We start from the raw sequence: 69,359 nt of genomic DNA, 5'->3' as shown, positions 1-69,359 counted from the left end.
ATTGAATTTTTAACCCCCAAGAGAATATTGGTTGGGAACGTAGATTTGGGATGTGCATCCATATGAAATAAATTGTGGAAACATGAAGAAATTACAAATATAAGAAAGTAGCACGGGACCGAATATTTGTTTAATCATCATTGAATTATCCTATGATGAAAATATGGACTTTAAGGGGTCTCCAACTTACAATTTAAATGGCAAATAAAATTAATTCCCATCTTATCATTCTGCCCTCAATTATGAGGTGGATAAAACTATTTTTACTTATTTAAATCACGCGAAATGCTATGACATGCTATATTGTTCTGCTATATTTTTGATTTGGCCTCTATTTGCCATCTTGGATTATAAGGGGTAGAAGAAAGTTTTCAATGTAGGTCGATGTTTCGGAGTAGTGCCCATATAAAGAAGGTACCTCCTAATTTAACCACATTTCAAAGAATTTGGCTATTAATGCGTATTAGGGGGGTGAAAATCTTACACTAAAATTTCAACATATCTACAAATTTTAGAATTTTTATCCATGTTATAATACCCTCACAAGTCCACCTTTTGGCGGACAAACAGACTGACATGGTTAGGGGGACTTATGAGGACTCTAATGCACAATCTAAGTTGCTAATGGCTTAAAAAAGTAATTAACTTTGGCTATTCTTAAATCATTCAGCCCTCAATTATGTAGTATACAAAATACAGCAAATTCCAAATTACTGCTCATTTGACTGGAAGATTTTGCTACGATTTTTACCATATTAAAAATTAATTTGATCCCTTATATGGCGATAAGATTGATATATACTTTTTAATAGATTTGTATAGCACATCCACACAGTTGAAATGGGTACAGGTATTTTAAAACACTGTAAATCGACCTGTACGTGAACACTTATATCAGTCATATCTGTGAATAAATTTGCTTGGGAATATATGCATAATAGACAAAAACTACGGGCCGGCAACGCGGACCGGGCCAGCTAGTATATATATATATAAAAGAAAGTTGTGTTAGTTACTACGCTTATAACTTAAGAACCGCTGGACTGATTTTAACGATTCAAACAAATTCGGAATTTTCTCCTCTCCGAAAAGGATAATATCCAAAAAAATCGCGTAAAAATGTGATATTTTAACATTTTCATTTTGACTTTTGAAATGTACAATAGTAATGTTTTATTTTGCATGATTTTTTTCCATTTTTACTTACTTTTTTCTAATGTACATTTGTAGTGTTTTTTATATATATATATTTTTTTTTTTTTTGAATTCAAATATTAATACCAATTTATTTAATTGACTTGATTTCTTGCGAAATGAAATTGATGGCGAGTTACATGGAAGCGTAGTACCGAATTATGTGGTGGCGAAACGGAATAGATGATGTCGAAATAATTTAATGGAATCGAATTTTAAAATAGAAGTACATTCTATTGACAAACTATATAAGGATCTTTAAACATTTGCTGTAAAAAAATCAGCGAACAAGTTGAAGATTTTTTCAATGTGTTATTCTTCTTTTGTCAATTTTTTTTTTCAATTTGTATTATCTAATTGAATTCATTAATTTTTTTGCGAACAAAATAAAGAATAATTTTTCACTATATACAAATTTTCACCAAAAAATGAAATAAGTAGGAAATACGATGTCAACTGACATCTACCTTTCAACTCCAGGGCCGACATCGTGGTTCAGCTGGAAGATGCGAACACATTTGAACAAACAAAAATTGCCGAAAAAGCCTAATGGGGATCATTTCAAAGCGTGGAACTACTTCTTTCCTGTCACAATAATCCGTCCAATGTACAATCAGAAAAATACCAAATATAAAGGGTGGAAAATAGTAGAGCGAATGGGACTTTTAGTAAGATAAAGATTTCTATCCTTCCAGAAATTCTTCCCAAACATTCAAGATAGGTCATGATATCGATCATAACTCACGGATAAGGGACAACCCGATTTCATATTTATATAACCATCGTATGATTTAAGCTATTTTTGGTGTCTTGGTCACTTTTTTAATATTTTAGCCATTATTTGGCGTTTTTGTTTCTAAGGAGGTAGAGAACCTCTTCGCATAAAGTTTGAAATTTTCAGAGTAGGGCCCATTTTGGTCTTGACCACATTCATTAATTGACTTGGCTAAAGGTTGTATTTATGCTACTCTGGGGTAGGGAACCATCATACAGATAATTGCCACATAGGAATTTATTTAAGTAAAGTCCCCACATTGGCGTATTCCCAAGTCCACTTTCACATCTAATTGGTGGTCAGAAAAAAAATGTTGTTTTATATTGAATTTGTAACCCCCAAGAGAATATTGGTTGGGCCACGTTTTGGTATAACCCTTATATAAATGTATCCCTGACCTGACAGCTGTGACCGTGGTCTTGGCCACGTTTTTCAACTGATTTGGCCATTATTTGCTGTATTTAGGCTACTTTGTGAGTAGAGAACCATCTTACAGAAAAATGTCAACATACGTAAATATTTTGGTACAGTCACCATATAGTCCCCAGGCCCGCCGATCTATAGTGATGTTTACCGATTGGCGGATAACAACGCGGGTATTGTTTAATCGTTATTGAATTTTACCATGAACAGGAACATAGACTTTTTGGGGACTCTAATGCGCAATTTGAGGTGCTATGGTAATGGGTGTAAAAGCGTAATTAACTTTGACTATTCAGAAATTATTTTGCCCTCCTTACATAGTTATTTATTTCTATTTAGTCTGGCTTTTTTCTAATGTACATTTGTAGTGTTTTTTATTTTTTATTTTTGAATTCGAATATTAAAACCAATTTATTTAATTGACTTGATTTCTTGAGAACTGAAATTGATGGCGGGTTACATGGAAGTGTAATACCGAATTATATGGTGGCGAAACGGAATAGATGATATCGAAATAATTTAACGCGGTCACACCAAAAGAAAGATAATTATTAATTAAAAGATAATTACTTTTTCAAATTCGCTAAAAAATCACGAAAAAGAGATCTCATTGCAAAAATTCTCAAATCGGGAAAAAATCGAAAAGATTTTCAGTGGAATCGAATTTTAAAATAATAGTAAGGGTCTTTAAACATTTGCTGTAATAAATCAGCGAACAAGTTGAAGATTTTTTCAATTTGCTATTCTTCTTTTGTCATTTTTTTTTAATTTGTATTTGCGAACACATTTAAACAACCAAAAATGACAGAAAAAGCCTAATGGAGCTCATTTCAAAGCGTGGACCTACTTCTTTCATGTGACAATAATCCGTCCAATGAGAGCTCAAAATGCAAAATTCTTTGGAAGTACAATCAGTAAAATACCAAATTTAAAGGGTGCAAAATAATAGAGCGAATGGGACTTTTAGTAAGAAAAGGATTTCTATCCTTCCAGGATACCTTAAATCACTTTTGCAGGTCATGATATCGATCATAACTCACGGATAAGGGTACAACCCGATTTTATATTTATATAACCATCATATGATTTAAGCTATTTTTGGGGTCTTGGCCACTTTTTTCATATTTTGACCCTTATTTGGCATCTTTGTCTCTAAGGGGTTAGGGAACCATCATACAGATAATTGCCACATAGGAATTTATTTAAGTAAAGTCCCCACATTGGAGTATCCCCAAGTCCACTTTCACATGTGTGGTCAGAAAAGAAAATTTTGTATTCTATTGAATTTGTAACTCTCAAGAGAATATTGGTTGGAAACGTAGATTTGGGAAATACATCTATATGATAATATGGTGGATAAAACTATTTTTACTCATTTAAATCACGCGGAATGTTTTTCAGTTTGACATGCCATGTTTTTCAGTTTAACATGTTCTGTTAAATTTTTGATTTGGTCTCTATTTGTCATATTGGATTATAAGGGCTAGAAGAATGTTTTCAGTTTGACATGTTCTGTTAAATTTTTGATTTGGTCTCTATTTGTCATATTGGATTATAAGGGCTAGAAGAATGTTTTCAATGTAGGTCGATGTCTCGGAGTAGTGCCCATGTAAAAGTATCTCCTGATTTTACCATATTTCAAAGGATTTGGCTAAAAATGTGTATTTGGGGTGTGAAAATCTTACACAAAATATGAACATATATACAAATTTTAGAATTTTTTCCGCCTTAAGTCCACTTTTTGGCGGACAAACAGACCGACATGGTTAGGTTAAGAACGCTAATGGACAATCTGAGGTGCTAATGGCTTAAAAAAGTAATTAACTTTGGCTATTCTTAATTCATTCAGCGCTCAATTATGAGGTGTACAAAATACAGCAAATTCCAAATTACTGCTCATTTCACTGGAAGATTTTGCTACGATTTTTACCATACTAAAAATTAATTTGATCCCTTACATGGGGATAAGATTGATATATACTTTTTATAGATTTGTATAGCACATCCACACCTTTGAAGCCCACGGCTTAAATATGGGTACAGGTATTTTAAAAGACTTTTAATCGACCAGTACGGGAACACTTATATCAGTCATATCTGTGAATAATTATGCTTTGACAAATATGCATAATAGACAAAAACTACGGGCCGGCAACGCGGACCGGGCCAGTTAGTATATATATACACCTAAGTATGTTTTTACACGGTAGATTGGCTCCAGAAGAAGCCGTGTAAAAAAAACCGTGTAAAAAAGACAATGATCTTATACAAAAATGGGTGATTTGTTCCTAATCTCTAAAACCTTAAAATTAGTGAAAAACAAGAAGTCTCATTTTTTTCTTTACCAAACACGTCTTATTGCATTAACAGTTCACAAAATATTAACAAGTTTCAATTGCTCTGACCAGTAAATTTTATTGTATGCACATAGTGCTATTCACATTTGCTTTGACCAGTAAAAATTGTTTGTACGCGCTAAAGGGGAATTCACTTAAATCTTTAAGCTAGTGTTCGCAAACTATCGATACTATCGATGGTTTCAGACTTTTTTCTTTCATAAATACTTTTTTGTGATATGAACATACTTCGCAAAAATTAAATTTGACAAAAAAAAAATTAAAGTACATAAAATTTCAAATCGTGCTAAATGGAATAAACTCGTGTAAATAAATTAAAAGTATTCAATTTTCAAACCGTTATAACTTAAGAACCGCTGAACTGATTTTAATGATTCATACAAATTCTTTTAAACTATGATGAAAAAATCGCGTAAAAATGTGATATACTTTTGAAATGTACAATAGTAATGTTTTATTTTGCATGATTTTTTTCCATTTTGACTTACTTTTTTCTAATGTACATTTGTAGTGTTTTTTATATATTATTTTTGAATTCGAATATTAATACCAATTTATTTAATTGACTTGATTTCTTGAGAACTTAAACGGGTTACATGGAAGTGTAGTACCGAATTATGTGGTGGCGAAACGGAGTAGATTATACCGAAATAATTTAATGCGGTCGCAACAAAGTTAAAAGATAAATACTTTTTCAAAATCGTTAAAAAAATCACAAAAAAAGAGATCTCATTGCAACAATTCTCAAAACGGGAAAATGTCGAAAAAAATTTCCAATGGAATTGAATTTTAAAATAAAAGTACATTCTATTGACAAACTTTGTAAGGATCTTTAAACAGTTGCTGTAAAAAATCAGCGAACAAGTTGAAGATTTTTTCAATTTATTATTCTTCTTTTGTCAATTTTTTTCAATTTGTAATATCATATTGAATTCAGTGGATTTTTTTTGAACAAAATAAAGAATAATTTTTCACTATATACAATTTTTCACCAAAAAATGAAATAAGTGCGAAATACGATGGTAACTGACATCAACCTTTCAACTCCAGGGCCTACATCGTGCTTCAGCTGGAAGATGCGTAGACATTTAAACAAACAAAAATGACGGAAAAAGACTAATGGGGCTTATTTCAAAGCGTGGGACTTTTAGTAAGAAAAAGATTTTTATCCTTCCAAAAATTCTTCCTGAACGTTTAAGATATCATAAGTCGCTTTTGCAGGTCATGATATCGATCATCGTATATAACCATCGTATGATTTAAGCTATTTTTAGGGTCTTCGCCACTTTCCTCTGTTTTTGGCATCTTTGTTTCTAAGGGGGTGGAGAACCTCTTCGCATAAAATTTTCGGAGTAAGGCCCATATTGGTTAATTGCCACATAGAAATTTATTTAAGTAAAGTCCCCACATTGGAGTGTCCCCAAGTCCACTTTCACATCTAATGTGTGGTCAAAAAAGAAAATTTTGTATTCTATTGAATTTTTAACCCCCAAGAGAATATTGGTTGGGAACGTAGATTTGGGATGTACATCTATATGAAATAAATTGTGAAAACATGAACAAATTACAAATGTAAGAAAGTAGCACGGGACCGAATATTTGTTGAATCGTCATTGAATTATACTATGATGAAAAATATGGACTTTATGTGGTCTCCAATTTACAATTTAAATGACAAATAAAATTAGTTCCCATATTACGGTAATGGGTGTAAAATAGTAATTATATTTGACTATTCTGAAATCAGTCTGACCTCAATTATGAGGTGGATAAAACTATTTTTACTTATTTAAATCACGTGATTTTTTTCAGTTTGACATGCTATGTTGTCTGGTATATTTTTGATTTGGCCTCTATTTGTCATCTTGGATTATAAGGGGTGAAGAAAGTTTTCAATGTAGGTCGATGTTTTGCATTTTACCATATTTCAAAGGATTTGGCTAAAAATGTGTATTTGGGGGGTGAAAATCTTACACAAAAATTTCAACATATCTACAAATTTTAGAATTTTCTCCATGTAATAGTACCGCCTCAAGTCCACCTTTTGGCGGACAAACAGACCGACAATGTTAGGGGGATTTATGAGGACTCTAATGCACAAACTGAGGTGCTAATGGGTTCAAAAAAGTAATTAGCTTTGGCTATTCTTACATCAATTAGCCCTCGATTATGAGGTGTACAAAGTACAGTAAATTCCTAATTACTGCTCATTTGACTAAAAATTAAAAATTAATCGAACAGTGCGTGAACACTTATAACATTCATATGCATAATAGACAAAAACTACGGGCCGGCAACGCGGACCGGGCCAGCTAGTATATATATATATATATATATATATATATATATATATATATATATATATATATATATATATATATATATATATATATATATATATATATATATATATATATATATATATATATATATATATACTAGCTGGCCCGGTCCGCGTTGCCGGCCCGTAGTTTTTGTCTATTATGCATATTTGTCAAAGCATAATTATTCACAGATATGACTGATATAAGTGTTCCCGTACTGGTCGATTAAAAGTCTTTTAAAATACCTGTACCCATATTTAAGCCGTGGGCTTCAACGGTGTGGATGTGCTATACAAATCTATTAAAAAGTATATATCAATCTTATCCCCATGTAAGGGATCAAATTAATTTTTAGTATGGTAAAAATCGTAGCAAAATCTTCCAGTGAAATGAGCAGTAATTTGGAATTTGCTGTATTTTGTACACCTCATAATTGAGCGCTGAATGGATTAAGAATAGCCAAAGTTAATTACTTTTTTAAGCCATTAGCACCTCAGATTGTCCATTAGCGTTCTTAACCTAACCATGTCGGTCTGTTTGTCCGCCAAAAAGTGGACTTAAGGCGGAAAAAATTCTAAAATTTGTATATATGTTCATATTTTGTGTAAGATTTTCACACCCAAAATACACATTTTTAGCCAAATCCTTTGAAATATGGTAAAATCAGGAGATACTTTTACATGGGCACTACTCCGAGACATCGACCTACATTGAAAACATTCTTCTAGCCCTTATAATCCAATATGACAAATAGAGACCAAATCAAAAATTTAACAGAACATGTTAAACTGAAAAACATGGCATGTCAAACTGAAAAACATTCCGCGTGATTTAAATGAGTAAAAATAGTTTTATCCACCATATTATCATATAGATGTATTTCCCAAATCTACGTTTCCAACCAATATTCTCTTGAGAGTTACAAATTCAATAGAATACAAAATTTTCTTTTCTGACCACACATGTGAAAGTGGACTTGGGGATACTCCAATGTGGGGACTTTACTTAAATAAATTCCTATGTGGCAATTATCTGTATGATGGTTCCCTAACCCCTTAGAGACAAAGATGCCAAATAAGGGTCAAAATATGAAAAAAGTGGCCAAGACCCCAAAAATAGCTTAAATCATATGATGGTTATATAAATATAAAATCGGGTTGTACCCTTATCCGTGAGTTATGATCGATATCATGACCTGCAAAAGTGATTTAAGGTATCCTGGAAGGATAGAAATCCTTTTCTTACTAAAAGTCCCATTCGCTCTATTATTTTGCACCCTTTAAATTTGGTATTTTACTGATTGTACTTCCAAAGAATTTTGCATTTTGAGCTCTCATTGGACGGATTATTGTCACATGAAAGAAGTAGGTCCACGCTTTGAAATGAGCTCCATTAGGCTTTTTCTGTCATTTTTGGTTGTTTAAATGTGTTCGCAAATACAAATTAAAAAAAAAATGACAAAAGAAGAATAGCAAATTGAAAAAATCTTCAACTTGTTCGCTGATTTATTACAGCAAATGTTTAAAGACCCTTACTATTATTTTAAAATTCGATTCCACTGAAAATCTTTTCGATTTTTTCCCGATTTGAGAATTTTTGCAATGAGATCTCTTTTTCGTGATTTTTTAGCGAATTTGAAAAAGTAATTATCTTTTAATTAATAATTATCTTTCTTTTTGTGTGACCGCGTTAAATTATTTCGATATCATCTATTCCGTTTCGCCACCATATAATTCGGTATTACACTTCCATGTAACCCGCCATCAATTTCAGTTCTCAAGAAATCAAGTCAATTAAATAAATTGGTTTTAATATTCGAATTCAAAAATAAAAAATAAAAAACACTACAAATGTACATTAGAAAAAAGCCAGACTAAATAGAAATAAATAACTATGTAAGGAGGGCAAAATAATTTCTGAATAGTCAAAGTTAATTACGCTTTTACACCCATTACCATAGCACCTCAAATTGCGCATTAGAGTCCCCAAAAAGTCTATGTTCCTGTTCATGGTAAAATTCAATAACGATTAAACAATACCCGCGTTGTTATCCGCCAATCGGTAAACATCACTATAGATCGGCGGGCCTGGGGACTATATGGTGACTGTACCAAAATATTTACGTATGTTGACATTTTTCTGTAAGATGGTTCTCTACTCACAAAGTAGCCTAAATACAGCAAATAATGGCCAAATCAGTTGAAAAACGTGGCCAAGACCACGGTCACAGCTGTCAGGTCAGGGATACATTTATATAAGGGTTATACCAAAACGTGGCCCAACCAATATTCTCTTGGGGGTTACAAATTCAATATAAAACAACATTTTTTTTCTGACCACCAATTAGATGTGAAAGTGGACTTGGGAATACGCCAATGTGGGGACTTTACTTAAATAAATTCCTATGTGGCAATTATCTGTATGATGGTTCCCTACCCCAGAGTAGCATAAATACAACCTTTAGCCAAGTCAATTAATGAATGTGGTCAAGACCAAAATGGGCCCTACTCTGAAAATTTCAAACTTTATGCGAAGAGGTTCTCTACCTCCTTAGAAACAAAAACGCCAAATAATGGCTAAAATATTAAAAAAGTGACCAAGACACCAAAAATAGCTTAAATCATACGATGGTTATATAAATATGAAATCGGGTTGTCCCTTATCCGTGAGTTATGATCGATATCATGACCTATCTTGAATGTTTGGGAAGAATTTCTGGAAGGATAGAAATCTTTATCTTACTAAAAGTCCCATTCGCTCTACTATTTTCCACCCTTTATATTTGGTATTTTTCTGATTGTACATTGGACGGATTATTGTGACAGGAAAGAAGTAGTTCCACGCTTTGAAATGATCCCCATTAGGCTTTTTCGGCAATTTTTGTTTGTTCAAATGTGTTCGCATCTTCCAGCTGAACCACGATGTCGGCCCTGGAGTTGAAAGGTAGATGTCAGTTGACATCGTATTTCCTACTTATTTCATTTTTTGGTGAAAATTTGTATATAGTGAAAAATTATTCTTTATTTTGTTCGCAAAAAAATTAATGAATTCAATTAGATAATACAAATTGAAAAAAAAAATTGACAAAAGAAGAATAACACATTGAAAAAATCTTCAACTTGTTCGCTGATTTTTTTACAGCAAATGTTTAAAGATCCTTATATAGTTTGTCAATAGAATGTACTTCTATTTTAAAATTCGATTCCATTAAATTATTTCGACATCATCTATTCCGTTTCGCCACCACATAATTCGGTACTACGCTTCCATGTAACTCGCCATCAATTTCATTTCGCAAGAAATCAAGTCAATTAAATAAATTGGTATTAATATTTGAATTCAAAAAAAAAAAAAATATATATATATAAAAAACACTACAAATGTACATTAGAAAAAAGTAAGTAAAAATGGAAAAAAATCATGCAAAATAAAACATTACTATTGTACATTTCAAAAGTCAAAATGAAAATGTTAAAATATCACATTTTTACGCGATTTTTTTGGATATTATCCTTTTCGGAGAGGAGAAAATTCCGAATTTGTTTGAATCGTTAAAATCAGTCCAGCGGTTCTTAAGTTATAAGCGTAGTAACTAACACAACTTTCTTTTATATATATATATATATATATATATATATATATATATATATATATATATATATATATATATATATATATATGTATATCTATATATATAAATGTAAGTTGTGTTAGTTACTACGCTTATAACTTAAGAACCGCTGGATTAATTTTAACGATTCACACAAATTCGGAGTTGTCTACTCTCCGAAAAGGATAATATCCAAAAAAATCGCGTAAAAATGTGATATATTAACATTTTCAGTTTGACTTTTCAAATGTACAATAGTAATGTTTTATTTTGCATGATTTTTTTCCATTTTGACTTACTTTTTTCTAATGTACATTTGTAGTGTTTTTTTATATTTTATTTTTGAATTCGAATATTTATACCAATTTATTTAATTGACTTGATTTCTTGAGAACTGAAATTGATGGCGGGTTACATGGAAGTGTAGTAGCGAATTATGTGGTGGCGAAACGGAATAGATGATATCGAAATAATTTAACGCGGTCACACCAAAGTTAAAAGATAATTACTTTTTCTAAATCGCTGAAAAATCATGAAAAAGAGATCTCATTGCAAAAATCAAAAAAACATTTTCAATGGAATCGAATTTTAAAGTAATAGTACATTCTATTGACAAACTTTGTAAGGAAGGATCTTAAAACATTTGCTGTAAAAAATCAGCGAAAAAGTTGAAGACTTTTTCAATTTGTTATTCTTTTTTTGTCAATTTTTTTTTTCAATTTGTATTATCATATTGAATTCAGTGGATTTTTTGTGAACAAAATAAAGAATAATTTTTCACTAAAAAAATTAAATAAGTGCGAAATAGGATGTTAACTGACATCTACCTTTCAACTCCAGGGCCTACATCGTGGGTTAGCTGAAAGATGCGAACACATTTAAACAAACAAAAATGACCGAAAAAGCTTAATGGGGCTCATTTCAAAGCGTGACAATGATCCGTCCAATGAGAGCTCAAAATGCAAAATTCTTTGGGAGAATAATAAGTAATATACCAATATTGAAATAAAAGGTGCAAAATAGTAGAGCGAATGGGACTTTTAGTAAGAAAAGGTTTTATATCCTTCCAGAAATTCTTCCCAAACATTCAAAATACCTAAAATCACTTTTGCAGGTCTTTATATCGATCATGACTCATGGATAAGGGAACAACCCGATTTCATATTTATATAACCATCTATGATTTAAGTTATTTTTGGGGTCTTGGCCGGCCACTTTTTTCATTTTTTTGGCCCTTATTTGACATTTTTGTTTCTAAGGGGGTAGATAACCTCTTCGCATAAAATTTGAAATTTTCAGAGTAGGTCCCATATTGGTATTGACCAAATTCATCAATTGATTTGGCTAAAACATTTTATTTATGCCACCCTGGTGTAGGGAACCATCATACAGATAATTGCCACATAGGAATTTATTTAAGTAAACTCCCCACATTGGAGTATCCCCAAGTCCACTTTCACATCTAATGTGTGGTCAGAAAAGAAAATTTTGTATTCTATTGAATTTTTAACCCCCAAGAGAATATTGGTTGGGAACGTAGATTTGGGATGTGCATCCATATGAAATAAATTGTGGAAACATGAAGAAATTACAAATATAAGAAAGTAGCACGGGACCGAATATTTGTTTAATCATCATTGAATTATCCTATGATGAAAATATGGACTTTAAGGGGTCTCCAACTTACAATTTAAATGGCAAATAAAATTAATTCCCATCTTATCATTCTGCCCTCAATTATGAGGTGGATAAAACTATTTTTACTTATTTAAATCACGCGAAATGCTATGACATGCTATATTGTTCTGCTATATTTTTGATTTGGCCTCTATTTGCCATCTTGGATTATAAGGGGTAGAAGAAAGTTTTCAATGTAGGTCGATGTTTCGGAGTAGTGCCCATATAAAGAAGGTACCTCCTAATTTAACCACATTTCAAAGAATTTGGCTATTAATGCGTATTAGGGGGGTGAAAATCTTACACTAAAATTTCAACATATCTACAAATTTTAGAATTTTTATCCATGTTATAATACCCTCACAAGTCCACCTTTTGGCGGACAAACAGACTGACATGGTTAGGGGGACTTATGAGGACTCTAATGCACAATCTAAGTTGCTAATGGCTTAAAAAAGTAATTAACTTTGGCTATTCTTAAATCATTCAGCCCTCAATTATGTAGTATACAAAATACAGCAAATTCCAAATTACTGCTCATTTGACTGGAAGATTTTGCTACGATTTTTACCATATTAAAAATTAATTTGATCCCTTATATGGCGATAAGATTGATATATACTTTTTAATAGATTTGTATAGCACATCCACACAGTTGAAATGGGTACAGGTATTTTAAAACACTGTAAATCGACCTGTACGTGAACACTTATATCAGTCATATCTGTGAATAAATTTGCTTGGGAATATATGCATAATAGACAAAAACTACGGGCCGGCAACGCGGACCGGGCCAGCTAGTATATATATATATATATATATATATATATATATATATATATATATATATATATATATATATATATATATATATATATATATATATATATATATATATATATATATATATATATATATATATATATATATATATATATATACTAGCTGGCCCGGTCCGCGTTGCCGGCCCGTAGTTTTTGTCTATTATGCATATATTCCCAAGCAAATTTATTCACAGATATGACTGATATAAGTGTTCACGTACAGGTCGATTTACAGTGTTTTAAAATACCTGTACCCATTTCAACTGTGTGGATGTGCTATACAAATCTATTAAAAAGTATATATCAATCTTATCGCCATATAAGGGATCAAATTAATTTTTAATATGGTAAAAATCGTAGCAAAATCTTCCAGTCAAATGAGCAGTAATTTGGAATTTGCTGTATTTTGTATACTACATAATTGAGGGCTGAATGATTTAAGAATAGCCAAAGTTAATTACTTTTTTAAACCCATTAGCAACTTAGATTGTGCATTAGAGTCCTCATAAGTCCCCCTAACCTTGTCAGTCTGTTTGTCCGCCAAAAGGTGGACTTGTGAGGGTATTATAACATGGATAAAAATTCTAAAATTTGTAGATATGTTGAAATTTTAGTGTAAGATTTTCACCCCCCTAATACGCATTAATAGCCAAATTCTTTGAAATGTGGTTAAATTAGGAGGTACCTTCTTTATATGGGCACTACTCCGAAACATCGACCTACATTGAAAACTTTCTTCTACCCCTTATAATCCAAGATGGCAAATAGAGGCCAAATCAAAAATATAGCAGAACAATATAGCATGTCATAGCATTTCGCGTGATTTAAATAAGTAAAAATAGTTTTATCCACCTCATAATTGAGGGCAGAATGATAAGATGGGAATTAATTTTATTTGCCATTTAAATTGTAAGTTGGAGACCCCTTAAAGTCCATATTTTCATCATAGGATAATTCAATGATGATTAAACAAATATTCGGTCCCGTGCTACTTTCTTATATTTGTAATTTCTTCATGTTTCCACAATTTATTTCATATGGATGCACATCCCAAATCTACGTTCCCAACCAATATTCTCTTGGGGGTTAAAAATTCAATAGAATACAAAATTTTCTTTTCTGACCACACATTAGATGTGAAAGTGGACTTGGGGATACTCCAATGTGGGGAGTTTACTTAAATAAATTCCTATGTGGCAATTATCTGTATGATGGTTCCCTACACCAGGGTGGCATAAATAAAATGTTTTAGCCAAATCAATTGATGAATTTGGTCAATACCAATATGGGACCTACTCTGAAAATTTCAAATTTTATGCGAAGAGGTTATCTACCCCCTTAGAAACAAAAATGTCAAATAAGGGCCAAAAAAATGAAAAAAGTGGCCGGCCAAGACCCCAAAAATAACTTAAATCATAGATGGTTATATAAATATGAAATCGGGTTGTTCCCTTATCCATGAGTCATGATCGATATAAAGACCTGCAAAAGTGATTTTAGGTATTTTGAATGTTTGGGAAGAATTTCTGGAAGGATATAAAACCTTTTCTTACTAAAAGTCCCATTCGCTCTACTATTTTGCACCTTTTATTTCAATATTGGTATATTACTTATTATTCTCCCAAAGAATTTTGCATTTTGAGCTCTCATTGGACGGATCATTGTCACGCTTTGAAATGAGCCCCATTAAGCTTTTTCGGTCATTTTTGTTTGTTTAAATGTGTTCGCATCTTTCAGCTAACCCACGATGTAGGCCCTGGAGTTGAAAGGTAGATGTCAGTTAACATCCTATTTCGCACTTATTTAATTTTTTTAGTGAAAAATTATTCTTTATTTTGTTCACAAAAAATCCACTGAATTCAATATGATAATACAAATTGAAAAAAAAAAATTGACAAAAAAAGAATAACAAATTGAAAAAGTCTTCAACTTTTTCGCTGATTTTTTACAGCAAATGTTTTAAGATCCTTCCTTACAAAGTTTGTCAATAGAATGTACTATTACTTTAAAATTCGATTCCATTGAAAATGTTTTTTTGATTTTTGCAATGAGATCTCTTATTCATGATTTTTCAGCGATTTAGAAAAAGTAATTATCTTTTAACTTTGGTGTGACCGCGTTAAATTATTTCGATATCATCTATTCCGTTTCGCCACCACATAATTCGCTACTACACTTCCATGTAACCCGCCATCAATTTCAGTTCTCAAGAAATCAAGTCAATTAAATAAATTGGTATAAATATTCGAATTCAAAAATAAAATATAAAAAAACACTACAAATGTACATTAGAAAAAAGTAAGTCAAAATGGAAAAAAATCATGCAAAATAAAACATTACTATTGTACATTTGAAAAGTCAAACTGAAAATGTTAATATATCACATTTTTACGCGATTTTTTTGGATATTATCCTTTTCGGAGAGTAGACAACTCCGAATTTGTGTGAATCGTTAAAATTAATCCAGCGGTTCTTAAGTTATAAGCGTAGTAACTAACACAACTTACATTTATATATATATATATATATATATATATATATATATATATATATATATATATATATATATATATATATATATATATATATATATATATATATATATATATATATATATATATATATATATATATATATATATATATATATATATATATATATGTTTGTAATTTATAGACTAAAAAACTGCTAAACAAATTTTCCTGTAATTTCACATAGGCTATATAAATTTGTGAAATTCCACTTGGAACTACAGATATACCATCAGAATCGGAGGTAACTCCAGAAAAAATAGTTGTTGAATGCACATATCTATTGATTGAAAGTGTAAGGAAAAACGGTACTAAATTACCTTTCGTTTATTTTTTCGACCGATCTCGACCGAGATCGGTTCAGATTTTGGATATAGCTCACATACACATTTTCGGCCGATTTCGTTTATTTGATGCATCAAAAACTATATTTATGTTCGATTCCAATGAAATTTGGAATGTGTTACGGAATTCGGTACCAAAATAGATTTGCCAATTATCTTTGAAATTGGTCCAGATTGGATATAGCTCTCATGTATATTTTGGGCCGATCTCACATATTTCATGCATATTTCATGTCATGTCCGATTCAAATGCAATTCGAAATGAGTGACGGAATTTTATCATTTTAATGTATGTTTGTCCGATTTCAATGAAATTTGGAACGAGTGAAGAAATTTGGTACAAAAATAAATTTTCCAAATTTTATTGAAATCGGTTCAGATTTGGATATTATTTTATTAAGAAATATAGACCCACCACGCCATTGCACTTGTATTAGACTAACTGAAGAAAAAACCAAAAATAAAACTTTTAACTCCCCCACCATTTAAAAAAAAATTGAAAATTTTCAAAAAAAAAAAAAACCGTAAAAAAGTAAACCTTCATAAGTAATTTTTTGTCATAGGCTGTAGTACCGATTCCGAACTTAAATACGAAATTTGAAATAATTCCTGTTAATAAAACGTGCACCTGCATAGGCAATTTTCAGTCATAGCCTGTAGTACGCATTACGAACATCAAATACGAAATTTGAAACAATCCCGTTGAATAATGCGGCTAAAATCATCAAAATGCCGAATACAGTGAGGTATCGTTATATGGGGGCTACACAAAAACGTAGAGCTGCTTAGACAATTTTTTGTCATATGTTGTAACACCCATTACGAACTTCAACTCCGAAATTTGAAAAAAGAAAAATTGTCGTCAAAATACCGAATATATGGATGTAACGTTATATGGGGCTATATGGGAACGTGAACCGACATTATCCATTTACGAACTTAACCTTCCTACTAGAAAAAATACACACATGTGCAAAATTTTAGCCTTCTAACTTATTTCGTTCCAAAAACAATGTGATTACAACAGACAGACGGACTTAGAATTTTACGCTGATCAAGAATATATATACTTTGTTGTTTCTGACATGAGTTTTTCTAGGAGTTACAAGCGGAATGACAAAGTTAATATGTATATCCTCCATAGAATGGTGGAGGGTATAAAAACAATGTATGTCCTAAAGCATTGCAATAAATACGTTTTTTATATTCTTTGTTATTTGTTATTTTTTATTTAAAACGCACAAAATATAATAGAAATGAAATTTTAAATGTATATAAAATAAAAAGGGGTAGCGAAGCGCACCGGGTTCACCTAGTCTATTATAAATATACAGAAAGCAACAAAAATTTAGGACATTATAGAAAGACAAGGTAACCAAATATGGCCTATCAGAAACTGTGACGTTTTTGTTATAGTTATAGTTTTTGACATAAACATTAAAGATTTGTCAAGTTTATTGTCATATTAGCTTGGTTGCAGGGACTAAAGCTGGATGGACAAGCAATAAATAATGTAGTTTTTAGGAGTGTAACAAGGGTAGTCACCAAACTTGATTGCTGTAGTCGGAGTATAAGTCGTGAAAGAAACTCGCACAAATATTTTCTTATTTCTACGATAATTTTTGAAATCTTTTTGTATCTCTATGTAACATTTGGAAGAAATGTTGATTAATATTTACCTTTCTGAAAATTCATGATATAAATATAAAGTGTGTGAAAATAACAATTTAATTCGACCATTTCATAATTTGAACTGATTCCGAATACGCAACAATTTGCGTTTATATCGATTGTCCGAAAGATTGCAACAGACAGATATGATTAAATTGACAAAACTTTTACACCTATCAACAACAAGTACACTTTTTGGGGTCCCAAATAAATATTAAGGATAGCTATGAGCGGACTGACAATATTATGGATATGAAAGTTATTATTGCAATCACAAAGCACATACAATATGTATGTTGACAACTCTGATAGAACACAATAATGGTAGAATTAAGAGGTTACCCTGTCAGGCCAGCTGGTAGCAACTTTATATGTCAACCAAATTTTTGTAATTTCAATTCGCTACATCCATGCACTCAAAAAATATTTGAACGATTTGAAAATTGAATATTCAACTGAAAGTTAATTGAGAAAATCGGTGTAAGTCTGTTTTTTACGCACTATGAGATCAGAACACGGACTATATTAAACATTTTGAATGTTTCTGCTGCATTGCGACTGAAACGGTACGAACCGAAATCAGAAATATTCTTTATCTGATAGGTACACCAATATGAACATTAATTGACATCTAAGGTGCAATCGAACTCTCAGATGTGCTCATACAATTCTTAACGTATGCAGTTTGAATCTTTGAAATAATAGACTTGAATGAAAGCCTTTCCTTAAAAAAAAAAACTTTCTTAATGTTTTTGTAATAGGCAAAGAACAGGCAGTGAAATACTTTAGAGTTGTGTAACTGGCCAAAATTGTGATTTTCGGAGCCCAAATTGGTATTGAGCGTATCCGGGCGTCCAGAATTTGTCACGAGTCCTAAACCAAAATTGAAAACACTCAACCCAAAGACAATTAATAACTGATCTGCAATAGATTGGTGTAAAATAAGTTTACAATTGTCTCAAGATATCCAAGCACGTTTAAAACTGGAAAGAAGTCAAGGGGCAATTTTTACATCAGATTTGGAGAGTGCCCATAAAAAAATGTTTTGTCAAAATCATATAACGATTTTGGATTAAAATAATACGCACAGCTTTGATCGAATTAACTAAAATTTTCTGTGACAATTAGACATGTAAAATATTACAATTTACAACAATAAGCAAACTATATGCAAAATGTTTCCATTTTTTAATAAAATTCTGGTTTTGTTATGAAAAAAATATACGGGGTGAGATAAAAAAACTGCTTCAAAGTCAAACGCCATAATTGTTAATTTTTTTTAATTTTATTGAATGAAAGCAAAAAATGTCGGAAATAGCATCAAATTTTTGAATAAGTTTAGATTTTTTCGAATTGGTCACTTTTGCACGAATTACAAATGGCCTTCAAACGGCCAATGAAACCGTCACACACTGCCCGAATGTTGCTCTGCGGTATTTTGGCTCATTCCCTACGAAGCGCTTGCTTGACGTGATCGACACTTTGGAAGTTTTTAGTGCCAACCTTGTTTTCCAAAAAACTCCGACACAGTAGTCCAACGGAGATTTTGATGCCCATTGTGCGTTGGAAATGAAGCGAGGAACCTCATTTTGTAACTATTCGTGGGTGGCGCGTGCTGAGTGCGATGGTGCTGAGTCCTGTTGGAATGTCAAAATGTTTGAGTGCCCAAGGCTTTAATACACCCTCCAGAATATTTTCGCGATGATATTCGGCATTTTTCTGATGCCACGGTCGATTAATACGAGCGAAGAGCGACCTCGGCTGTTATGGCGGCCCACACCATCACAATGAGTTCTGGTGGCCAACTAAAGGTGCACATTTTCAGTTGACCTCTTTGGCAAGTAAACACGATCATTTTCTTTGTTTACAAACTGCTGAACAGTTCACCCCTTTCGGCCAAGCGAATCAACTCTTTAGCTCTTTTGAGTCCATTTTCTTTCTGTTGCGGTGTAAGTTCTTGGACTTTTTGGAATTTCAATGGCTTTACCCCGAACTCATTTTAGAATATTTGCAGAATGAAATATTGCGATATGGCTCGAGATATGTATTTGCAGAATGAAATATCACGAGCCATTTTTCGGCCACTGCGACGCGAGTTTCGATGAAGTCGCTTCTTTACTTCTTTAGGACCATTTCTGCTCGTGTTGCTGTTTTCTTCCGCCCACTTCCTTTACGTCGGGCTACGCTACCAGTACCACGGTAACGAGCGATGGTACGAGACACAAAAGATTTATTCACATTTAAATGCTGGAGTGCTCTAACGATAGCCACTTGTGGTTTTCTAGCCAAATGTAAAGAAATCACACTATTACGCTTCAATTCCATCACGAATAACTTTTTCTGGAAAATTCTCAGCAAAATGCTTTTGTATGCTTATAGGCAAAATAATGAGCTGTTACTGAAATAATTTTAACAGCTGTCGGAGGAGTGGCTTAGAAATGACAGCAGTCTGAAATTGGTTGCATTTTTTTCATCTCACCTTGTATACGTATACATATATATTCATATTTTTTTTTGAAAATAATGGGGTATTATCATAGTAGAATAACATGTAACAGCAAGTTTTGTTGTACAACAATCGTAACAACAACCACATACAAATTTGTTTTTGTACGTAATACAAATGTCAGAGTTGTGTGCCCAAAAATGTAAACAAAATAATTAATTTTCTATAAATTATTTTAATTTCAAAAATACAGAAGAATATTTCCCCAATTATCTAATTTGAATGCTTTATTATCATTGCCCGGAATGTATAGTTGTTAGCTGTAGATCCTAATCTCTCAACACTTCAAGCAATCGCTAGAAACTCGCGGAAAAAGCAACATTCCTTCCAAAATTTAAACCAAACTTCATACACACATAAAGTATTCTACATTTTGCAATTTTAGGAAATATGAAATATACGACTATCGTACCTAATGTTATATCGCAGCTTTTTAACCGCGAAAAAAGTTTTCGCAGCTTCGCCTATTTTATATAGCAAGAAGTGGAATTAAATCACAAAACGTCATATCGAGCAAGACACTAGTATTACTATGGAATCATATCCGCTGGGGCTTGCTGTTACCTGTAATAATTATACATGTAATAATTATAATTAGACATAGAAGTATAAAGATGGGACAAGACAGAGTCAAAATATTGTCACCAGGTTTAAATACCTCTGTTGTTACGATATCATAACAACATAATCACCAATGTTAAGTTGTTTTAACAGCAAATGCAATATTCAAACGTCAGTGAAATGCAATTTTTAGTTCAAATTTTTGGTTTACAGAAAATTTTATTCTTAAAATTGCTCTGTAAATATAATTTTTATGCCAACATGTCACTGTTGTGAGCAGCGCCTCTATATATTTTTCACATTAACTATTTTCCCATTATGCATTTTGTCCAGTCTTTACCATTTTAGGTCTTTGCATCTGCTTCTATATCTATAAAAGAGTAAAATATTTGTATGTTTGTTTGTTTGTAATTTATGGATTCGAAAACCGCTGAACCGATTTTCTTGAAAATTTCCAAGTATACTACAACCATAGACAAATAAAGGTATAGACTAAAAAGTTTTAAAATTTACCCCTTCCGGCAGATGTCACTATGATTGACAGTGAAGTCACTCAGGGCTAGTGAAGTCACTCGACTTCGAAAACAATTTATTCATTTTTTTGCAATTTAATTTCTATATTTTTATATTTCACGACATATTTGGATAATGTAAAAGTAAACAAAGTCACTGTTTCGTTTTTAATTGATAAATAATAAAGAATCATAAAAATATTCAATATTTTGTATAGTGAGAGAATTGAGTGAGTCCACTGAACCTCTTTCACAGCATGAACGACATCTATTGAACCACTTTTTTCAGAGATAACAGATGAGGCAACTTTTTAGTCTATACCTAATTTGTCTATGCTACAACATCGCCTGAAAGGCTATACAAATTTTTGAAATTCCACTTGGAACTGGAGATATAGCATCAGAATCGGAGGCACCTCCCAAAAATTACAGATACGATTACAGATACTGTGCCCAAATTTGGAATGCGTAACGGAATTTGAAACAAAAACAAATTTGTTAAATTATATTGAAATCGGTTCAGATTTGGATATAGCTTCCACATTTCAATGAAATCTGGAAAGCGTGATGGAATTTGTCTAGAAAATCAGTTTGGCAAATTATATTGAAATCGGTTCACATTTGGACATAGCTCCCATATACATTTTTGGCCGATTTCATGTATGTGATGCACCAAACACGGTATGTATGTGTGATTCCAATGAAATTTGGAATGTGTGACGGGATTTTGATCAGAAAATAAATTTGTCAATCGGTTCAGATTTAGATATAGCTTCCATATATATTTCGTCCGATTTCACATATTTGATGTACAAAACACGATACGTATGTCCGAGTCCAATGAAATTCGGCATGAGTGCCTAAATTTGGTACACAAATAAATTTGCCAAAATATATTGAAATCGGTTCAGATTGGGATATAGCTCCCATATACATTTTCGACCCATTTCGTTTATTTGATGTACCCAACGCGATATGTATGTCTAATTCCCAAGAAATTCGGACGGAGACGAGATCTGATTCCAAAAAATGTGCCGCATTATATTGAAATCGGTTGAGGTTTGGGTATAGCTCCCATATATATAAATATACCCATAAATTGGGCATGTGTGGCGGAATTTGGTTACAATAATGAATTTCACAAATTGGAAATCGGTTAAGATTTTGATATAGCTCCCATATATATATTTTCGGCCAGTTTCACTCATTTGACGCACCAATTTCAATGAAATATGGAAAGTGTGACGGAGTTTGGTGTAAAAGTAAATTTTGTCAAATTATATTGAAATCGGTTCAGATTGGGATATGATTTTATTAAGAAGTATTGACCCACAACGCCTTTGCAATGGTATTAGGTTAACAGTAAAAAACTACACAAATTAATTGAGGATACGATTATTACGGAGAAGTATGTTGCTACCTCGAATTCTCTAATTGCAATATAAATGCCACTGAACTTCTAAAGATGGCAGGTTCCTACACGCTTGGCATTTGCTATTAAAATTAGAGGTATTTTTACAGGGCTGCTATATTTTTAATCTGTCTTGTCCTATCGTTTTACTTCTATGGCCTGTTTATCCTTTATATTTCCTTTATAGTCCACTTCCTTTAAAATATATGCATTTTTTGCCAAGATATGACAAGATTTTTGTAAAAGTGGTAGTCATTTCATTTTTTACAGTATAGAAATAGAATGAACTTGTAATTGATTTTGTGAAATAAATTTATAATTCTTGATCAGCGTAAAATTCTAAGACGATTTAGCCCGTATGTCTGTCTGTCGTAATCACGCTATCTTTCGAACGAAATAAAAAAGAAGACTAAAATTTTGCACACATGTATATTTTGCCAGTAGTTCGTAAATGGGCCATGTAGGCCCACGTTATCATATAGCCCCCATATTCACCGGAATCGTTTCAACTTTGAAAATTTGGAAAATTGTTTATGTAGTTCCAGGTCTTCGTATAGGCCCCATATATCAGTACATCCCTATATTCGGTATTTTGACGATTTTAGGTACAATACTCACCGAAATTGTTTGAGATGACGTATTTGAAGTTCGTAATGGATGTTACAGCCTGTGACAGAAAACTTTTTATGCAGGTCCAGGTCTTAGTATAGCTTCGATATAACGGTACCTCCCTATATACAGTACATATTTTAATGATTTTAGCTACATTATTCACCGTTTATTTCAAGTTTCGAATTTGAATATGGTAATGACTTATGACAAACAATGCCTATGTAGGTCCACGTCGAATAGACCCCCATATAACAGCTATATTCAGTATTTTGAAGATTTTAACCGATTTTACTTTTTGAAAATTTACAAATTCGTTCCACATGGTGGAGGGTATTTAAAGTTCGACCCGGCCGAAATTAATGCCTTTTAACTTGTTTATTATGGAACAGTTTTTAATTGTCAAATATCCTTTAGTTGTTGATATTTTTAATATTTTAGAATTGAGTGAATTCAATATTTTCGCTCTTACTCCTGAAACGACATAGGCGCCATCTGCCGATCCATATTTTTTCGATGATAAGCGGTGAGTGCATTCCTTCGTCTATGTATTCACTAGTCTATGATTTAATCCCAAACACTCATAAAAATAGAAATTTCATTCATATCATTATCCCATCTTCCTACCTAGGGAACAGTTTATAAAAGATGTAGGTTTATGTCTTGGGTATAAAGTATTTTAAATAGTTACGAATTATATGAGTCACCCTATACCCAATTGTAGGAAGTTGGCAATTCATTTGTAAAATTCACTAGATGGCTCTGTTCAATTCCACAAAAAATCGTACGTATCGTGTCGCCATATAACAAAAATCTCACACTGAATTCCCATTTCTTGTTTGCTCATAACATTTTTCACAAATATAGCTAAAAAATATTCGAAGCTAATATAATATTTCATTTTAGTTAGTTATAAATATTCTTTTGTTTAATTGAAATAAACAAAAAAAAAACCTCGGACTACACAGACATCCCGTTTACAGTCTAGAGACACATACAAGAAAGTAAAATTTTTGCATATGTGTGTATTCTGTCAGTAGGCAGGGCTTTGTCGTTCCCCATGCAACGGTACCTCCCGATATTCCGTGTTTTGTAATGGGTTCTACATCCTCCTTCCATCCTTCTGATGATTTAAGTCACATTTTCAAGCCGATTTGTTTATAGTTAGTCTTCGTAACGAGATCTACCTCGTATTTAAAACTCGCAAAAGATAACTTCTGTAACGGATTTCTGTGACATGGTCCTATAAAATGCAACACGATCCAATTTTAATTCCCTATACTTTTATTATTTTTATAACTTTTATACACCTGGTTGTGTAGGGCATTAAAAGGTCGACCTGAAACTTAACGCTTTTTTATTCCCTCCACAATAGTATGGGGGCATATTAACACCTCGAAATATACATGTTAGATCCCACAAAGTATATATTCTTGATCAGCATAAAATTCTATGCGTTTAGCAATGTCCGCCCGTCCATATATATATATATTCATTTTGACTTTTGAAATGTACAATAGTATTGTTTTATTTTGCATGATTTTTTCCATTTTGACTTACTTTTTTCTAATGTACATTTGTAGTGTTTTTTATATATTTTTTTTGAATTCGAATATTAATACCAATTTATTTAATTGACTTGATTTCTTGAGAACTGAAATTGATGGTGGGTTACATGGAAGTGTAGTACCGAATTATGTGGTGGCGAAATGGAATAGATGATACCGAAATAATTTAATGCGGTCACACCAAAGTTAAAAGATAATTACTTTTTCAAAATCGTCGAAAAAAAAATCACGAAAAAAGAGATCTCATTGCAAAAATTCTCAAAACGGGAAAATATCGAAAAAAATTTCCAATGGAATTGAATTTTAAAATAAAAGTACATTCTATTGATAAACTTTGTAAGGATCTTTAAACAGTTGCTGTAAAAAATCAGCGAACAAATTGAAGATTTTTTCAATTTGTTATTCTTCTTTTGTCAATTTTTTTCAATTTGTAATATCATATTGAATTCAGTGGATTTTTTGTGAACAAAATAAAGAATAATTTTTCACTATATACTATATACAATTTTTCACCAAAAAAGTACAATCAGTAAAATACCAAATATATAGGGTGCAAAAATAGTAGAGCGATTGGGACTTTTAGTAAGAAAAGGATTTCTATCCTTCCAAAAATTCTTCCTGAACATTTAAGATACCTTAAATCGCTTTTGCAGGCCATGATATCGATCATAAATAACCATCGTATGATTTAAGCCATTTTTGGAGTCTTCGCCACTTTTTTCTATTTTTGGCCCTTATTTGGCATCTTTGTTTCTAAGGGGGTAGAGAACCTCTTCGCATAAAATTTTCGGAGTAGGGCCCATAATGGTCTTGACCACTAAAAAATGTATTTATGCTACCCTGGGGTAAGGAACATGCCACATAGAAGTTTATTCATGTAAAGTCCCCACATTGGAGTATCCCCAAGTCCACTTTGAAAAATTTGTATTCTATTGAATTTGCAACCCCCAAGAGAATATTGGTTGGGAACGTAGACTTGGGATATACATCTATATGAAATAAATTGTGAAAACATGAACAAATTACAAATATAAGAAAGTAGCACGGGACCGAATATTTGTTGAATCGTCATTGAATTATACTATGATGAAAAATATGGACTTTATGGGGTCTCCAATTTACAATTTAAATAACAAATAAAATTAGTTCCCATATTACGGTAATGGGTGTAAAATAGTAATTATATTTGACTATTCTGAAATCAGTCTGCCCTCAATTATGAGGTGGATAATACTATTTTTATTTATTTAAATCACGTGATTTTTTTCAGTTTGACATGCTATGTTGTTCTGCTATATTTTCGATTTGGCCTCTATTTGTCATCTTGGATTATAAGGGGTGAAGAAAGTTTTCAATGTAGGTCGATGTTTCGCATTTTACCATATTTCAAAGGATTTGGCTAAAAATGTGTATTTGGGTGTGAAAATCTTACACAAAAATTTCAATATATCTACAAATGTTGTTGTTGTATATTGTTGACCTGTTATATTTATTTTACTTATTTGGTTAATAGCTTGGCTTAAGGTCATTAAAAAACTATGTTTTTATTTTTGAATTTTTCCTTTTTTATTCATCCAATATTTCGATTTCCTCCGGAAATCATCTTCAGGGATATTTTTAAAGTAAAAAGCTCGTCTATTGAGTTTAAATGTCACTATCAAACTGATAGTGACATTTAAACTCAATAGACGAGCTTTTTACTTTAAAAATATCCCTGAAGATGATTTCCGGAGGAAATCGAAATATTGGATGAATAAAAAAGGAAAAATTCAAAAATAAAAACATAGTTTTTTAATATCTACAAATTTTAGAATTTTCTCCATGTAATAGAACCCCCTCAAGTCCACCTTTTGGCGGACAAACAGACCGACATGGTTAGGGGGACTTATGAGGACTCTAATGCACAATCTGAGGTGCTAATGGTTTTAAAAAAGTAATTAACTTTGGCCATTCTTAACCAATTAGCCCTCAATTATGAGGTGTACAAAGTACAGTAAATTCCTAATTACTGCTCATTTGACTAAAAATTAAAAACTAATCGACCAGTACGTGAACATTTATAACATTCATATCTTTGAATAATTATGCTTTGACAAATATGCATAACAGACAAAAACTACGGGCCGGCAACTCGGACCGGGCCAGCTAGTTTATATATAATTTATTATAACTGCTCTAAAGCCAAATGTTGATAGGTGGTATGATGTACTTCAAATAAATTATTTTGATATGGGAGCTCTACGACTTCTGACTTTTCCTTACTGGTAAGATTTTTGAATTCTTGTCCTTCTATTTTTTATTCAATTTCGTTCATGTTTTTACCCTCAATGTTAGAATTTTTTTGGAAAATTGATTAAACCAACTGTTCAATGTATATTTGATAAACTAAGACTCCAGTACAGAGTAGCATTTTCCCATTTGCCTTGAAGTTGAAAAAACTTTCTTATGTGGTTATGAGTGAATCCAAAATTAAAATAAGCATTTTGTTATAGTTTGATATTTTTCTGTATTTGGTACATTCTTTTAAAATATTAACTTTTCTTAAAAAAATAACATTTTTGATACAATAGAAGTATGTACAGTACAGTATACATGAATGTGCAGCACCTCAGGGGCATGCACCGGTATATAAATATGGCAATATATTTGTTCTTAATGGCTACATCTTAAAATTATGGGTTTGTTATAAATTAAATATGGACGTCTTTCAACAAAAAAAAAAAAATGAAGTACAAAATTATGTTTGCGGACTATTGAACATGGACGGAAACACATCCATATCCGGCAGGTAGCGTGAAAATGTCTTGGACAATATCTATACAACAAATATGTTTGTAATGTTTTAATAAAGGAATTTACATGGCAGCTATACGCTGCTTCAACTGTTCTAGCTCATTGTAGATGGCGGCGGGAAGATCGGAACCGATCTGCGATTCAAAGTATTTGCGGATTTCTTCGACTTCTTGTGTCCAGAAATCTTTGGGCAAGGAGAACAACTCAGCCAAATTAACACTGCTGGTCATGCCCTCCAAGTTTAGTTGATTTTCAGCTGGAATATAACCGATTGCCGACTCTGCTGCGCAGTCTTCGCCATTGATGCGACGCAAGACCCATTCGAGGACTCGGGAGTTGTCACCATATCCGGGCCACATAAATTTACCATCGGCACCTTTGCGGAACCAGTTGACGTGGAAGATCTTGGGAACATTGCCGCGAGACTCCATACTCAACCAATGTTGGACGTAATGGCCAAAGTTGTAACCGAAGAATGGACGCATTGCAAATGGATCATGCATAATAACTTTGCCCTTGTGTTCGGCTGCGGCGGTGGCCTCACTGCGCATTGCCGAACCCATGAATACACCATGGGTCCAGTTGCGGGCCTCATAAATTAATGGCACACCAGCTGGACGGCGGCCACCGAAAAGAATTCCACTGATGGGTACACCGGCAGGATCTTCCCAAGCCTCATCAATGATGGGGCATTGATTGGCAGGCGTGCAGAAGCGGGAGTTGGGGTGAGCAGCTGGTTTGCCCGACTCTTTAGTCCATGGGTTGCCCAACCAGTCGGTTATGGTCACACCTTCGGCCAAACTGCTTTCCATTCCTTCCCAGTAAACACCACCATCCGAGGTAGATGCAACGTTGGTGAAAATTGTGTTTCTGAAGACTGTTTTCATGGCAATGGGATTCGTTTCCATGGATGTGCCTGGAGCTACTCCAAAGAAGCCATTTTCGGGGTTGATGGCGCGCAGTGTGCCCTGCTCGTCGAACTTCATCCAAGCAATATCATCACCCACACATTCAACTTTATATCCTGGAAGGGTGGGGTTTAACATGGCTAGATTGGTTTTGCCGCATGCTGATGGGAAAGCGGCAGTAATGTACTTTTTCTCGCCTTTGGGATTAGTAATTCCCAAAATCAACATATGCTCCGCCAACCAGCCTTCCTTCTTGGCAATGGTACTGCCAATACGGAGAGCGAAGCATTTCTTCCCCAGCAAAGAGTTGCCACCATAGCCAGAGCCATAGGAGACAATCATGTTATCAGCGGGTTTGTGCAAAATAATGGTCCTCTCGGGATCACAAGGCCAGGAGCTGCGTTCAATGACGCCATTGGCGGGAGTGCCAACAGAATGAAGAGCACGCACAAATTCTTCTTTCTTTTGCAATTGTTCCAAAACGCTTGCTCCCATTCGGGTCATAATTCTCATGGAAGCCACAACATATGCAGAATCAGTAATTTCAATTCCAATTTTGGATAGAGGAGATCCAACTGGACCCATGCTGAACGGAACGACATACATTGTGCGACCCTTCATGCAGCCGGGGAAGCGTTCTTTAATGGCAGTTTCCATATCAGCGGGTGAGATCCAATTTCCCAAAGTGCCTTTTACCCCGTCTTGGGGGGTAGGAATGGACTCTTCTTTGCGTTCAGTGCAAATAAATGTTTTGGATTCAACACGGGCAACATCAGCAGGATTCGTGCGGGCCAGCCAGCAGTTTTCGTACTTGGGCAGAGGAACAATGGTGCCAGATTCGCACATCAATTTCAATAACATTTTGTACTCCATATCGGAACCGTCGCAAATATGGATTTGTTCAGGTTGACATAAAACGACGGCTTCGTCGACGAAGGCCTGGACTCCAGGCGTGAGTTTCTGGACAGAACCAAAAGACACATTTATGCCGCGAATGTGGTTGTACAGGCCGCAGTTGTCTTCCTTGGTCTTGTTTTGCATTGGCAAAGCGCCATTGGAACTGTAAAGAGAAAAAAGCCAAAAGGCCAAACATTCCATTAAAAGACCGTCTGACGAAATCTTGCAACACGTTGGCGTGTTCAGTTGCCAACCAGCTGTTGCAGACATGCAATCTTTGAGGCATCAAAGTCATGAGTACTTACATGGGTTTGCTTTGTTCGATGAGTTCAGGCATTTTGAAAAGTTTTTGTTTTTCTTTTTGTTGTATTAGTAATTACAAGAAACAAAAGTTGCACTCAAATAAGGATCACACTTTGAAATATCACAAGTTTTGGTATTTATCTATCTGTGCTTGGATTACAGATTTCTTCTCTCGACTTTCATATGTTCTTCCAGAGTTTTTTGTCAAAAAGTAATTTTATTTTTAGACCACTGAAATGTTCACTTGATCTTTCCATTTACTCAGAACTCGAGCAACTGATGGCACTACTCTGCTTTGTGGACGTTTTTATACCCCATGCTCGCTGGTGGACATCTAGACGCAGCTAGAACTCGTTGCCTCGCTTTTGGATCGGTTTGTTATTGTTGTGTTATCTCTACGAAATCGACGATCGTCTGTGTCGGCGTCAAGATCCATGTGTATTTGTTGGCGCGTTTGGTATATGATCGCAGTGTATGGTTGTAGGGGCGCAGTGGAGGGCGGCGGGTGCGACCTTATGTTGGTATTTTGGTTTATTGCCTTCTCTTTGTTTTCGCATTCATGTATGTTTTTGTTTTGTTTTGACTATCGAACAGGGGGTCAAACTTCGTTTTCTGATTGGCTGTTTTATGGGGGCTCGTCGTTTTGTTTTACCTATTTCTTATTGTTTGTATCGAAGTACTACGAGTTCTGATAATGTGTGTGTGTGTTGTGGCGTATATGTATAAGTTACGACCAGATGTATTTGTATGTGCCTGTATGTGTGTAACTGCGGAGCTCTCTTTGTTTTGTTGCTAGTATTTATGACATAAACGGTTCTTTTCTCCTATCACCGCAGCCACCGCAGCCACCGCCGCCGACGACGACAATATCTTTTTAAAATAAAACACAAAAAATTGTGTTTAGCAACAGGCCCGACACCAGAGTGCCAACGATACTACATTGTTTTTTTCTATACCTCCCAAAAATAACTTTAAAAAAATCTCACACAAACACATGCTACCTCGTCCCTCCTTCGTCTGATACCGACCCATACCTGTTTCATGTTTTATTTGAAAACATTGCTGCTGTACTTTTGCTCATTGTTATTGTTTTGATTTCTGATTATTTCCAGTTCTTTACTCGTTGTTATGTTGTTTTTTTTCTTTTGTTGGTTTTAAAAATAACCTCGGAATGGTGTCCCACTGACCTTTAAATGTGGTTCAGCGAAAAGTCCTTTCAATGGTTATCCTGAAGTTGTAACTGAAGTCCATTGCTTTTTTCTTTAAATCGAAGGAATCTTTTTGTTTTGTAATCAATGGCATTTATTTAATTAGCTTTAAGGTATTTTAACCATTTTGCGGTAGGAAAAATCGAAAGAGGCATTAAAAAAGTCATTAAATAAATCTATAAAAAAAAAACATATTTTTTGTACGTGAGTTATTATGTTTAATCTTTGTATGTTCCTTACAGACTCGAAAACGTCTGAAGCGATTTCCTAAAATTTTTATAGAACATTCAGAAATGTAATGCGGTGAATATAGTCATTTAGGGGCGCGGTACCTCTTGCACGCCCTTTCTTTAAGTATTCAGCATTCAAGCATTTGTTATTATATTTTAGGCGTTGTTGGACCTACCACGCGCACATTTTAAAAACATTTATAGTAAAGAAAGCAATGGAGATATGATCTTGAAACTTGATGGTGATAATTTCAACATAAACATAAACTAAAACAACGAGCCCGCGACGCGGTCGGGCTCAGTTAGTTCAATATAATCAAGGTGTAAATAGTACACGCGACTCAAAACAGACGAAAGTTTTTTTTTTTATCGAACATAGGATATTGCCGACAGGCAGCGTGACCGTTGTGCCACTAAAGTATCAATTTTGCCACCTTTTTTGGGCTTTGATACCTTTGTGCCACTTTTTTATTTTGATCCTAAATGAGCCACTTTTTTGAATTTTTGTGCCACTTTTTTATACATTGTGCCACCTTTTTTTAAACTACGTATATTTTAATCTAAATGCTGTATTTAAAACAATAAAATGAAATGAAACAATGAAAAGCGTCGTACGCTGCCATTTCCAATTTGCGATAGCAAATTTCAGAGCGAACGCTCTTATATTAGGTGTTTGTAAGTGGTTTTCGCATGCTCAAAGTTGTCAACATTGTTCTTTTCTTTCAATTTTTAATTACTTTACTACAGCCTATGACAGAAAATTGTCTGTGCAGGTCCACGTCTTCGTATAGCCCCCATATAACGGTACCCCCTGATATTCGGTATTTTGGTGATTCTAGCGACATTATTTACCGGAATTGTTTCAATTTTCGCATTTGAAGTTCGTAATGGATATTACAGCCTGTGACAGAAAATTGTTCGTTCAGGTCCACGTCTTCGTATAGCCCACATATTACGGTACCCCGATATTCAGTATTTTGTTGATTTTAGATGCAATTTTTACCGGAATTATTTCAAATTTTGTATTTGAAGTTCTATCACAAGGAAACGTGATAGACCCATAGTCCCTTTTGATGATCTGCATAGAATCACATTCTGATTCGATTTGTGCATGTCCGTCCGTCCGTCTGTCTGTTCATGTATTTTTGTAAACAAAGTGCAGTTCGCATTTATTGCCCTATCCAGATGAAATTTTGTACAAATCATTTGTTTGGCCCAAGGACGAAGTTCAGGTTTGGATATAGCTCCCATATATAACTTCGTCCGATTTACCTCTGATTGTTCACCAAACGTCTAATATTTGCCCAAATTGGATAAAATTTGGCACTTACGACCGAATTGAGTCTAGAAGCTAGTATGTCAAATTTGGTGTAGATCGGTTCATATATAGCTATAGCTCCCATATATATATTTGTCATATTTGTTACCCCCAACCGTAATATGCACTCCGTAACAACCATATTCAGGGAAATATATCTAATACAGCTCAGAAATAACTTTTGCCAAATTTTATCGAAATCGGTTCCGATTTGGATATAGCTGCCATATATATCTTTATCCGATTTCAAACTAATTGTGAACCAAATGGGCAATACAAGTCCGAATTTAAAAGATACAAATGCTTCGGCATATTTAGTCCTTTGAACTTTAAATTATAATTATAATCATAGCGTGTATGATTTAGTTCTCCCATAAAAACTTTTAATTGTTATGCGGAGCTCTACTAAATTAGCTTTCTTTACTGGTTAAATATGCAATATGTATATACATATATTATTACTATATAGTATTACATATAGATGAATTTGTTGTTTTGTTCTAAACTGTTATTTTTTAAATAAAATGTGAAATAAATTGTGCCACTTTCTGTGCCACCATTTAAAATGATATGTGCCACTTTTTTCAAGAAATGATACTTTTTGTGACACTTTTTGAAAATTTCCAGCGGTCACACTGCCGACGGGAAACCTTTTCAATAAAAACAATACCTAACAAGTAAAAAAGCTTTGAATCAAGACGCGCCAAACGTTTCAAAACCTCCATCATGAATACATTTCAAAATTAAAGTGTTGAGATTCAAATTCAAACGAGTTCCAATTGAAATATCATAGTGTCAAGAATTCAGTTAAGTCTTCAGAATAACATAGAGTGGGGGCCGTAACACAATGCGAGCCTACATATACCTCTTTCTACTGCAGCAGTTGCTATCTATCTGAAACAATATATTGTTATCTACTTGAAACATTTCCACTAAAAAATGCCGATAGTCATCAAAATATCCAATATCGGTGGGAGCCATTATATGGGGCTGTAGGAAAACGTGGATCTATGTATACAATATTCAGCTTAAATAGCTAGAATCAATTTTGAATATCAAAAAGCAAATGTGAAACGTTTCCGTTGAAAATGTGCCCAAAGTCATCATAATACTATACGCGTATAGTAATATAAGTAATATAGCGATTATCCCGAATATCCCATGATTCGGTTCGAAATTAGGAGCAACGCCTTCAATATACCGAAAATCAGGAGGTCCGTTGTATGAGTACTATGCTATTATATAAGCGGGCCTACTTGCATTACGTTTTGCTAGGTTGTACCTTCTGAAATTCGTTAAGATCAATCTACAGCTGAATTTGTTGAAGGTTCAAGTTACAAATTTAAGGCAGTACGATAGTTCAAACCCCTAATTTTAATTTTTTTATTTAAAAAAAGTAATTTTTCAGGAACATTGTTAAAATTATGAAAATGAAAAAAGGGAAAATGCCACACACTATTAAACTGCATCTGGACACACTAGTTAATCTACGCGAAATGATAAAATAATGTTAATCTCTATAAACGCAATTGAAGAAATAGTCTTTGTTTAATTTTAAAACAATACGTTTTATTAGCCATCAAAGAGACATCAAAGAGAGTAGCAAATGGACCTTGTCTTGTATACTTGACAAGCGGATAACCAATAAATCCACTTCACTTTAAATGTGCTTCTGTATGTTATTCGATTACATTTTGCGAAATTCTTGCGGTCGGAATAATTTGTACTGAACATACCTATTGTAACAATGTTTTCTTGTCAATATTTATTGGTATTTCGTGAAAAGGAATGTTTCAAAGTAATGGGGAAAATACTCGCAATGACTTTTCAAGTGGTTCTCAGTCTATTCGCCTATCATTAATTTATTAATTTACTTTATTAGTTGCTTAAGGTGTGTGTTTTTTCCATCTGAATTCGGTTGATATTGTCCTTATCTTGAAAGGGGACATTATCTGCATTAGCACACATTTAGATACACTATTGACTAGTAATATAGGGACAGTAACTGTTGGAAACAATTTTGCATTCCTCTCCACCATGTCCTTTATACGGTCCGCCAGTAAGCTCATCTGACAACTAAGATTGCCGTCAAAAACATTTGTGATTTGAAATTTAAAGAGCGTCAAATCACTATATTAATTTTGCAAAAACTACTAAGTTTATTGTCAAATTGTTGTCAAAGGTAGTCCTTTTTGCATCCACTGAGAAACTGAAATGGCAATTACAGTTAAATCAGTTGGAAATGGAAGCAGCAATATTCCTGAAATTTGAAAATTTCATTGAACAAAAACTAACTTTTGCTTTACCCGCCGCTGGAAAATAACGGGTTATTCATTAAAAATTAAAAAATATACTTGGATGTTTTATTGATTTGAAGAATTTCTACTTTTTAATTTTTTTTTTGTGAGTTTCATTAGTAGTACTCATGACATAATAAAAAAGTTTGTTTACTGCCTATATGTTAGTCTGTTCCAGAACTGCAAGAATGTACCATAACCGATTTTCCCTTTATGATATCGAAAAAAATTGAAAAAACTAGTAGTTTCTCGCTGGTACTGGAACAGAGCATGTTTTGACATTAAAATCGTATTATAAGAAACAATTGTATTCAGATTAACTCATTACTATTAAAATGATGCAGGAAGGAAAAAATGAAAGGCTGTACGAATGCAAGCTTAAAAGTAAGTTTGTATGATTCGGCGCCCAGACATAGTCCCCACGGACATAACCCCATTGCAATTATGGGGATTTTGACCGGTTTTTATTCGGTCATAACTCCATAATAAAGTGGGGATTATGACCGTTTGCTGTCAAAATTAGGATTATGATTCATAAAATCTTATTCATTAATTTGTTAATGTACCACCATGTACCGTTTAATCCGTTTTATTACTCTAAATTTTATATGTAAACATTTCCGAGGAATACAAATATTTGTAAATATTGTTTAAAAAGAAAATTGGCTCTTCTTAATCTGTGCTAAATTGCATCAGAAAAATTTCCTGCGCTTTATCAAGCTTTAATCTCATTTGTAAACAAGTAATTGAGTAAAGCATCAATTGTTTACAATTTATTTGTGCCTAGACAACAAATTTTGCATATAATGAAAGGATAATGCTATTCTCGTCATATATATGGGAGATATGACATCAGAATCGGAGGTACCTCCCAAAAATTTAGAAAAATTTAGTCATTAATGCATATTTTTTAAAGCATAATAAATCATGGATCTGACTTATGTAAGTGGCACAATTTTTATTGTAAATAATGACCCCATAGTAATTTCTAAATAGAAAGAAATATTCATGGCACAAATAATAATAGATGTTCATCTATCGTCGATTTCAAATATTTTGAATAGACTGATCTTATTTTTCATGCATAGGCTTTAATTTGATTGTTAAAAAGCTATATGGTATAGAACATCTATAATAGCTTCGGGTGAAAACTCAACACAATTTTTGGTGTTGTAAAGAGCTTAGAAACATTTTCCATTCAAATAAACTGTAGTTTGGAATTTCTATTTCCAACGTTTAGAATACCGTTCTGAGTGGTATATAGTTTTTTCCACCTCTTAATTAGAGCAGCACGATTTCAGAATAGACAAACATAACTATCTCCTTCCTATTACCGTACGATAGGAATTATTTCTTTTTCATTTTAATTGTGCGTTGGAGATATTCGTAATTCTTTCATGTTTCCGACTGAATGAGTCTCAGTTTGTCATTTCGTAGTTTATTTCATATAGACATACATCCGAAATCTACATTCACAACAAATACAAAAGAGATCGCACATTTCTGATCGCACATTGGCTTGGAAAGTGGACTAAATGCCTAGTACAATCTAATACAATTTTTTTAAGCAAATCAATTGATGGATGTGGTCCGAAAACTTAAAATTTTTGGCGAAGAGGGCAAAAAAAATGAAAAAAGTGACCAGGTGAAAATAGCTTAAACCATATAATAGTGATACCAAAAGATGATCATTTTTTGCAAGGATGGTTTCTTCTCAATACGCAATTAGTATGAAAAAAAATGGTTAAAGTGCAAAATATTCTTGAAATAGGGTTGTATCCTTATCCGGGTGATGACCCATACCATGACCATGACCTTATATATTTATTTATTTATTTATTTCGGCCGATTTGTGTGTCCGATTCCAATGAAATTCAGAATGTGTGGCGGAATTTGCCTCCAATAATAATTTTGACAAATTAATAAGAAATTGGTTTGGATTTGGATATTTTCGGCCGATTTCACATGTTCGATGCACCAAACACGGTATGTACCTCCAATTTCAATGAAATATGAAAGGAGTGGCGGAATTTGTTGTAAAAGTAAATTTTGTCAAGTTATATTGAAATCGGTTCAGATTGGGATATGATTTTATTATGAATCATTGACCCACAACGCCTCTGCAATGGTATTAGGCTAACAGTAAAAAACTACACAACAATTAATTGAGGATACGATTATTACGGGGAACTATGTTGCTACCTCGAATAATTTTATTGCAACAGAAATGCCAGTCACCTTCAAAAGATTGCAGTTTCCTGCACGCTTGGCATTTGCTATGAAATTAATAAATCCGAAGGACAAACCCTTCGTGTATGCCGACTTAATTTGGCATGTTCCTACTTTTCTCATGGTCAGCTGTTTCAAGTATGTTCACGCGTTGGAAGACCGATCTATTTGTTTGTTTACGCATTAACGTATTACAATTATTACGTTTTTTTAAATTTTTGAATTTGTCTTTATTTATTTTACCGTTTCCACATTTAATAGGAACTCATTCTATACATGACTTTGTGATGAAAAAAGTGTGCTCTCCAAATAAAAACTGAATGGTCTTTGAGTTAAATTAGTTTTAGCAAAATTACCAAAAAATAACTATTAGCCTTTAATTTTTACTTGTTTAAGTTAGTAATAATGTTAGAACTAAAGCCTCATTTCCCAATTGATATTTTTTGTTTTTATTTTCGAAATATTCGTTGTTTTTTTAGATTAGAAAAAAGGAATTGTTAGAGATACCGTGTATATATTTTAACCCTAGTCACGGGACATTTATGTATTTATTAGGTCTACTTCAAAAAGGCATAACTTGTTTAAAATCAATTGAAATTGGATTTCCTCATTCACTTTGCACGATTGTCTGCATTTATTGGCCATACGAATTTGACTGGTCTAGAAACAATGAATTTCTTTACAATCCATTGTTGTGTTGATCGCTGCTGATCATATGATTTCCACTTGACGATCGGTCTATTTTTATAAGCATATCTACCGCAGATACGCCATTTGTTGTTAGTCCACATTGACCACGCACACACGTTGTATTTTTCCACACAATAAGGTGATTCCAGCATTTAAATTTGGCAAAAATTGTCATTTTGCCAAAAACACACCACGCGTTGTTTATAAACCAACGTCCACTGTGTCACATGAAAAAATGACAATCATGACACACACTCCCACTAGTTGGGTCCGACAATCACCTAGAACTCACTTAGTTATAATCGACTTCGGTGGTGTGTCAGGGTAATTCTCAAAAGCTGTTCTACATTCCAAATATTATTTTCAGGCTACATGGAAATTTTGTTGCCGAATTTGTTGACTTCAAAATATCTAAACTTAACGTTACGTTGGCGACGTGCCCGAAAATACAAAACATCGCCCCATTCAGATATCGTATAACGTAAGACATCAGATATTCAAAAATCAGGACTTGAATTAAGAATTTCTTGTTGGCATGTCTTCTACTTTTTATGCCCTATGAATAGAGGTTGTATTAGGTTTATCATTACGTTTGTATATATCCTTCATCAGTGTAAAATTCTAAGTATATTTAACCATGTCCGCCAGTCCCTCTGACCGTCCCTTTGTTGTAATCACGCAAGAGTCCAAACTATTGGACAAATACGGTATAGAACATTTTCGACATAGGTCCACGTTTTTTCTATAGCCCCCTTATAATGCTACCGTTTAGCGTTTCAAAATTTTTCTATAGGCCCCATGCAACGGTACCTCAGGATATTCGGTATTTTGATGTTTTTAGCCAAAATTTTCACAGGAATTGTTATAAATAAAATAAATAACAACTTTAATAGTCATCTTAGTTTCACGTTTTGGTATTGAAATATGCTTGCATGATTCCTGTGTAACTCCTGCAAATTTCATCAATAGACATGTATGCGGTTCGAATGATTTTTAGTTTCTATCAATTTGGTTTCCTACCAGAGATTGTCTTTCGACCTTCAACTTCAGATGGATGTTGATGGTTGTTTGGACGACCTATACTGTCAGTCCTCAATAAATACAAGCATTTTGATAAGAATACAATTCAATATTTCATTGAGATAAGAAGAATAAATTTGAGGGACGATGTAAATATAAAATCATTGTTGTGGTGCAAAGATGGCAAACAGCAATGTCCTACGAAATATGACAGAAAATATTTATATTTGTAAGCATGTGAAGCATACATACAAACAAAAATGTAACCTTCAGAAGCAAGGAAAATATTCGATACTAAGCTGTATTTCATTCCCTGCATTTATTGCCGAAGTTACAAATTTTGTCTTAATCATATTTTTTTTAATTTTTTAAAATGTTAACATTACTCTGATATAGAAAACCCAGTAAAGAAAGGTCCAAGGTCGTCCGGGTAGACTTTATGCATATTTAGTGAAGCTAACAATAAAGATAATAAACGTTTTTATGCCTTTAAAGCAGATGTAATTCAAAGCCGAAAGGAACTAATGTTTGAAAGTATATCCTCCTCTTCATCGATTTCTACTAAATTTGACAGACTGAACCGAAATTTATCAAATTCCATTTTATTTGAGCCGATATTGCACTTTTTAGGCAAAATAAACAAAAAATCGGATGAAGATATGTATGGTAACTACCTCCAAATCTGAATCGATCGTAAAAAGATGTAGCTGAAGTATTTCTATTTTGTATCTGATAGCTGGAACCAAATATGGTTGTTGTATGGAACATTTTACGGGTGTGAGGGATGAAAAATAGGATGAAACATACATGTGGGAACTATAGCTATATCTCAACCGAATTTCATATGATACAAACTAATGTAGGGTATACAAACAAAGTGTAGAGTACAATAATCGGGAAATGTTACCTATAAAGAAATGTATTCTTAGTAGTTAAAGTATTGGTGTTCTTAGGCGAAGGATATAAAGAAACAAAAGGTTAACCTATACAAACAATGTTTCAAAACACAGAATTTTAAACAAATCTGTTACAAAAAAATAGGGTTTAAATCGTCGAAACATCAAATTCGGCTTAAAAATGTGTCTAAAATTATAAGAACATTGAATATCTGAAGGTAACCTTATATGCGGGCTATACGAAAACGTTGTCTGCAGGCAAGTCAGGATATCTTCGAAATTGATTTGCAGACAAACGATACCTCTAAGTAAAATCGGAGCTTATTATCACATATCGTTTAGACTTTAACATGATTACAACAGATTGTCAGACAAACGCACGGACAACGGTTAGATCAACCTAGAATTTTATGATGAAGAAATAAATTCGATGTTGAGTCTACAATGAATATTTCATTTTTATACCCTACACCACACAGTGGTGCATTTGTTTGCAACATGGAGAAGGAAGCGAGATAGACCCATAGTTACTTTTAAGGATCTCCATAGAATTACATTCTGAGTCGATTTATGCATGTCCGTCCGTCCGCCTGTCCAGGTATTCTTGTGAACAAAATGCAGGTCGCATTTATTATCCGATTGAGATGAAATTTTCCAAACAATATTTGTTTGGCCCAAGGACGAACCCTATTGAAATTGATGATAATCGGATCAGATTTAGATATAGCTCTCATACATCTTTAAACGATTTCGGGTTAATTGTGCACAAAATGACCAATATAAGTCCATATGACCACATGCATTTTAGCACATCCAACCGAATTCAGTCCAGAAGCAAGAACATAAAGTGTGGTTAATATCGTTTCAGATGTAGCTATAGCTCTCATATATATGTTTCATCCGATTTGGTGTTTAAGTCCCTCAGATTCGTAATATGCATTCGACAACAATCATGTTTGGTACCAGGTATCTTATAGAGCTCGGAAACCCCTCTGCCAAATTTTATCAAGATCGGTTCAGATTTGGATATAGCTCTCATATATATCTTCAACCGATTTCGGGTTGATTGTGCACCAAATGGCCATTACCTGTCCAAAAGTTCTGATTTTTCCGAGTTCTGATGTCCGACCAAATTCAGTCTAGAAGTCAAATTTGGTGAAAATTGGTTCAGCTATAGCTATAGCTATCCAGTTTAGAGTTTAAGTTCCCCACATTCATAATATGCTTGCATTCTATAGCAATGTTATTTGGTATAAAAGACTAAAATGTCTCTAGTGAAAATCGATTAAGAATTGGATATGCCTCCCATATATTTGTTCCCCCTGACTCCAAACTATAACTGCTCTAAAGCCAAATGTTGACAGGTGTTATGATCTACTCTACTAATTATGCATAGTCGGCCCCTCCGGACTTTTGACTGTATTAGTTTTTTTTTCCAAACGGGAGAAAAACATACTTACAAATACAAATATTTTTATTGGAATTGTATATATTATACTGTTTTTCATAGTCTTAATTAATTTTAAGGGGAATAGCGAAGTTAATATACCATCTATAGGATCCAATTTCTTCAAAGGGTCTTATGTACTCTAAAGTTCAGTAAAATGAATTAACAGCGCCATAAATAAAACTGATTCTAGAGAACTTATTTGAAGATGATAACCATTACTGTTAATTTGTCAATTATGACGTCGGAAAAATTACACTGGATACAGGAAAGTATTTTCGAACTCTAGAAAATCTTTTTCCAAGTGCAGTGTGGATCCTGCATCATAACATTTGTAATCCAGTGAATATTCTGAAATATTTTATCAAGAAAAATCTGTCTCAAACTACTAAGAATATCAATTGAGTTAAATTAAAAAATGTACCTTGTTTTTTTTCAGATCTCCTCCAAATTAGACGCAGCATCTTACGGCGACTGTACCTAAACATAGAACAATTTTGTTTTTGGATATTAATAACAACCTTCAAGCAAAGTGCTTTGCATATTTTTGCATTGTGAGCTTTTAATGTTCCTATTGTCATTATTCGTTCAAGCGACAGGTGACGTGAATAAGAAGCAGGGGATGTAGTTTGTCTTTATTTGTCGACAATTTTAACAATTCAATTTTAATACATATTTACAATTCCGTTAATTTGTATGATATTACTTCAGTCGGTGTATTCCTCACAAATACCAATCCATTCGCATTTACATTTTCGATACTCTCTCTTTCAGGCCTTGTAACTCGGCTGATATTTCTGTTGGTAAGTGTGTTCCGACTTGCGTTGTAAAGTATTTTTCGATCTCTGCCACTTCCTGCAACCAAAACTCCTTTGGCAAATCGAAAAGTTTTTCCATGTCAATCTCAGATGCCATTCCTTGAATGTTGATGGAGTTACGGCTAGGTAGTAAACCTATGGGTGAATCTTGGCAGCATTCCTCCCCTTCGACACGGCGGAAAATCCAATCGAGTACTCTGGAGTTATCACCGAATCCTGGCCAGAGAAAATGACCGTCCTCACTTTTACGGAACCAATTTACATTGAAAATCTTGGGAACTTTTCCGCGTGACTCCATTGAAAGCCAGTGTTTTAAATAATCCCCAAAATTATAACCAAAGAATGGACGCATGGCGAATGGGTCGTGCATTATGACTTTAGCTTTGTGTTCGGCCGCTGCGGTTGCTTCGCTGCGCATAGAAGCTCCCAGAAATACACCATGAGACCAATTTCTTGCTTCATAGACTAACGGAACTCCGGCCGGTCTACGACCCCCGAAGAGAATTGCGCTTATTGGAACACCAGCACTATCTTCCCATGCCGGGTCAATAATAGGGCACTGCGCCGCGGGCGTACAGAAACGGGAATTGGGGTGTGCAGCAGGTTTTCCCGACTCTGGGGACCATAGTTTGCCCAACCAATCAGTCACTGTGACATCCTTAATGCTAGCTGGGTCCATACCTTCCCAGAATACTCCGCCGTCGGAAGTTGATGCCACATTGGTAAATAGAGAGTTTCTGAATATAGTTTTCATTGCAATGGGGTTTGTGGACATCGATGTCCCCGGGGCAACACCAAAGAAACCGTTCTCAGGATTAATTGCTCTCAAGACACCTTTTTTATCGAATTTCATCCAAGCTATATCATCGCCAACACACTCAACTTTGTAGCCCGGCAACGTTGGGGTCATCATAGCAAGATTTGTCTTGCCGCAAGCTGAGGGAAAGGCGGCAGCAATGTAAATTTTCTTCCCCTCAGGATTCGTTATTCCCAAAATGAGCATGTGTTCGGCCAACCAACCCTCTCGCTTTGCAATGGTACTGCCAATGCGTAGAGCAAAACACTTCTTGCCAAGTAATGAATTGCCTCCGTACCCAGAACCATATGATACTATTTCATTGTTCTCTGGTCGGTGCAAAATGATTGTTCGTTCCGGATCACAGGGCCATGAAGGCATTGCGTGTCTTCCATTTCTAGGGGTACCGACTGAGTGAAGACATTTCACAAATTCACCATTGGCTCTTTGCATCTCATCCAAAACTTTGGATCCAGCCCTGGTCATTACTTTCATGGATTCAACCACGTAAGGAGAGTCTGTGATTTCAACGCCGATTTTTGAGAGCGGCGATCCGACTGGACCCATAGAAAAGGGTATAACATACATTGTGCGACCTTTCATGCATCCAGGGAAGCGTTCAGCAATTGCTTTACGCATCTCCTCGGGAGATATCCAGTTTCCCAAAGCACCGGTTGTTGATTCCTTAGTAACAGGAATAGCTTGCTCTTTGCGATCGGTACAAATGAATGTGCGTGACTCTACTCGGGCAACATCTGCAGGGTTTGTTCTGGCCAGCCAACAGTTTTCATATTTAACTAAGGGCGTTATTGTTCTCTGCTTCACCATAAGTTGCTGCAGTATCTGACTCTCTTGAACGCTGCCATCGCAAATGTGAATGCGGTCGGGTCGACACAGATCAGCGCATTCATCGACATAGTTTTTGGCTGCTTCTGTAAAATGCGTAGGATTGCCATAAACAAAGCTGGCAAGTGATCGATAGGAGGATCTAAAATGGTACCTCTGGGTTCCCAGGGCTGAAGGGGAACTGAAACAATAAAAAGTAAAACATTATTTGCAAATCAAAGGGGATGGGTTAGGGTAAAGGAAAAAAGCCTTTAAAACGGGATTCTAAAAAAGTTCCAATCTAGAAATTCGAAACATCGAGATTAGACATATTGTTTTTGAGAATCCCATCGATAAGAGAAAAAGTAATTTCGTTTGGGTTAGCCTTGGCCGAGCCTATACTATTCACTTATTTCAAAATGGTCAGTCCAATCAAATTTGTATTTTGATTCTATTTGAAGCATCTCAAATTATTCGTCGGACTACCTCTGTTTGAGCCTAGGAGATTGGCGGTGAAAATTGTTATTCGTTATTTTGAAGTTTCATGTCAAAAATAAAAAGTGAGTAAACGTCAATTTGACCATTGCTTTGTGTTGCGATTTCCCTCGCGAAAAATTCTACATAGATGCAATATTTACTATCTCCATATAAGGGTACCTCATTATGTTTGGTATTTTATCGACATTTCCAAACGAATGAGCGGTAATTTGACAATTGAAGTTATTTGAATTTGACATTTTCTATTCATAGGTTCATTATTGGAATAGGCCCAACCTTTCGATTTGAAGTATTATATGGACTCATTTTCCGACAAATTAGTTCGTTATTCGATACTTTTTTTTTTTTTTCGATCGGTCCCAACGCCACACTCACCCGCCCCTGCCGACCGAGGGGGCCACCTCCCAATTACGTAGGGAGCGCGTACACCCCATAGTCCGAACTATGGAGGGTTAGTGCGTTAGGGAAACCAGCTACAGTTATACATCAGCCGGTTGTTTAAATTTACAAATAAAGACAACACACAGGAAATAAAACAACATATAACAGATAAGAGTAGAGAATCTGGCAACTACTTGCTTTAATACTAAAGATGTAAAATAGTGTGTTTAATGACATGCAAAGGGTCTGTCAATGATATCTCGTTATATAATTTGTTGTAGATATCACATAAAGACCTCATAGGATTATAAGATTCATAATTGGATTTAGCCAAGCAAAGTTTAAGTGGTATGTAATTTCGAGTATTACGAGCAGGAATATTAAAATTTAATTCACCGGTTAAAAACTGTGAATCGATTTCACCACGCAAAAGTTTTATAATAAATAAAGCTCTTAACATTAAACGTCTCTTTTCCAATGTCGGAAGATCAATTAGTTTTAGGCGATTCTCATATGGTGGAAGTGTATCATTTATATCCCATCCTAATCCTCTGAGAGCAAATAAAAGAAATTGGGTTTGTACTGATTCCAATTTAGCAGAATATGTTTTGTAAAAAGGACTCCACAATACGCAACCGTATTCTAAAGTGGGCCGAACCAAACTAATAAATAAACGCTTAGTCACATAAGGATCGTCAAATTCTTTTGACCATCTTTTTATAAAACCCAGCAATGACTTGGCTTTATTTACACATGAATCAATATGCAAATTAAAACGCAATTTATTGTCTAAAATTACACCAAGATCAACGAATGAGTCTACATTGTCCAATTTGTAAGAACCAATGAGGTAATCATTTTAAAAGGTTGTGTTCTAAACAAAGACAGTTTTTTACATTTCTTGAGATTTAGCGTCATACCATTAGCACTGCACCAATTAACAAGGCAGTAGATATCATGTTGCAACTTAAGGGAACTAATGTGAGAGTCCATATTACAAAAAAGTTTGACATCATCAGCAAACATTAGGATCTTAGAGTAACGTATAACCGTTGGAAGGTCATTTAGATACAATACAAAAAGTAGAGGACCTAAATGGCTACCCTGGGGGACACCAGAGTACACAGTTATCTGTTTAGAAAGAACATTATTGAAAGAAACTCTCTGTGTACGCCCTTGCAAATAAGATGATATCCATGATAACAATAATGTTGCGAAACCCATTTTGTCAAGTTTATGTAATAATAATAAGTGATCCACTTTGTCAAAAGCCTTACTGAAATCAGTATATATAATATCAGTTTGGCATTTTATTGAAAACCCTTAGAAGATATTATCCACAATTTCCTAGCGAATCATTTATAGAATGTAAAATCACCTCACAAAAATGCTAATATCGGTACGAGTTTCGTCATAAGTTTCAAATTCTAGTACTCCTAACTTGTATGTGAATTTTGATTCCCATTTTCAAGATTTCCTAGCAGAATTAATTGGTTTTATCTTCTTATAATTCTACCATACATACATCTACATTTAAAATAACTGAACGTGTCATAGAAGAATATCCTGGCCTTTTACAAAAGACAAAATTGTTTTTAATCAGAGAAAGTGTAACAACTGTCGGCCCTTTTAGGATTTTCTCATCATCAAAATTACACAGTTTCGAAGTAATTTGGAATAGGTGACATATTCAAATTTCACCGATTTTTGTAACCTCCATCATTCTATGGAGGGTATATTAACTTTGTCATTCCGTTTGTAACTCCTCGAAATATATATTCTGGATCAGCGTAAAATTCTAAGACAATCTAGCGATATCCGTCTGTCTGTCTGTTGTAAACACGCTATATTTCGAACGAATTAAGATAAAAGGCTAAAATTTTGCATACATGCATAGTTTACCAGTAGGCATGTTAAGTTCGTAAATGGGCCATGTCGGTCCAGGTTTTCGTATAGCCCCCATATAACGGTACCTCCAGATATTCGGTATTTTCATGATTTTAGCGACGTTATTTACCGGAATTATTTGAAATTTCGTATTTGTAGTTCGTAATGGGTACTACAGACTATGACTACAATTTTTATATGTAGGTTCACGTCTTCGTATAGCCCCCATACAACGTTTTTCATTTAAGGGATAGTTTCCGAACTTAGCTGCTTTTTTACTTGTTACCTCCTTTTTTAAGGGAAACAAAATGTATTTAATTTTTATTTAACACTTATGTGGCATTTTTATTTTAAATTTTAATTCATATAACATAGAAAAATTAAATAATACTGTAGTCGGCAGGTCCGCCATATCCACTTTAATAGTAGATAATCAGTCCAAAATCATTATATTTGTTAATTAATAATATTTAATTTATATATTTTACATTTTTTCAATTTTTAGTTAGTTATAACGTCAAAACTGCATGTTTTTCACATTCCGACTTTAGAAAAATCCTTATTTTTTGAAGGCGGTATCAGATATTTAACAACAATATTCTTGTCTAACGAGTTCATGTGACAGTTTTCTAATGTTTCGAAAAAGACCCTAATGAAAATTTGTTAATTTTAATATAGTTACGAGTTTTTGAAATTTGACATATCCACAATTTTTTTCTGAAGAATATGCATTCACCTATTCTAGCTGAAAGACCTTCACAAACAAATATATAAATATTAATAGAATAAGTCATATTTTCTTAGCGAAATTTAACAGAAAGACTGGGGACTTTATATTACATTAAATGCCGACTACTGGGTCATAACGAACATAGGCGCACTTATCCTACTTTCTGGTCGGCAGAAAAAGTTTGAGAATCCCACCATTTGTAAGAATATATAAATTTGCGTGCTACCTCTAAACGTTTGGATCGTCCGAGTTTCTTAAACAACAGCGTAAAATCGTATTCTCAAACTACAGACTGTACATTTTTGTGTTTTACGTGTTTACGGAGGCAAGAATTTGAAATCAAAACAAAAAAGAAAACACGTTTCTTCAGACTAATATGCTTCGGCGTCGGTCGACTATACGTGTGTTGTTACTGAATGCCGAATTTATCCGGTAGCTATCACCGAAACATACACATTTCTCTACATATATGTACCCATCTATATGCCACTAAAAATTGTTATGATATGAAAGATCTATACATATGTATTTGTACGTATGGCGTCTCAAAAAAGGTATGACAAAATCAAAGATCGCCATGGGCAAACTAATAATAGAACTAAATCAATTAGATGTTTCTAAAGGCATGAACCGGCAAGTAAATTAAATAGATTTGTCCCAAAACACAGATATTTCTACCCTTAAGAATTTTGTGAATATAATTTTTTATTCCCACTGAATTTGAAAATGTACAAAATATTCATATAAGATCCGAGAATAAGACTTATTTAGACAATAAATTGTATAGTTTTTAGAATCTCAAAAAAGGAATTTGGAAAAAATACCTACAAACATCCACCATGATTGTAAAGGAAGAATCATGTTGTATGAGAAGGTTACGCAATAACCCGCCAATTTTGGAGAACAGCCCAGAACGAGCAAGGCAAAATATTTTATTCGCTGCGGGAACAGATTTTGACTCCAACATTAGGTGGTCTGTTTAAAGATGCTCTGCACACCTCAGAAAAAATGCTCATCATCTTTATTGGGCTACCAAGAAGAGGAGCTGCTTATTTGGGAACTCACTGGTATCCAAGGATGAACTGCTTGCGTATTTCGAGTGGCATGTCCTTCTTAAAATAATTCACAAATAATCGGATTTGTAATGAATGTTTTGTTGAGAAGTGATATTAAAATGTTATAACCCTATTGTATATGCTCCACCAGGAAGTACAATTCGACATGAACCATTTAGTTACGCGAATGATGTGCTTTAATTGATAGCAATTGAAATTGCATTCATTTTTTTATGGTATCGCGTTCTGTTCCAAAATAGATATCTAAAGAATTTATTAGAATTTTTAAAAATCTACTATAAGATCTGGTGAGAAATATCGAAAAATTAAAAGGAAAACACAAACCATCAAATCGATGCAATCCTTTGACAAGAATTACAAACGTTTAGACTGTGATCACGATTTATCTTTAAAATGCCGCATGAAAAGTAAAATCAAATTCAATCATTGTTTACACAAAAACAAATTCACTTTCCGAAAGGCCAAGCCCACCAAAAACTCTGAAAATTGGCTCTGTTTCAAAAGACACAGGTGTCTATCAGATGGTTCGTGAATATACCTACACAGATACGTGCATGGTATCTGCATGCCTTTGAAATGTTTTGTGTGTTCTACTCTCGCAAATGTCTGATGCAATGTTTCATCATCGTTGCCGTGTGTGTTTTCGCTTGGTAACAAACACAACAATGTCTTCTCATTCATCGTGAACATGTTGTATTGGTCTCCGAAAATCGACAGCATTGTTCACAGATCATTGATCCCTTAAAAGGCGCGACTAGATTTAAACATTAGCGCACAAGTGGAAATGGGCATACGCACATATGTATCTGTTCGTCGCACGCTTGGTGAAGCTCCTATCCTTCGTGATTTTTTTCAAATATATGTATTGTACATATGGACGGTCTTATTAGCCCGACAGATGTTCTTAAATTTGATGGCACCTCCACTCATTTCCATCACTCATCTACAACTGATTAGGTTAGATGTTCAATTCTGTTTGAAGACCCTTGGACATACTATCGCGATTTTCGTACAGTGCAGATGCTTGCCGATACAAATAAAATGGAAAGTCAAAAGACAAGCGCCGCTGCGTCTATTATAAATAAAAGAAACGAGACATGATAGTATTTTGAACTAAATTGATACGGCAGTACCCACGAAACATAGATAATGGCTGCAAAGAGCGGTGCCAGACAATTTACTCAAAGTAAACAATGTTGTCCATCACCTACATACCGACAAAGTACGTATGTGTGACAAATTATAAATCAAAATGTTTTAATTGACGACAAGTTAGTAGGAACTGCTGAATACAAATCACTTAAAAATCGCCAGGTAAATACAATATTTTTGGATTATAAAATTCGGAAAACTTATACAATTTATAACAAGTGAAGTATACGTTGAAATCTGTCGAACCGAACATTCATTTGATGTCCTCCACCTTAAATAAAAAATAAACAATTTTCTCAATTACACTATTTCTCCGTAACCGGCAATTTAATGTAATGGCAAATGCAAACGATTGTAGGAAAATCAACAAACTATTCAAATAAATAAATATATAAGTGCATGCAAGCAAACATTTAATTTGTTTTCAAAAGTAACGGAACTTATCTATAGCCATGTGCGTCAAGTAAACCGAAATCATGTAACTGTGTGTATATTGTCCAAATCCAAAATATAACCTCGAATATAATGAGGGTAACAATGCTCCACAAACTTCTTCTTTTTTTAGGAATTATACATACCCACACACACACACATTTGCTAAAATATAACGCAGTTTCTTTATAAATAGTCCAAAGTATGTAACAAATTCAGGAAATATACTAGACGAATTGTTGATGTTCGAATTGATTGAAACAGGTACCAGTTAATCATTTACGACTGGCATTTCACTAATACACTTCTGGGTCTTTGTGTCGCATTGTGACGTCACGTATTTACACAGTCGCACGTCTGAGAGCACACAACTTGACCATGATCAGTGGACTTCGGACTTGTTATCAATGTAAGCAGCTACACGTACTCATATTCATATATTGCAAACATTGGCATGGGTCGAAATTTTCTACGTTGCGTAGAAAAATCGAGTCCTAATGAGAAAATGTTTAAATTGTGAGATACATATGGTGCTTTTCTTGAAAATTAGCGCCGTAAAAGTGTAGTTTTGTGGGAATATTATTGAAAAAAGCTAATTATCGGAAAAGAACCTAACAAGTACAACACATTGTGTTCAGCCAGGCCAACATTTAATACCCTCCACCATTGGGCAAAGAAAACATTTTTATATAAAAGTATCTGAATTCAAACGTAACAAATCCGTGGGAAAATGTAGCAACAATTATCAAAATACCGAATATCGGAATGTACCGTTATATTGGGCTATACAAAATCGTGGAACTATACATACAATGTTTCGCCACCGGAATTAGGGAAGTTACAAACGGAATGTCAATGTCTCCTTCACAATGTGGAGGGTATAAAAATGTTGACATGCAAAGCCATATTTTTGGTGTGCACTTTATAAATTAGAAACCTTTACTTTTTTTTTTAATTTAGTTTAAAGGCACCCACAAGAAGTATGGTATCTTCGAGTCGTTTGAATACCACGTAAATTATTTATACATATAAGACCGCAAAGGTCGATGCTTCCTTCGTCCATCACTTAAAAGAGCGGCTTATAATTTCTTCAACCGCGTTTACATATAAAACAACTCGAAATAAATCACGTCACACCATTATGCGATTTAATACAGAGATGTTCTGAGATTTGGGCAATGTTTCAAATAATACATAAATTGAAAAAACGGAAAACGACATTTATTGTAGAATTATCACTATTCATTTTTTACTTTGGGCATTTGTTTGTTTAAATTTACGACCAAGCAATTGTTGTTTTATTTTTAAAAGAAGAACTGCGTAATTTTTTGCCGTTTCAATAATCAACCCATATCTATTTTAATGGTCTAGATCATCAATCATTATAGGAATTATTATTACATTTTGCTAACAATGACGCATAGAACGTACAAATTGAAGTTGGCCAAAATCAGTAGCTTCAGTGGACTCTTTCTTCCATTGGACCTTTTGAATAACCGAAATGTATCAAACAATTATTTTGTGGAGAATGCCAACCAATTACATTATCATCAATGTCAAAAACACCAACCGAAAATGTTGGGGCAGGAAATGAAAACATGGAGATATCTAATCGATACCCATGTTTCAAAGTTCACAGCAAAGGTGATCAAACAGTAGAACACGACTACAATGGCGATTGTTATCACAGCTTTTTCAATTCGACCTCTGTTAATTAAAGGCTTTTAAAACCGTCTACAGGACGATAACTAGATCGTCTTTCCTAACCATTGGGTTTCGATTGGTTCACCCAGTAACATTTAACTAGCCTTAATTAACGGTTTTGGATATTTTAAATTTCTAATTTGTTAATACACAGTAGTGAAGAAATCTATCAGTCTAGCAGCATTTTGAATAATGCATATTGGGGCAGTCGATAAAGAGATTCATAAAGTCTGACTTCTGTACCATTTCATTCTGGAATTACACCAAAAATTAATATTTTTCTTTTGGCCTCTAGGGAGTTTGTAATTTCTTTTAATTATGACATTTTGAGACGCTCCGTTTTATATATACATAAAATGTTGGAATGGCAAAGATCTATATGGACCCGTACATTTTCAAAATATATGTAAAAAATTAGTTGCATACATTTAGGGGACCTTGATCTGAACACTGCAACTAGTTGTTCGATTGTTTCAACTTTTTACTGTTTTATCATTGTCAACTTCAGAACCACAATTTACAGTACAATTGATATCGGCTGATTGCCATTCAATAATCCCTCTGGAATTTTCCTTTTCTTTGTAAACAACGCCGATAAGAGAAACACCTCCAATTGTTGCACTTTGATTCTTCGTCAGCCATTAGATAATTATGACATGAAATAAAATAAATATTTCGGAGTAGCTATATATATGAATGCAAAGAATACGACAATTTAAACGGCAACCAAGAGGTTTTTTCGATTAAAATAGTTAACTTAGCAACAGATTCCGTTCGGGTTTTAAAGGGATATTAATATACATCTTCGCTATGTGTTATGAAAGCAAATGGGACAGGCATTAAATACATGCTACAATTATTTCAAGGTATGGAAATGTTGCTCTGCATTTTCTGCAATTTACCATGTCAAAGTTAACGGCAATCTAAACTAGTTCCCCTCTCTTATTTGTTTAAATACAATAAATATCCATTTTGATATAGATATGTTGTCAAGCGTATAATTTTGAAAAAATATAAGTATACTCAATAGTCCTACCTTATATATCAGCGTTACCTGGAACTCGATTGCCTACAACGAGTATCTCGAGAAAAACGAGTTTTAAGTTATCGTGTGATGTTTGACCTCCCGCATTAAAATGTTTATTACAAAAAAGTAATATATAACTACATAGACAGTCATTTGGCCACCATCAGAAGTCGGTGCTTCATATCTGTGCAAGGGCAAGCATGGTTTGAAGTTTTTAGGTCGGTCATCAACTCCATTTACTGTCTTGTTGATTTATATTAAACTCCAAGTAAAAAAGTACCGATCGGTTTTGCCGACAGATGTATACCCTCAGCCCTCTTACCCCTCCATGGAGTGGGTCAATATTGTCCATTTCGTATCGGACCTAAATAAATATGATATAAATATTAATATAAATATATAACAAAATCGAATATTTATATCCAATTTATGGGAAATCATAAATTCTATATTCATCTCAGGATTCTGGTTGAGAGACATATATTTAGATATAGTAAGTTGTAAAGAATCGCTGAGTAGTTTCGCAATTTATGACAGATAAAGTATTGAAGGGGTTCGCAAATATATAGCATCTTCACAACATATCTTGTGTTAGCAAAAATGTTTGCATGTGTGAAATTTGAAGAGAGTTGGATGCTTATTTATCTTGTTTTGAGCGTTATGTTTTTCAAAATCTTGAACCTTATGTGGAGAAGGTAGCAAAAGAAATGGTCCGATCTCTACCATCTTTATAACAGATCTTGTGTTAATGAAAATATTGAGATGTACCACATCTGGAATGGAATCGGATGTTGATTTCACTTTTTATGAATTCCATGGATATTCAAAATTTTTAGCGTTTGTGGTGGAGGTACCAGTAGAAGTCGACCGATATTTTCCATCTTAACACCAGACCTTGGGTTAATATAAATATTGGGATGTTTGAAATTTGAAGACAATCGGACTCTTAAATCACATTTTATGAAAGTTGTAATTATTGAAAATTGAAAAAATATATTTTTTGAAAATTTCGGCCTTTTGTGGGGGAGATACCAAAAGGAGTGGACCGATATTGCCCATCTCCGAACTCGATCTAAGTTTGACAAAAATATTACTGGGTAAGTTTAGACCAAATCTGATACTCCCTTCGAGAGTTATCGTACGCACCAGCCAGCCAGACAGAAACGAAACGGATTTGGTACAAAGAGACCTAGGGTATATCAAATGATATATACCCTCCGTAGCCATATGGCTGAGGGTATAAAAAAATTTCTTGATATTTCAATTTCTATAAAATCACCTTTAGCCGGTGAACTAGCTTGTTTAATGTTTTCAAATAAAATTTTAAGAGATATCTTAAAATAAATTGGCCGCAATTTATTTAAATACAAAGAATGCAAAACACCACCATTAACGTGTATATCCAGCTATGAGGAGTTAAAAAAATTTATTTGCGGGTAAAAATAACAGTTTACTTCAAAATAGCGCTGTCTCTTATATAACCACCGTTTTGAAATTCTATCTTCATAAAAAAATGGAAAATAACGCAGACATATTTTTTGTGGCTGTTGATAATAACTATTACCACTTCTTACACATTTGTCCAAAACATCATTATGTATGGTGTCGGAGGGAGAGGTACTACTCCAGTCCCCTTTCCACAACTTTTATTTTGCTAATTTTTATCAGTCGTTTATGGACAGTTGACTCGTGGCCCCATTTTCTACGAATACGACGACCAAATAAAAACAATGAAAACATATCAAATGTGTGCATGTTCAAGCAGACACCCAAATATGTATGTAGAAAAGTGTGCACAAACAAATGTTCACAGCATACAAATTGTAGGGTTTTTTCAATAATGTCTAATATCAGTCCAAATGTTAATATAGAAATAAATAAACCAAACAAGAAATTTGTATATTTTAACAATCATTGAGAAATGTACATGTATATGTCACATCGTGTTCACAGGCATACATATCCATATGCCTATTTTAATGCGTGTGTGTGTCGACGAGGGTGGATCTATAAATATTGTCTCTGCGTGGCCTCTAAATTAGCAAAAAAAATTAGTAAAAAATTTTTTTTGGAGAAAATTATTTAATTGTTAATTCACATCTGAAGCTTCGAGGTTAGATGCCAACTTGAAAACCCAAAAATTTATTCGACAGAAATAACCGTCTGCGTCTTTTATTCTGATAACCTTATTCAGGAGATTCCCAAAAACATGTTGATATACATATATTTAATAGTGTTGGCATAAATTTTTAAATTCAAGTAGAAAACCTTTTGGAAGGAAATACCGCCACCTGTCCATTTGCCTGTGTTTAGAATATCAATTAATGTTTCCATTAGTTGAATGGTTCGGTATAGAGCAACTTAGGCATATAATTCTATAACGGCTGATATTGTGGAACCTATATTTTTTTATTTCTTTAATTTCTTCAGGAATTGGGAGTAAAAGTGACATATTTTAGTAAATCTTGTTTAACATACTTCGTAATTCTGCTTTGAGCTCTTGGAGTGTGCGGACATACATCGGACAGTGAAAAGTGAAAAAATAAAAAATAAAAGTGAACCAGTGCTAGTGAAGTGAACTTGGAAATTTGTTTCAAACTTCTTTATAAAGAAGAGATATATTCCAAGTGTCGTCGTTTTCCCGTCGGCAAGTTAAAGTTGACGAGGAAATATAAGTGTCTTGCCGTCGGCAGTTTGACTATAAATTTGCCGTCGGCAGTTGGCCTGTATAGCAGGGAGGCCCAACGGTCGGTAACACCATGGAGGTGTCCGACGATAATGCCGTGCCGACAGTCCCGGTCGGTAATGCAGTGCCCATTGTCGGTAATGCAGTACCAATGACCGGGAATGTCGGTAATGCAGTATCGACCGATAATGCAGTATCGTGTGGTAATGCAGTGTCGGTCGGTAGTGCCGTACCACCCATCCGACGGACGGTCGGTAATACCGTCCCGGTCGATAACACCGTACTACCCATCCGACGGACGGTCGGTAATGCAGTTTCGGTCGGTAACGCCGTCGATTTCACCAGCATGCATTTGAAGGATGTCGGTAATGCAGTCCCTCGACCCAATGATACTGCAGTAGCTGTAGGCACAGCCGTGCCCAATGTTTGTGCATCGAGTAAAACTATCGATAGCACAGACGAGACGACCGATGGCAACGTTGCGGATAAGCAACGTAAACGCAAAAAGAAGCGTAGTAAGGGAACCGAGGACGATTCACCTTACGAATCTTTAAAACTGGAGGCCAAAGTGCGCCAGTTGGAAACATTGTTGTCGAGCCTCGTCGAAGACAACAAAGCCTTGACGACTGAACTGGCCGCCGTCAAGAAACGCCAAGATGAAACGGCTAGGCAACTGAATGCCGAATTTCAGCGCGTTTCCAGCTGCAAACGCATAATTGCAGCGTATGAGAAGAAATTCTCAATCAAGGCTGGTGATATTCTGGAGAATTCACCATCTCCGAGTGAAGATACCTCAATGGAGGTTGTACTGCCCACACCGCCAGTGACGCAGTTTTCGGCGGAAGCAAGCCGTGCTCCGCCTCAGGCAGTCAAGAAGCCCATCCTGCCTGGAAAGAAGGAAGCCAAGGCCGAAAAACAAAAATCGGCCAAAGCAGCAAAACGGACCGTTAAAGTAGTGCAGGTTACCAACGGAACCAAAGGAGAGCCAGCAGCAGCAACTACATCAGCAGCAGCAGCAACTACATCAGCAGCAGCAGCAGCGACAACAACAGCAGCCAACCCCAGTAAGGATGCTACACTGTGTAAAAAAGGTAAGTCGATACCACCCATCTCGACATTCGACGTAAATGTTAAGGGCGTGACGGACAATTTGATCAAATTGCTTGGACACGACAGATTTACCATTAAATTGATAAATAGAAAAATTAGCGCCTTTCACCTTATCTCGTTGGAAGACCACGAGAAGGTAAAGGCATTTTTCGTTAAAGAGGGTATACATTTTTATACCCACGCTCCTAAAGGCCAAACCCCGTATTCCGTAGTTTTGGAGGGCCTAGCGGACTCTTACGACGCCACACATGTCGAGGCAGGGCTAAAGGCTCTGAACCTTAGCCTTGACATAAAGCGTGTCACAAAATTAGGGGGGGCAAAATTCCTGATTCACCTGGGCAAGGGATCAGATATTCAGCGTATTTATAAAATACGCCGCCTCTTCACGAGCGATGTCCACATCAGAAAGGACAAGAAAAAAGGCCTGACGCAATGTCACAATTGCCAACGACACTTTCATGTGTCGGCTAACTGTGGCATGCCGTATTGCTGCGTCAAATGCGCAGGGGACCATGGCCCAGGGAATTGCAAAATTCCCAAGGGCGTCAATAAACCAACAATGGTATCTGTGACTGACCCAGTCACTGGTAAGGTTACAATGCAACCGAACTATGTGTTCAAATGCATAAATTGTAACCGCGTTGGACACGCCGCAAATGCGCGCGACTGCCCAACCCGCCTAAAACTTTTGGCTAAAGCAGCCGAAGAACAGGCGATTAAAGCAGCTAAGTCTGCGTCAAAGGGTTTCCCTATCAACAGTGGCAAGATACAACCTAATGTATCGTTTGCCACTGTTACATTGGCGCAGAACAAAGCTGCCAACTTGCCTTTGGGCCAAAATCCCAAAGCCAAAATACCTTTGGGCCAACAACCCAAAAACATTATACCTCTGGACCAACAACCCAAAGTCAATATTGCCATGGGCCAAAACCCCAAATCCAATATTTCTCTGGGCCAACAGCAGTCCTTAGGCCAAGCAGTCAGCGGGTTCTCTCTGTTTGACGAAATTTGCAATGAAATCTTTGGTAAAGATTTCTTGACTTCAGTCATGCAAGTTCGTCAATTCTCAGAGGAACTTAAAAGTCAGGACAAGGCAAGCCAGGCTAAAGCCATGGCCTCCTTAGTAGGTATGTTAGGTTTAAATGGTTAGGTCTTCTACATTTATATTTGCCAACGTCAACTCCGTAGTATCGAGGCACAAGAGGCACTACCTCCGGTTATTCCTCGATGAGCATCGGCCGGAGGTCATGATGTTGGCTGAACATAAACTATCTCAAAACCACAGATTTGAGATAGGTGGGTATGTTAGCTACTTACAGTATAGAAGAGGAGTTAGTGGTGGGGGTACCGCTATACTAGTAAGGGAAAATATAAAAAGTGAAAGAGTACCACTCGATATGGGACCCATCGAGTGTACTTGTGTTAAAATTTATAGGGCCGGCGGGTCACCACTGTACGCAGTGGCATTATACTGCAGGCCTCAGGAAAATTTTGATATTAATAGCTTAGAACCTCTAAGAGACTTAGCTAATTCTGGGGAAATTATAATAGGGGCCGACCTGAATGCTAGACACACTAGCTGGGGGGTGACCAAATATGTTCAAAAGGGAGGATAGTTTTGGATTTTTTAATCAGCTGTCCTGATATAAATATAATACCAACAGATGGACCTACCAGAGTTGCTCTTGGATCACAATCCTTTATTGACATCTGCTTAGCTTCATCTGGCATCCATGTGGATGATAATAGTGGGCTAGGAATTGCAACTTTAGATTGTAATTCTGACCACAGGGCTATAAAAATGACCGTTTACGGGAACGAACCGGAATGTAGACCAAGACGGACTTTCTTCGATTATAGAAGAATGGACAGAAGACTATTTAACAGGATATTGGCAGAAAGGCTTCCCATCTGCCAACTTCCTATAGATCGGAATGTTACTCATTCGGAAATTGATGCCTGCATCGATGCCACGAGCGAGGTTTTCCGATCCGCCATGGAGTCTGCTATTCCTAAAATTTATTCTGGGAATAGAGGACCCCGTAGACTTTCGCCTGAAATACTAGACCTAATCAGGCAAAAGAAAGTTCTACGGAGAAGATTACATCGTACAGGAAACCCTGAAAGGTATTCAACTCTCAGGGCGGAAATTCGCAACGCCGATAGAATTATCCAAGGTGCGATTGCGGAATACGAGTCAGTTCAATGGGTGAGATACCTCAGCGAAATCCAGGTGAACGATCGTATGTACGGTAGGGTTAAGGCTGCAGCGGGCATTAGTCGCTATGCCAAAATCCCAGACCTCATCGGCAACGATGGGGTTTCGGCAGTCGTGTCTAGCCAAAAGGCTGACATGTTAGCAGACGTCGTCCAAGGACACTCTGATGCCGACGATACTTCTTCTTTCAGTAATACTGTTAGAAATGAAATATCAATGTATAATGATACGTCCCCTTTGGTGACATTTGCAGATAACCTAACTGCAGATGGATCTATAATAAGTGAGGACAATATATGGCGACAATATAAATTCCTAAAAGCACCAAATATTGGGGCAGGGTTAAAAAGAAGATCAAATCGAAAATCCGCAGGGCCGGATGGAATCCCTGACATCGTGTTAAGGAGGACCGATAGCACTGCTTGGAAACATATTTCGATAATCTTTAACCATTGCATAAACTTGGGCTATTTTCCGGTTTCATGGAAAAGGGCGATAACAATACCCATCCTGAAACCTGGTAAGGACCCAACACATTGCAATAACTATAGACCAATTAGCTTACTCCCAGCTTTTGGGAAGCTTTTTGAATATTTTATACTTTCGGAGATTAAAGAAATCCTGGAAGATAAAGAAATTATACCTGACAGCCAATTTGGCTTCAGGCGTGGCCATTCAATATCACAAGCCCTCATGGTCTTAGGGGCCTTTGTGACTAAGGCACTAAATAACCGGCAGATCACAATCGCGGTTAGTTTAGATTTTGCCAAGGCATTTGATAATGTTTGGCAAAACGCCATCATATATAAAATGAGAAGGCTAGGCTTCGATTTTAATATATGTAGACTAGTGACTAGTTTCCTAGCAAATCGTAGTTTTAGAGTTAAAGTTGATGAGGACCTTTCTTCAGAAAGGGCTGTAAATGCCGGGGTACCACAAGGGTCTCTCCTTGGCCCTGTCCTTTTCAACATTTTTACTAGTGATGTACCACATGCGCCCGAAGGGCATTTGCTCCTGGCATATGCAGATGATATCTTCATCGCTGCGGCCGGAGCACATGCGGGGAACACTAACTCACGTTTAAACGCATATTTGGAGCAACTCTCCGAATATTTCCATACTTGGAAAATGCGCTTAAACGTAGACAAATGTGAAGCGATTACCTTCAAGGGAAAGAAAAAGTACTTGTACCGCAGCGCCAGGCAGTATGAGCCAAATCTTTCGGTTGGAGGGCAACAAATTCGCAACTCGGACCAGATTAAATATCTGGGCGTTATTTTGCATAGCAACTTTGAGTTTGTTAGGCATATTGACTACACTCTTAGAAAAGTCAAGGGTATATATTGGGCCTACCAGCGTGCTATAAATGCAACTGGAGGGCTTACTGTTAAGGTTAGATTACTTATCTACAAACAGATAATAAGGCCTCTCATCGCATATGCCTTTCCTATTTGGTTTGGAATATCTTCCAGCCAAATGGAAAGACTCCGCGTTTGGGAAAGGCGAATTTTAAGGTCCTGTTTAGGCTTAAGGCGAACCCAGGGTGAAGATGGAACCTGGCGTTTACCTCCCAACAGGATAATTTACGAATCGATCGACTTCGGCCGTATAGATAAATTTCTTATGGCTAGCGCTCTAAAGTGCCTAGACAGAGCCGCATCAGTCGATAACAGGTTAGTAAGAGAAAGCCTTGAACATGAAACAGACATGGACAGGCTAGCTCGGGCCAATTATAGGCCACCGAGCAGTTTACTAACGATGAATGAAGAGGGTCTCCTCTACAGAGAAGACCATCTCCTCTTCTATCATCGTAGGTTTGGGACGCTCGCGTTAGAAAACCCTGTCTATCAGGTATCGCAATAGCCGGTGTAGCATCCTTGTATATAGTGTAAATAGTAGATTAAGTAGGTTAAGTAGAATTAACATTAGATAATAAGTAGTTTTAATAATAGATGTAATTAGATATAAGAAATTAAAATAATAAAAGTTTTTTAAAACATCATTTTTTTAGGAGAACGTTATAATTATAAGAGTAATTATAAGTATATTTGTAATCAAAATAGTATAGAGAAAGGCTACAGCTTCACTGTAGCCTTAGTTAAGTATTATATAGATAAACTTAGAAAAATAAGATTTATGTTAAGTATAGATATATAAGGAAATATTGTTAGCCGTAAGGTATTTAAAATTGTTTAAGGATACTGATGTAATAAATTGAAACTGAACTGAACTGAAACATACTTCGTAAATGAGCTATTTCATAAAGTACGACAGCGGGAAATTTGTCAAATCTTGATTGCGATCCTTCAAAATCTATGTACGTATAGCCAACTGGATTATAGCAACAATGCTAAATTTTTAACTGAACTCAATTTGTTAAGTTCAGTGCTTTTATTGTCGGTATTAAATTGTTGTCGGTATTAAATTGTAGTTTCTATCAGATTTTTTGCACCTTCTGAAATAGAACTACAGCAAATATGTTTAAAACATCATAAAAAACTAAAGAAAGCTCAAAAAATACTAAATGTACATTTACAGTTATTTACTATTTCTGTACAAAAAAGGTTTCAGATTTTATGTTAGTCGTTTCGTATAAGAGTTATTTATTCGATATCAGTGGAAGACATAATTTTTGTCTTATTAGTTAGTTTTTTTTTATAGTCCTACGCTATAGGATATAAAGATGGAAGAAATGTGTCGGCAATAAATGGGTACATCTTTTTACTTTTCTTTTAAGAGTTATTACTTTTCCTTAAGTAAAGAAACAATTCCTCTTAGCAGAGAAATAGATAAAAAATACAATGTTTAGCTAATTCTGGCAGAGCAACCATATACAACAGCTGACTGAAACAACAACAAATCAAACGCACACAATGTTACCGAACAATTTTTCACCATCAATAAACTGTAAACTGTCAGCAGACCATTTTCAAATTTTCTCTGGGCATTTCTCTATCCTTTACTGGACTTTTGTGTATAAAGACATCATCAATTAAAGGCGTATAGGTGTTTGAGTACACGTAACGTATTTTTATACATACTTACTTCTGTATAGAGAATTTTATTGTGTGGAATGTTTTTTTAAAACTTCAGTTTTATGTGTTGATAAAAAAAAAATCTGAAAATAACGCGCCATATTTATTGGCCCTCGAAAAGTTTTGTTTTGAAATGTCAAAAGAAGGGGCTCGCCTCATTGTTGCGAAGTTAGCATTATGTTCGTCCCTCACTTGAACTGCGAAAATGCTCGAATACAAATATACACAGATCGGCAACGAAAACAAGTAAACGGAGGTAAACAAACCAGTCCGCAGCTGCTGCCGTTTGACTTTATGATAATTTTTTTTGGTGAGTATGCATGTGTGGATGCAGCCTACATACGAGTTATTTGCCTGTACATGTTCGCGCTTTTTCTTTTGTTTGGAGATTTCCTACGGAATTCAAAACAATAACACACATCCCTATTCCATTTGCATTTATGTTCATACGTACATATATTGATTTAAAATCTGCATGTAAGCACACGAGTGCAACTGAGTATCTGTGTTTCATTACTACCGACAATGTCTGTCACCCCCAGCAATGATAGGCGTTTGTTTTTGTTTTGATTGGAATTCTTCGCTATCAGCGAGGAATATTTTGTTGATGTTCATTTGTTATTGTTTTGATTTGAGAGTAGGTACGACTGTTCCTCGATCTTGTTATTTGGGGCTATCACTAGCACAACAACACACTTCTCACGTTCTACCACTAACTCTTCGCTCACTTTCCAGGCGTTATTATTAAACGCGTGTAATGGCCGTCGATCGGCACCGATCGTTGTGGTCGTTGTTGTCTGGTCGCTTAAGAAAAACAAGCTATATTGTGACGTCTATCGTCCAGTATGTTGCTGTTGCCATGTGCCGAGTGTGCTAATTTATTTTGCCTTCTTGGGGGACGGGCGGGTGCTTGTGGTTGTACGGCTTGTTTATTGGTTTGTTTGTGTTTTCGTTCGAATTGGCATTAATCGGTAAATGTGTTCGTATTTCGGAAAAAAACCCAAAGTTATTTTTTGTTTTTTGGAACCAAACACGTTTATCTTTGTGTATAAGTATGGGAGTGGGTGTGTAAAACTTGGGACCGTGTCAAGCATAAGCGATGAATAGGAGCGAAAATACACGATAAATTTCATGACCAAAATAAAGAAAATAAAATATCGGATGGAAAAGATCATTTTTTCATAAAAAACATGCATAATTTAAGGCGTTCAAAAAGTAAGAGAGTAATAAATCAGCAAAAATTTAAATACAATAAGTTCCTACTTACTTCCTCAAAAGCCAATTTTAAGTGCGTAGTTTTATGCTTATATTGATCGGACTATAAATTCAATTCTGCAACAATATTTCAACAGATCTGCGGACATTCATACATCACAAAAAACTTCTGCAATCCGAAAGTCCAATGTTGAATTATTTGAATATATTTTGACCTGATGGTAACAAAGCGAATGATTGTTAATAAAAATTTTAACCGGTTGTTGGGGAGCCCAATATATCCCATAAAGCATGTTTTTGGATCAAATAATAATCTATATTCATAACACTTTCAAAAACTCGAAAACAAAAAATTACAATCTGGCAACCACTTATGGCCTTATGCCGAGTTGTCAAGAGAAGTTTTTGATATAAACATATATATGAAAGTTATACCTATATAGAAATCGATTTGGGCAAAATATGTCACACTTTAATCTTCCAGGATTTTATAATATGATCCAAGACTAAATCTAACAGTAATTTTACATGCAAATAGGTTAACAAAAATTTACAAAAAATTACATGGAAATATCTATGGGAGCTATGGGAGCAGATTTATGAACCGATTTCGACATAATTTGTCAAAAATATTTTTAAACTATATCTGATACCTCGTACCAAATATACAATATTGTTATATAGTGCATATTATGTCTTTGAGGGACTTAAGTTTCAAATTGCATGAAATTTGTGTGTGGACGCTATATCTATATTCTTGCAGATTCGAAACAAATTTTTGCATTTCGGTTCAGATATAGCTATAGCTCCCATATATTTTATCCGATTTGGCATTTAAAGTCCCTCACAAGCGTAATATGCATTACACAACAATGATCTTTGGTACCAAATATCAGATACAGCTCCGAAATAAGTGTATCGAGTTTAGTCAAGATCGGTTCAGATTTGGATGTAGCTCCCATATATATCCTCAACCGATTTCAGGTAAATTGTGCATCAAACGGTCAATATCAGTCCGAATGACCTGAATTTTGGCATATCCCACCGAATTCAGACTAGAAGCAAGTACATTAATCGGAGAAATTCGATTTAGATATAGCTATAGCTTCCATATATATGTAACATCTGATTTGGCGTTTAAGTCCCTCATATTCGTATTATTCATTCGACAACAACCAGTTATCAGATACAGCCCAGAAATACCTTTGCCAAATTTGATTAAGATCGGCTCAGACTTGGATATCGGTCCCATATATATCCTCAACCGATTTTGGGTTGATTGTGCACGAAATGGCCAATATCAGCCCGAATGACCTGAATTTTGACATATCCGACCGAATTCAGACTACATTCTTTTCGGCGAAAATCGGTTCAGTTATAAATACAGATCCCATATACATGTTTAATCTGATTTGGTGTTTAAGTCCCTTACATTCGTAATATGCATTCGACAGCAATGATGTTTCGTACCAGATATCTTATAAAGCTCGGAAATACCTTTGCTAAATTTCACCAAGAACGGTAAAGATTTGGATATATCTCTTAAGAAAATGGGTAAAAATGTTTCGCACCAATGTCGTTTTCTTTTTGTAAGGCATAAAAACGTTTTTTTTTTTGGAAATTTCCAAACAAAACTACATATTTACGTCGTACCAACTTTTCAGCTGCACCACTTTGATAACACTTTATTTATATTCAGCTCCATCTATTCACCCAAATTTAGTACCATTTAGTACTTTTCGTGCACATAAGTACAAATTTCTGCAACTACCTACACTCCGCCAGTAGTGTTAATTATGCTTATCACTGAAATCAATTTTAGGCCTTGATGGCAGAGGCAGCACTGTTTCGTCGCTTTAACCATCAATCATATTCGTGTGTACTGTACAAACAGATAGTAACATATCTGTTTAATTGTTATTAATTGTTGCCTGAAAGTATGCTATATTTAATGTTGTTATAATGGCAAAACAAAAGTAAAATATGAATTGGATTGGTTTGCAATTTGTAGACAAGTGGCATTATATGAAAGGCCTTACTGTTATCACAGGCCATAATTTGTTGGGACCATAACTCGTTCCACGACTTGTTCATGAGACTAGTAAAGGAAAGGCAAAAGACGATGATACCCTACACCACTATGCATATTTAGTAGAGCTCCCGTAACAAAATAATTTATTTCAAGTAGCTCATACCATATATCAACATTTGGCTTTAGAGCAGTTATAGTTTAATATAGGGTGCATTATATCATTTGAAGGAGGATTATATTAAAAAAAATATGCATCGGAGTACGTCCCGAAATTCACTCCATTTGGGCTGATATTAGCCATTATTTGCACAATAAACCTGAAATCAGATTAAGGATATATAATACGAGATATATTTCCAAATCTTTGCCGTTCTCGATAAAATTTGGCAATGGTATTTCCTAGCTTTATAAGATATTTGGTACCAAATATCATTGTTGTCGAATGCATATTACGGATGTGAGGGACTTAAACACCAAATCGAATGAAACATATATATGGGAGCTATAGCTATAACTGAACCGAATTTAATGTACTTGCTTCCAGTCTGAATTTGGTCGGATATGCCAAAATTCAGGTCATTTGGACTGATATTGGCCATTTGGTGCACAATCAACCCGAAATCGGTTGAGGATATATATGTGACCTATATACACTTACGAACATCAAATACCAAATTTGAAAGAATCCCGGTGAATAATTTCACTAAAATCAACAAAGTACCGAATATCGGGAGGTACCGTTATATGGGGGCTATACGAAGACGTGAACCTGCACAGACAATTTTCTGTCTTATGCTGTAGTATCCATTACAAACTTCAAATACCAGATTTGAAACAATTCCCTGTAAAAATGTCCCTATAATTATTAAATTGCCGAATATCGGGAGGTACCGTTATATAGGGGCTACACGAAGACGTTGACCTGCACAGACAATTTTCTGTCTTAGGCTGTAGTATCTTTAAATACCAAATTTGAAACAACTTCGGTGAATAAATTCGGTAAAATCATCAAAATACCGAATATCGGGAGGTACTGTTTTATGGGGGCTATACCAAAACGTGGACCTACATGTCTCATTTTCAATACCAAAAGGAATTTTCCCATAAAAACTTTTAATTGTTATGTGGAGCTCTACTAAATTAGCAAAGTAAAAAACAAGTTAAAAAGTATCAGTCGGTATTGCCGACAGATATATACCCTCAGCCTGTGTTCGGTTATTTAAATATAATTTGACTAGTGTTACAATTATTCACACGTTTGACCCTCTATGGAGCAGGTTCCGAAGGAATGCGCCAATATTGTCCATTTCGTATCGGACCCAAAAATATGATATAAATATTCTGACGTTCCTGGTATGGATTATATCGACTCACTCCTTCACTTTATGAGATATGTAATAATTTTTAGAAAGTGTTAAAATGTGCGTGATTTACAAAATAGAGTCTAACGAAATATTCCACTTTTATACTTCATCTGATACAAATAAAAAATATTGAGCGAAATATTGGGCAAAATTACAAGAAAGAATATTAATGTCCAATTTTATGCGAAATCATAAATACCGATAAATTTCATATTCATATCAGACTTCTTATTGAGAGAAATATTTGAGAATAGCAAGTAGTAAAGTATTGCTAAATTGTTTCGAAAGTTATAACAGATATAATTATTGAAAATTGTAACCCCAGAAGGGGTTGGCATATATATCAACTTCACAACAGATCTTGTGTTAGCAAAAATATTTGTTGTATGTGAAATTTTAAGAGAGTTGGATATTTATTTCGCTTTATTTCAGTGTTTTGTTTTTCAAAATCTTGAACCCTATGTATAGGGGAGAAGAATTAGTTCAATCTATACCACCTTTATAGCAGATCTTGTGTTGATAGAAATATTGAGATGTGCCAAGTCTAAATGGAATCGAATGTTAATTTGGCGTTTTATGAGCTTCATGGGTATTCAAAATTTCGACACTTTGTGGGGGAGGTACCAGAAGGAGTGGACCTATAAATCCCATGTTATCACCAGATCTTGGGTTCATAAAAATAGTAGGATGTGTAAAATTTGAAGACAATCGGACTCTTACATTACATTTTATAAGGGTTGTAATTATTTAAAATTTGGACCCTTTGTGGGGGAGGTACTTGATGGGGTGGACCGATATTGTCCATTTTCGAACCTGACCTAACACTGACGTAAATATTAGGGCTTACAAAGGTGGAGCAAAATAGGATTATCCTTTCTCTTTCTGTGCCAGAAATATTTTTTTGATTATATTTTGAAAATTTCGACCTTTTGTAGGGGAGGTACCAGAAAGAGTGGACCGATATTGCCCATCTACGAACTCGATCTAAGTTTGACAAAAACATTACGATGTACAAAGTTTGGACCAAATCGGATACTTCCTTCGAGAGTTATCGTGCGCACCAGCCAGACAGACGGTCGGACATCGCTAGATCGACTCCAAATGTTCTGAAACGGACTTGGTCCAAAGAGGCCTAGGGTGTAAAACCGTTATTTCGTTATTTCTCTGTAGCCATATCGCTGAGGGTATAAAAACAACAATTACCCAAAAAAAAAACTCCACCACAATCGACAACCCTATAAGAGATAAGGAATAAACATTCGGTAGAGTACAGAGATGGCTAAAGGCGATTGCAGTAATATTTACTAAGGCCTAATTGACATACCCATGCTTTAACAGGTTTAGTAAGGCACTGCCCAACATTGTAGTGGTTTTATTGGATTAAACCAGTGGCTGCTCCAGTCGTGGGACGGACAACTCAGTTGTTGTTGACAAAGGTTAACGCTTCGCTCCCGATGTTTATTATATTTCCCGGCTGGTGGTTGAAATCTTCATCACACACTCACAGCTCGCTGATTGCAAGGCCTATTCTGTTATTGTTGGGAAATCTTTTGTTTTTCTTCACGGTCGGTCGTTTGTTTTCGTTGATCCCTTCTGCGGTCAATGTCTGTCGTTTGTTTTGATTGTTTTCGGGGTATGCACTTTTTATTACTTTGACACTTCTTTCTGCGGCGTAATGCAAATTGAGTTTGCGATCTGATCGGTAACAAGCAACAGTTGCTACTGAAAATGTTTGGTCTGTAACAACATTTCTTATTTGCAGTTGATTTCATTGTGCATTGCTTCGCCTATACAATCTACACTGTACGTCTGTCGTCTATATGCAGTGGATCACATCCACAGCTACTCGCAGTATATTCGAATGTAGATATGTGTGTGTGCATACAGTGAGTGAGTGCTCATTTATGTTTTCGAATTTCGCTTTTATTTTGTTTTGGCTAATTTCGATTTTTTGTTGTTGTTGGCGATAAGACAAGCCCCCCTTTTCTTCGACCAGACACACAACAGTGTGTCTTTCGCCCATATTGATTTTTGAGAATGCCCAATCTATAGAAGCTATACAAGTTAGCAGCGTGAGAGACCAAAATCCAATAAGATTAAAGATCAAAAATACATTCCACGACCGACGATCATGATGAGTTTTAATAAAAAGTTCTAAATTTGAATTTCATTTCTTCCAAACAATATGCCTTTGTCTCTCCGCCCGCTTCATATGCGATATAAACTGACCTTTCTCCACTCAACAAACAATACAATAAAATATCGATGACATATATATGCGTGCGTGTGTCTGCATTTGTGTTTATTTAAAAATAGAGAATTCTTCGTCCTATTCACCAGAAGTATTTTATGTTTTTTTTTGTTTTGTGGTGTTGACTTCAATTAAAAACATGTTACGTTTAGACTTCTTTGATAACATTTTAACCCATTTTCTACTGTTGTATCGTTTTAGAGACTCCAACTTTTATGATGGTTGTTCGTTAACTTTACGGTAACATTTAGTTAGTAAGAAGTTACTGAGAACAAATAGGATTTTTCTTTTTTCCAAACTTGGCGCGAATTTTGGGAGCAAAAATACTTTGATGCAGTTTAGTTGTTATTACATTTTCATTACAAAACCAGTAAAGAAGGCCTTAAAGTCGGGCGGGCCGACTTTATGATACTCTACACCAATTTACATATTTATTAGAACTTCACATAAAAAAAACAGTTTTTATGGGTAATTTGTGAGAATTAATTTATACCAACTATGAGTATAGTTATAATTTAAAGTACAAAGGATTAAATTTGCTGAGGCATTTGTATCTTTTCAATTCGGGCTTGTATTACCCATTTGGGGCATATTTAACTTAAAATCAGATGAATATATTTATGGGAGCTATATCCAAATCTGAATCGTTCTCGATACAATTTGGCAAAGGCATTTCCAAACTGAATTTGATATATTTCCCTCAATATGGTTGTTACGGAGTGCATATTACGGCTGTGGAGGACAAATATAACAAATCGGATGAACAATATATACGGGAGCTATAGCTATATCTGAACCAATTTCGATCAAATTTGTATGTGCAAAATTCCAAAATATTACACGTTTGGTGCACAATAAAAGACACATCGGACGAATGTATATATGGGAGCTATATCTAAATTTTGACCGATTATCTCCAATTATAGATTATCTATAGGGTTCGTTCATCGGTCCAACAAATGATTTGTGCAAAATTTCATCTCGATCGG

The 69,359-nt window shown here is 34.7% G+C and overlaps 2 protein-coding genes across 2 annotated transcripts; both read right to left on the bottom strand.

The window, feature by feature from the left end:
- Positions 1–27,378: 27,378 nt before the first annotated feature.
- LOC101888799 (phosphoenolpyruvate carboxykinase [GTP]) lies at positions 27,379–30,089 on the bottom strand. Its single transcript, XM_005191907.4, has 2 exons — positions 29,801–30,089; positions 27,379–29,658 (listed from the first exon to the last, which is right to left on the bottom strand). The coding sequence occupies exons 1-2, from the start codon at positions 29,830–29,832 to the stop codon at positions 27,753–27,755; spliced, it is 1,938 nt and encodes a 645-aa protein (XP_005191964.1). The 5' UTR covers positions 29,833–30,089; the 3' UTR covers positions 27,379–27,752.
- Positions 30,090–41,756: 11,667 nt separating this feature from the next.
- Positions 41,757–67,880, bottom strand: LOC101890254 (phosphoenolpyruvate carboxykinase [GTP]). The gene is made up of 2 exons (XM_005183550.4): positions 67,444–67,880; positions 41,757–43,774 (listed from the first exon to the last, which is right to left on the bottom strand). The coding sequence occupies exons 1-2, from the start codon at positions 67,479–67,481 to the stop codon at positions 41,881–41,883; spliced, it is 1,932 nt and encodes a 643-aa protein (XP_005183607.1). The 5' UTR covers positions 67,482–67,880; the 3' UTR covers positions 41,757–41,880.
- Between the last annotated feature and the right edge of the window lie 1,479 nt (positions 67,881–69,359).

The sequence above is a fragment of the Musca domestica genome, unplaced genomic scaffold, assembly GCF_030504385.1.
Source record: "Musca domestica strain aabys unplaced genomic scaffold, Musca_domestica.polishedcontigs.V.1.1 31, whole genome shotgun sequence".
In the NCBI taxonomy this organism is placed as follows: domain Eukaryota; kingdom Metazoa; phylum Arthropoda; class Insecta; order Diptera; family Muscidae; genus Musca; species Musca domestica.
The sequence above is the reverse complement of the archived record's forward strand: the minus strand, read 5'-3'. Positions and strand labels throughout refer to the sequence as shown.

What these genes read in the sequence shown, in the direction of transcription:
- LOC101888799 (XM_005191907.4), bottom strand. Translation starts at nt 29,832, where the DNA reads ATGCCTGAACTCATCGAACAAAGCAAACCCAT. An exon ending in ATCGAACAAAGCAAACCCAT is followed by an intron (nt 29,659 to 29,800) that starts GTAAGTACTCAT and finishes TTCTCTTTACAG; the next exon opens with TTCCAATGGCGCTTTGCCAA.
- LOC101890254 (XM_005183550.4), bottom strand. Translation starts at nt 67,481, where the DNA reads ATGTTGGGCAGTGCCTTACTAAACCTGTTAAAGCATGG. An exon ending in CTAAACCTGTTAAAGCATGG is followed by an intron (nt 43,775 to 67,443) that starts GTATGTCAATTA and finishes TTATTGTTTCAG; the next exon opens with TTCCCCTTCAGCCCTGGGAA.